This window comes from Rhipicephalus sanguineus, chromosome 10 (assembly GCF_013339695.2).
Source record: "Rhipicephalus sanguineus isolate Rsan-2018 chromosome 10, BIME_Rsan_1.4, whole genome shotgun sequence".
NCBI classification, from domain to species: domain Eukaryota; kingdom Metazoa; phylum Arthropoda; class Arachnida; order Ixodida; family Ixodidae; genus Rhipicephalus; species Rhipicephalus sanguineus.
In genome coordinates this window covers 132577525-132649613 of record NC_051185.1, presented here as the reverse complement: position 1 = coordinate 132649613, position 72089 = coordinate 132577525, and the positions used below count along the sequence as shown (strand labels likewise).

Sequence of the window (72089 nt, the reverse complement as noted above, 5' to 3'; positions counted from 1 at the left end):
TCCACATTTCGCTAGCGTCAATCAGTAACGTTTCGCTCAATGTGAAAAATTGCGCCGCCGGCACCATCCCGCGCATGCTTCGCATAACATCGATTCCCACGGTGCGAGGGATCTGTCGAATTTTTTAGAAATGTATTATGGCCAAGCTGCTCAATTGTTGTTGTTGTTTTTTTTCCGTCGTAACCTCCGTCTGATGTCCAAACAAATTGTGTAAGAAACGCTTTGCAACATTGTTTCATTCTGTTACTTAGTGTGTATCGTTTGTATATTGCTCACCGTGCTTGGTCTTCTTGTCCGCAGTATTCTATAAATAAATAAATAAATAAATAAAATAATTAGGATGCGAATAAGCGTAGATGTAAGGGAGTCGGGTTTTTTGGCTATTTCATGTTGATCGCTCAAATTGAACACCTCACCAGTAACGACATTTACGGGTTGCAAACTGGCCTCTTTTTGAGCCACAGTGGAACTTATTGAGCCACCCAGTCAACGGCACGACTGAGTGGCTCTACCAGAGGATGCCAAAGTAGGGCGTTGGAATTACGATCTTTGGGTGTCAATTTTTATGGCTCTGCTAATGAAGGACATGGCAATTTTACCGCAGCTGCCATTGTGGCATTACTGGTACCCACCTCACCGATGACGCTGCTCGATGTACTTCTGATTACACAGGTTACGATATTCCATGCAAAATCCCCTTTGAAAGCTATCTAAGAGATACGTATATGTGTCGAGTTTTATTGCTGCCTTCCCTTCCATCGTTCTAGCGTTCTTCAGGGTGCCATGGCAAGTGCACACCGCGACCAGCGAAGGGCGCGTTTGGCATCAAACTTTCGTGCAGTTGGACATTATTCCTGATGTGTACAATCCTCCATGTTGGCTTTACGTGTTGTTCTAGGGAGGGCTTGGATTGCACAAAACAAAATGTCCGGCGAGTTGGTATTTAGTTCCATGTTTACAGCGCGAGACGGCACTCCAGAGAAGAAGGCACACAAGGCACACCGAGCAATCCGTGTGCCTTGTGTGCCTTCCTCTCTGTGATGATGAAAAATTCGTCAACGGGGGCTGTGCTGCAGCGAAATCCGTGCTTACGAATATCTCATCACAAGCTTCCATCGTCCCCTGACTCCCGCCCTTTTTTTTTCTTGGTTGTTTGTGGTGTCGTCTCTCGCGGTAAATATAGAAGCTTTATTTACACCACCACAAAATTTACCGAAGCCTTCATAGAAAGTTGACATAGACAGTTATATGGTTGACAGCCTGTTTTAAAAAAAGTGTCCGAAAATCTCCAAGAAATAGGGGAAATGAGGTATGTTTCGATTTCTTCTGAATTACTCTTTTGTTGTGGCGGCAGGCATCCTAAGATTGAAACAGACGCCAGCAACGACCGGGATTGATAAATGTTGTTTTTTTTAATTTGCGGAGAAAGGTGGTCGGCTCCACCACTGTAAGAGCCCTGCCATTGTCGCCTTGTTATTTCCAAAAAGCGACCGCTGGTGTTTTTAGCACTGACCAAATTTAACCAGTTTGGAAAGTGGAAGCGAAACAGACATGCCGAAGAGCGCAAATGCCATATTTTTTCGAGACGCCCACAATGAACGAGAGTCGTTATGTTGATCGCCTTCGCATCATGGGTATGCTGGCCGAACTTGCGACTATACAGAGAGAACATCTTTATGCCCTTAAAGGGTGTAAACTATCCACACCCTAAACGCTAAGAAAAAACACTGTAGGACCGTATCTGCACTATAAGAAAAAATCGAATATTTGAGGAGTATTTCTGCCGCACAACAATAATCGTCATCCGGCTTGTTGGCGTTTCCTTTTCTGAAAACCCGGCTGTCGTCACTTTCCTATCGAGAATGCTATGTCACGCTGATAACGCGCGTGCCTTTCGTGACCGGGAAGTGCCGGAACCGCAGTGATAACGCGAGGAAAGTACGCGAGGTTGACGACGATTATTGTTGTGTGGCAGGAATACTCCCCAAATACTCGATTTTTTCTTGGAGTGTAGTTGTGTAGAAGAAATACTCACCAAATACTCAATTTTTTTCTTCGAGTGTATAAACTGACACCCTTACACCGAAGCAATAAAAAAGCATTTTCACGAGCCAAAACACCATGTCGTGTAGCTTGTAAGAGCTGAAGCTTGGGTGAATTGCCGAGGATTCCACCGGAAAGTGCACAGAGGACAAAGAAGAGAGAGACAGAACAAGGCTTCCAACTAGTTTTATTTAAGCGGAAAATGGTGACGCAAATGGAGAGGAAACAACAACGCGGGAACATGGCTGGCACGTATCAGCCATACAATCACATCTGCCTTAAGTCCGGCGAGGTAATCAAATTCTTGATTCGATATCGCATAGAAGGTGCGCAACGCACTCAGCTTTTGTATAACTTGCGCTTGCACAATTTCGCTGAGCTGAATTCAGACTAACACGTGAAAGTTCATGATGGGCTTGTAGAAAGCCTTCAAACGGACACATCTGGCGATCTAGGCCTGCCTAATACGCAACGATCCTTTAATAAGCGAGTTGGAGTTATCGGCTGGCGCTCTGTCGTATGAGCCACAGGTTTTTCGATAATCCATTACACACGTCAGCATTGGTCGGCAAAAAAGTGGAGCTCACTCAGACTCCCTCGATAGTTTGCGCGTAGGGCACACTTGGACTCAGTCTCACCAAAATTATCTTCCACTGGACTCACTCGGACTCAGACTCGCCAAAATTTTCCTCAACCGGCCTCACTCGGATTCAAACTCATCAAAATATTACACACCCCGGCTCACTCAGACTCAGACTCACGGCCCGATCTGAGTCTGATGAGCCTGAGTGAGTCAACTGATCAGTGAGTTCGCCGGCCTATGCCCTTAGCTCTTAGAGGGCGTTTTAGGCAAAACACTAACCTTTATGCAAATCAAACCGCTATTTGTGAAAGCAAAAGAACCTGAGACCCGCCCTCATCTTTTGCAAATTCTCGTTCGGCAGAAGGGCGTTTTGTTGATTCAAATTGACCGATTTATACTGAACGTACTTTGAAGTACTTTTAGGAATAGAGATGAACTACAACCACTGAAATCCTGTTCGTGAACAGTTATGTTATTTTAGTCGTCTGCTAATTGCGTTCGCCGGCGCATTTGATCGAATTTCATTGCTCTACAATAATTAACAGACGCCACTTCGAAATCAAAAAGCGGCAATGGGCTCTACGCAGGAGGGAATTGAATTCTCCCGTTTATCCACTAATTGAAAAGTTAATTATTTTTAAACTTGAACCGCAATTCATCTCTCCACTTACCTTAAGATGTCTGCCACTGCAGGAAAGGTAATTTGAAGGCAGCGAGCAAGCATTTCATTTCCCTTATTTTCTTAGTTTTTTAGGACACATTTCTTGAAACACCTGGCATTCACATCATGCAAGCGTGGGTGCGTAGCCTAGTGCTTAACGCGCTCGCCTTCAGGACGAGGGGGCCAGGGTTCTGACCGAGTACCGCCAAGAAACTTTCTTTTCTTTTTGATGGTCGTGATCCTCGTACGTGACAGAGGCGCGGACAGTTTTCTCGTGGAGTCGACATAGAAATCCTTACACATTGAAAACTTCAATTTTGGGCTTGTACGCGGAAAAGCGATGGGCGTGAATCCTTCCAGCGAGCCTTGTGTTCAGGCTGGGTGCCCCTTGCAAGTTTCCCTACTTGAGATTTATCTTTCAAGCGCACTACGTGAATTTCTAGACAGTTAATAATAGCGCACTCTCCGTAAAAGCGACTCTCGAATCTGAAGCCCTTGCAATGAGCAGAAACCAAGTATAAAACTGAAAGCTGCTTGCCGTTTCAAAAAGCGCTGTGCAGCACGGAAATGCTGCGGCTTATTTCTAACTCGCCGCAAATTTGTTGGGCTTTGATATTCAAAGTATATACTTAAGCAGAGATGTATATAATTTGCGCACTGTTGCGTTGGTCGTCCCGGCCGCAGCGGCCGCGTTTTCGACGGAGGCGGAAATGCTTGAGGCCCGTGTGCTTAGATTTAGGTGCACGTTAAAGAACCCCAGGTGGTCGATATTTCCGGAGCCCTCCACTACGGCGTCACTCATAATCATATCGTGGTTGTGGGACGTTAAACCCCAACATTTATATCATTGTTGCGTTGGTCGTACCAATGTGTCGGGCCAACTATGGCGCACAGTTCATTGATAACCAAATGGTTTCCTTGTGCAACAAGGTTTCTGGAATAATTGAACACGCTAAGGAGATTACAAACATGAGAAAATTTAGGAAAAGAATAGTGAATGTAATAAGCTTAACGGAATTCTGTACCGCATGTATTAAGTGCATTAAGCTATTGTTTTCCACATTACAGTTCAATTTGCATGCATTTGAATATGTCTTAAGTTGTGCTGATCGCATTTTGTTTTGTAATCTCTTTTCCCAAGGAGCAGTTTGCTTGCACCTTCGTTTATGTGCTGCTATTTTTATTGTTTTCATCGCTCATTTGTTTGTATATGTTTATTGTATATTTCTCTGGTCCGTCTTGCTTTACCTGCCTGAAGTAGCTAACGGAGAGTGGGCCAAGTCAGGAGACCGACACTCTCATATTGCAACCTTTGTGAGCATTTTGTGAAATGCCTAAATGAGTCAATAGGAAAATTAAGTAAAAAAGACGTCGAGTAGGCTCGAGCTTCGCCTTCACTAGTTGACGGCGACTCGGGCTCTGTTCGCGTCGCCTTCTCAATCGCTTCGCTTCTCGGTGCATGCCTGAATCAAGGATCCCAGTCGGCGCTTCACTTTCTTCTCTTCTCTACGCCCCTTTTTCACAAAATGTACCTAAGCGATATCCCAGAATGCCCACCGCAAGTACAGAGTTCCCACTACGCCATTCTTCATTTTGCGAATAGGCCCACTGCACGTCCTCAAGGCAACACGCTCACCTGCGCAGTTGCACACGTTGTTGTTGCTGCTAGTATTGACTAGTTATGCCTGAGAGCTTTGAAATGGGTGGGCCACCCACTCGTTGCGCAATTCACATTTCGACTGGCGCGCACGCAGACAGGGACACAAGAAGGAAACCGCGCGAACAACACAAGGCGCTTGTGTTGTTCGCGTGGTTTCCTTCTTGTCTCCCTCTCTCTGTGCGCGCCCCATCCAGTGGAAATGCCAACTAGCCCAATTAGCCGTGCTTTTGCAATTCACATGTTTTGACGCCTTGTGCTGTTCTACGCTTCTGCCACGCAACATGCGTTAAGGAGACTCGTCGCGCTATATGATATTCGTATAGGATTGTTTTAAAATGCGAAGCATTTCTTATCGAACCAAAAGCACTCTGAGCGTTTCTATCTACGAATCTCTCTATCTATCGAGCCGCGTACGTCTGGGTGTAACTTGGTGTAGACCAATATTGATATGGAAGGGTAAGAAGGCTTGAAGAATATGACCGTCTGGTAATGGCATGAATAACGCGTAAATCCTGTCACGTACGTCGTCAAACCCGTATACCCGTATGCCACGGGCCGCGGTATGCGGGTATGCGCCACAGGATATTGATAGTTTACATCTACCCAAGAACGGCGAGAATAGACATCTGTAATTTAAAGGGCAGGGCGTTAAGAAAAACTGACATCGGCTGCGTTGACCCCACCAATGCAAAGAATAAAGATCAGGATCCCAGCAAGAATCGAACCCAAGCGTTCTGCGTGGCAGTCAAGTATTCCACCAAAGAGCCACGCCAAGTCTTGAAACTGCTTTAGAAAAATTCCCTATGCAGGAGTAATGTCGGTGCAACGACAATTGTGGTTCCAGTGCTGGCTATCTAAACAAAACAATAAACAATACATTGTACTCTCGTGATAGAGGCGTCATATCGGTTTAACTACAAATGTGGTTCCAGTGTTGGCTCCGCTTGTATAGCAGTGTATTAAGCTTTTCATTTGCATCCCTATGATTCACCAAGCTATATTCAAGTGTTGCCTGACCCCGGGGGAATACGCTAACGAATGTTACCTATGATATTCGCACTATCGCACCTTAAAGTGCACTTCTTTTTGATAATACTGACGTCTGTGATCTCACGTAAGTGCTTACGTTACGTTAGGCTAAAAGTTACCCTTTAAACACTACTGTAGTCGACGTTCCTGGTAAGCCAACGATGTGCACACAACTACTACACTTGCAAAATGCGTCGATCCACCTAGTAACAGTTCGCTCAAAGCCAAGAAATGCCGCAGAAACAACCACTCGCTGTGTGCTTCGCATGAAACCGATTGCCGCAAAGCGTGGGTTCTGCTGAATTTTTTCGAAACAGTACGAATCAATATCGCGACTCTGTTATGTTTTATTTGTTTGTTTGTTTGTGTGGGGGATCGGGGGTGCGCGCGCGCGTTTGTGTGTGTGTGTGTGTGTGTGTGTGTGTGTGTGTGTGTGTGTGTGTGTGTGTGGTGTGTGTGTGTGTGTGTGTGTGTGTGTGTGTGTGTGTGTGTGATTGTCTGTGTGTGCGCTAGCAGACCTGCTTGCCAAGCGTAAGGCCTGGGTTCAATTGGCACTCGAACCGAAGATCTCGAAGACTAGTTCGAGCAGCGGAACAGAAAACGAGGGACAAAGAGAACATAGACAAGGACGTCGCTGTATTAACAGCTGAAGTGTTATTTCTATGCGCGCGGCTAATAAATAGCCAAACACGCGGTCACCAACAGATAACACCCAGTGATTGGCGTCGTTTATGGCTTTTACCTGCCAGAGAGACACGATTGTGTCAGAACCACTGACGCTGCACTCACGCACGTGCTACCTTCCCTCGCTGGGGCCTCCTTTTTTATATATTTATTTGCAATACTGCAAGCCTATAGATTGGCTCAAGCAGGATGGGCGTTACATACAATGCAAAAGTGAATATACAAACAACGCAAAAATGAACAGAAGCAACAACATAAACAGAGTGAAAATCATTTTAGAGATAGGGCCATGAAACGGAACGAGAAAAAAAGACGCACATGATAGGAACAAGATCAGTAGGAACTAAGAAATCTAGAGATTCAAAACATGACACTGCATTTCGTTAAAAAAGTTATCGAAAGTAAATATGCAATGTGGCAAAGAATTCCAATCCGCGACCGTACGAGGAAAGAAACTAGTGATACGCTTTTGTGCGAGCGAAGACTGGTGCCAACGAATGTTGATGACTGTGACGTGTTTTCCGCGTACTGGGACGCCTAACAGATGCTGGGAGAGCTAGACTGATCTTACCTGTAAGGAAACTGTGAAGGAATGAAAGACGGTTAACTTTTCTCCGGGCTTCCAACGTCGGTATTTTATTGCGCTTCATCAAGTCTGTGGGGCAATCTAGACGTTTATACTTGCCAAATATAAATCGAACTGCTTTCCGCTGAACGTTTTCTAGCTGTGCAATACCTTTTTGATTATGTGGATCCCGTACTATTGAGGCGCATTCCAGTTTAGACCTTATACAGGCACTGTAAGGTAGAAGCTTTGAGCTACTTGGTGCTCTTTTAAGTTTTCTTTTGAGGCACCACAGTTTTCGGAGACAAGCTGCACAAACGTCGGATATATGCTCAGACCATGTGAACTTGTTTGGTAGGGTAACGCCTAGATATTTAAACTCGTCAACTTCTGAGACCTGTTGGTGGTTAACTGAATACGCAAATACACTGACATTTGTTTTTCTAGTAACACGAAGTAATACTGTTTTTTTTTTCGCGTTTAAAACCATTCCCCATCGTTTGCACCAATTGCACATATACTGTTTGTAACAAGATGAGGTCATTAGTAGATGATATTTCCTTAAACACAACGCAATCATCAGCAAACAACCGTATTGATACAGTAGCAGGAACGACTTCAACCAGATCATTAACATAAATAAGAAGCAGCAAGGGGCCTAAAACACTACCTTGAGGTACTCCCGAGGTAACAGGAAGCACAGGGGTTGAGCAATTTCTGACGTCTACAAATTGGCTTCTGTTGGAAAGATATGCACTGATCCATTTAACAATAAAAGATGGCAGGCCGAGGCATTCTAATTTATACAACAGCTTGCCATGTGGCACTTTATCGAACGCCTTCGAAAAATCTAAGAATAGAATGTCAGCCTGTCCAGAGACATCAAGCGCCGCTAGGATCTCGTGCACAGTCTAGACAAACATCGATTTTCTCAAGCCGTGCTGATGTGGTGTCAACACGCCTCGATCTGTTAGAAACTCTTGTATGTAACAAGCTACACTGTGCCCTAACAATTTGCAACACGTACTTATGACTGGGACAGGGCGGTAGTTATTTACACAAAGGCGGTCACCTTTCTTGTGGATAGGTGTAACACGTGCAATGCGCCAGCCACTTGGGATGTCACCGGCAGTAATCGATAGGTTGAATATCTTCGTCACAAACCCGAGATCTGCTCAGCAATGCGTCTAAGAAATGTGTCGGGAATGCCGTCAGAGGCTGCAGACTTTTTAATATTCAGGTTTTGAAGCAAAAGCGGCGACACCTTCCTGAGTTATCACTAATGTTTTCTCTGGTTCTGTCGTGGAGCCCTGATAATTGTATTCGTCTAGCTCAGAAAATACGGTCTGAAAATACCGATTGAGAGCCACTGCGATTTCCATTGGTTCAATTGTTGAATATCCTCATTACCTTTGCTTATGTGGCGCCAAATATTAGGGGGTCAGTGGTAATAAACTCAACCAAAGTGTTGTTGAAGAAATTTTTTCTTGCCTGTTTAACTCCTTCCAGTAGCTCATGTCTTGATTCACTGAACTGTGACGTAGAAGTCTTGCGTTGCTTTCTGAGGCGCTTTACTAGTCATTTTCTTTGTATAATAGACCTAGTGATCCAAGGATTTGAGCGACGCTTATAAATTTTCTTCGTGGGATTGAAGTGAGCAATACAATGTTCTACCGCTGAGCGAAACATTTGCCACAAACGCTCAACTTCATGACTGTCACAGACAAGGTGCATATCCAAATAATCAATAACTGCCACATCATCAGCCTTATTATAATCTCTAATAATAGCCGAAGAATCAGTTTTTTTTATTTCCAACAGCCTTTTTAGTCCAGTTAAAAGATATTAACTTATGATCTGAAATTCCAGGCTCCACAAGAGCTGATCCACTGCTGAATTTTTCATTTATAAATAAAAAAAACATGGTTGATCCCTCCAACATAGGAATCGGAATAACATGAAAGTAAAGCGTGTCCTTACAGAAGAAACCGAATGTTTACTGTACATTGATATAAGAGAGTTTGCACAATGTATATTGATGCCTGGCAGCTAATGGCACCGTTTAACGTCTATGCACCCACTTTGATGATTGGGGGTACATCTCCATCCCGACGACTAACGTCCATGTTAAATCATTAAACAAACCCTTGTGGTAGCAGAGAACGAGGTGTGATAGCCAGAAGAGTGTCGCAGATTTGACGCAGAACTTGGTCGCCATCCCGCGGCATGTTAAAATGTGATTGAACCGTACTAGAGGGAAACGCAAAGCGCGTCGTGCCGCCCCGGTAGCCCGGCCGCGATTTTTCTCGGGGAAAGCGCATGAGCGTGGAACGCGGTTTTAGAGCCAGGTGAGGCAAGCGCGCGTCGCAGAGCTACTTTTGGTTTGTATTAGCGTGATGCTATGAATGATGCCGACGCTTTAATGACGCTATGGTGGCTAGAGGGGGAGGTGTCAGCAACGGCGCGCCGGAGACGCAGCATTTTTTCATGACGATGCGACGGCGCGGGAGGCATCTCGGTGCCGACAGCAGCGCCGCCGCATGGGCGCGTCCTCGGGCGCGCCTGTCTGTTCTGAGATTTAATCCGCGCGCTGGCTTGGGTTCGCGGAGGTATTTGGTACGGACGCGAGGCGCGTTTTCCGTCCACGACTTCTTACGGCGCACACTAACCATATAAACAAATAATTTTCGAGATTAGGCAAACCGATATCAATCAAGCTGGCCCAACAAGAGCTTTGGTAATTGCTTCGTACTGCTGAAGCTTTGTGTTTAGTGTAACGATTGGAAAACACTGCACCTCGGCTTATGCAGTAGGTGGTCGTTTGCGGGAGTATTGGCCCCAGTTTCGCTGGCAACTTCTTGGAAAGGTACGCAGCGACGTTGGGGAACAAAGCTGGAACCGCATCAGGTGTTGGGAAGGGCGACCACGGGGAATTTCCACTGTTTCACCGTTGATCACACGTGTGTAGCTGCGAAATATAAAGCTCTCGTCGAAGTGAAGTTCACAGACAAGGCTGTTCTTGTCCAGCGGCTTATCAGAGCGTGGAATGGAACGTTGCCAACCCTGGCGACGTTCATCATCGGCGGGATAACTACGATGAGAGAGACCTTCATTTCTATCTTTTAAATGCGAATGCATTTCTTAGTCGGGCTACGTGAGGCATCCGTCGTTGTCCGCGCGCCTCTCCGCTCTCACTCCCTCTCCCATAGCAACAGCTGCGGGCGCGCGCGCTTATCCTCGCCCCTAGCAACCGGAGCAGGTGGTGTGGGCGGAGTAGCGGAGAGTGAGTGGAGAGGAGGAGCGTGCTCTGGCGTGGGAGGGCGCTCGTATCCGAGTTTCCGCGTGTGTGGAGAGTGTGTAGGAGAGGGCAGGTGCAGTGCTTCGCCGCTCCTTCTCTCGCCGTTCGCTCTCTCTCCTCCCTGCGCCACCGCCTCAATGCAGTGCGTTTGAAACGCGTTTGTAGCGTTTGTGCTGCCTTGGCACAGCCTGAAAACAGCGCGTTCTAAACGCGTTTGTGCTGCCCCGAAGGCGGTGGCAACACCCCTTAGGTGATTACGAACGCACGTAGGAAGCGTTCGTTGAAAGAGGCGCCCAAAAGGGAGACACTTGAGCGCGTCGATTTGTCCAGCTTTACGCCATTAAAATTACTACGCCGTGTACTCTCGGCGCAAGAAATGCATTCGCATTTCCTTACGATTCCCTTCGGGAATCGTGAGGAAACGATTCCCTGTCTGAGACGTATCCCGTAGTGAATCCAGGGGCGAAACAATGTCTCTGCTGTCTCTGTTGCTTTGCCATCACGTATAGTCAGCGCATGAAAACGACAAACTCGCAGGTGAGCCATCGGCGCGATGTAGCGGACGCTTTGCGGCTTTCTTGCGAGGCTCGGTCGACCACATAAAGCAACCAAGGCGCGCGTCCGCTTGTCCGGTGACGGTAACGGATAATCTATCGACGGGACGACAGAACTTCACGACAGAAAATGTTTTGTGTGCTGACGAGATCGGCAGCAACACCGGCGTTCGCCGCACAATTGTCTTTTTCGCTCGCGAGAAAACGCGACATGCGTTTCTCGCTCGCGAACAATGCGGCCTACGTTTATCGGTCGCGAAAAACGTGACATGCTTTTCTCGCTCGCAAAAACCGCGACATACATACGTACCTCGGTCGCGAAACACGCAACATGCGTTTCTCGCTTTAGTAGACAGCGTGCCATAGACGCGTTCGCTGACTAGGAAATTCAGGTTTCCCGCGAAGCGCCTGTGGCTACGGTCATGCCTTCTGCCATCAAGCACCAATACGCACAAACAAAAGCCGAGCAGGCGAAGCAACAGGTCACATAACACGCGCTTTGCCGGACAGAATCCACGAGACCACATCGCCAGACCTCGCACTAGGCATCTCGGAGACGACGAGCTCGCCACATGTCGGCGTCATGAAAATGTACCGCACCGGCTTGCACGGCACAACCCGGCCTATGCTGACACCTCCCCCTCTAGCCACCATAACGATGCTTAGGAATTTTACGACGCTTGGGCAAAGGTCGCCACCTCGCGGTGTGTTAAGGCATTGACAAAATTCAACTTCTATTGAAAACGCGCCGAATGCGACGGAAGCGTAACGCGTTGCAGGTGCTAGTCGCGAAGGCCACAGCAATGACGAATTACTTTACCTTACCACTCCCAGAGGTCAACACCACCCAGCCGACCGGGAGAGTGGAAGATATAAAAGGCGCGTTTGTAAAGCGTTCAGAGTCTGTGACCGTGGCGCAGTGGATAGCGTGCCCGGCATCTGTTGTTGTGGACCGAGTGGTCGTGAATTCGATGCCCGTTGGCGGTACCTTTTTTCTTTGCCATCTGATCGTGTATATTTTTTCGACGTCATTTCCGTGACGGAAACACGTCACTGAAGTCTTGGTGGATCCTGGAATAAAAAACTTTCGTGTTAAAAGTTATTACTGTCGAGAGAGTTCATAAGGTGTGGCAATACGACATGTTCCATGATCTTGCAAGGGATAGTAGTGATGGATATAGGGCGATAGTTTAATGGTGATTCACGGTTACCTGATTTGCAGACTGGAACGACCTTGCTCTTTTTCCACTCGTCTGAAAGGGTACCTGTTGAGAATGATTGTGAGAACAGCAGGGTTAGATACATGGCAGATATGTACTTGGTATTTTTTAATAGCTTCGAGGTGACTTCATCAACCCCGGCTGACGAGGATAACTTATATTTGTCACGGAGAGTAGATATTCCGACTGGTGAAAATTTGATATCAGGGATTGGATGCATGACGTGAGCAGGATATGCAGGGAGAGTCATGAGTGGTTCGGTTGTTAAAAGAGACACAAAATCAGAATTAAACAAATTGGCACGCTCTATGTCGGATAAAATTTCAGTCTTTAGAAATTCTGATACCAGGAGATGATTTAGGGTTGAGAACCTGCCAGAATTTTTCGGAATTATTATTGAGCATGCGGGGTAGGTCTGAATGAAAAAAAAAATTATGTTTCGCTTTTCGAATAGCGGCCAAGTAGGTGGGTCCAGCTTCGTAATATTTATTCCAGGAGTTGGGGCTTGGTCGAAGTTTAGCGGAGCGAAACAGAGGTTTCTTTTTGTTCTCAAGTTTTTTCAGTGTGTTAGTGGACGATGGCCGGTTGCCATTAGGGCGAAGTACGACTGTCGGTATACACGGCGCAACAAGGTTAGAGAGATTCTTTTGGAAGAGCCGCCAGCATGCAATTATCGAGTGATTTTCGAAGCCCGATTCGAATGTGATAGGACGCGACACCAAACGCCGCTCTCTGTGTTGAGACGCTCGCGAGCCACGTGCGAATGACGTCATCTGTTAGCCGCTATTTATCGGAACACTCAATAAACCTTTTGTTCTGTTGCTGAGCGTCTGGCTCCGAGTCACGTCCATTACAGTGGCGACGAAGACAGGCAGCGGACCAGCGCAGGCCCGAACGAGACGCGCAGTGCAATGCCAGTCAGCGGCATCGGGGAGTACCGTCTCGGTACAAGTGCGTCATGGGACTAGTACGTGGAACGACTTGAAATGTACTGCTAAGCTAACAAGCTTTGGAAGGATGAAGAAAAGCGTGCTGTTTTACTCAGCTCCTGTGGAGAAGAAACGTACAGTCTCATCGAGACGCTGGTCAAACTCGAAAGGCCGACTGCTGCAGCCTACGAGAAGATCAAGAAAGCGGTCCGAGAACACATGTATCCGAAGCCGTCAGTGTTGTACGGTAGATTTTTATTTTACAGTCGTAACCAAGCGCAAGGCGAAAGCGTCGCAGACTACGTGATGGCGCTGAGAAGACTGGCTCAAAACTGTGGCTTTGGAGACAACACGCTTTCTATGGACGAGATGATGCGAGACCGTTTCGTCTTCGGCATCGGCAACGAGGCTGTGCAGCAACGCCTACTGGTAGAAAGGGACCTGACATTACAGAGTTTGTGAATTCGGGTCCCAAGAAGCTTGCCAGCCGCCAGGGCGCTTGCGCAGAACCCACGCCACTCTTGGGCTCTTGCGCTCGCGAAAGACGCAAAAATCGAAAACTAGCGTGGGTCCCCAAGGCGTCTTGGGTCGCCAGCGAGAAGACACAGACGCAGCGCGCGCCACCGCGTCTCGCATGATTTCAATTTCGCCACGAGTGGCGCTCCGTGCGCTTGACCCAACGCAGCTTGCGTTCGGCCCAATTCTCAAACTCTGATGATCCTCCGAACGCAAGAGCAGGCTTCCCAACGCAGATTGGGGACCCAGCGTCTTGGGTCCCCAATTCTCAAACTCTCTATTCACTGTGGCGTAAGGCGTGGCCGTGACAGCGGAAGCAACCCAACGGCAGCAACGAGAAATCAGGACACAGAGCATCAGCGACGCGAACTGCATAGGCGACGCGGCCGTCCACGAAACGCGCCCAAAGGAGCCAGCAGCGTCCAGAGATGGCATCTGTTACCGCTACAACGGTGAGCGCAGTTCTAAAACTTGCAAATTTCGTTATGAAGCTTGTCACTATTGCAAGAAAAGAGGCCATATTGCTAGATATGGCCTCGCTTCAGATATGGCCTCGCTTCAGAAAAGAATCGCCGTCAAGTCATAATCAAACTACGGCGCAGAACCCAGGAAAAAATCCGGCACGAAAGCAAAGTCAGCCAAGCAGACCGTTGCACGAAGTGGAAGAGCTTTACTCTGTTTACGAAGTTCACGTGTCAGAAAAATTTATTACCAATGCGCTGATCCAAGGGAACGAGGTGCAGATGGAAGTAGACTCAGGAGCGTCTCACTCGCTGGTTAGTCAAGAAACGTGGCGAGCAATTGAAGGATGCGCAGGCAAAATTCCGCTAGTCAGTACCAGAACACAGCTTGTGACTTGGTCGAAAGAGCCATTTGAGATGCTGGGAAAAGCAATAGTTGAAGTGCGTTTCAAAGGAAAATATGCAAAGTTGCCTTTACTAGTGATAAACAAGCAAGGCAGTAGTCTTCTTGGAAGAACTTGGTTAATTGTCTTAGGGATTAAATTTCACAGATTAAAGAAAATATCTGATGGGTCAGAAATGCTTCAGCGATTTCAGGAGGTCTTTGCGAAAGATCTTCCAGGATGCACTCAAGAACCAGTGCACATTGAGCTAAAAAATGAAGCACAGCCGGTGTTTTTGAAGAGCAGAGCAGTACCGTTTGCCCTTCGAGATGACGTGGCAGCAAAGATAGACAGGTTTGTAAAGCAAGGCGTGTGGGAGCCAGTACATTCTTTTACATGGGCAACCCCCATCGTAGTCGTGAGAAAGCGAAATGGTTCCGTACGCTTGTGTGGTGATTATCGCAGCAAGGTGAACAAGACCGTTCAAAGTAGCGTCTATCCCTTGCCCACAACTGATGAAATGCTAGCAACGCTAGGACCAGGCAATATTTTCACGAAGCTGGATTTGACTCACGTCTATCAACAGCTTGTTGTGGACGACGCATCAGCTGATGTCCTCACTGTAAGCACTATGAAGGGCTTATTTAAGTGCGCAGACTTTCTTTTGGTATTTCCGTAGCGCCGTGGTTGCTTCAGCGCACAATGGACACGTTGTGTGCAGGAGTACCGGGAGTCAAATGCTATCTCGACCACATCTTAATCTCAGGAGAAACGCCAGAACAGCACGCAGAACGCCTAGAGGCAATGCTCACCCGGGTACAGAACGCACGTCTGCGGGTGAACAAAGAAAAATGCGAATTCCGCAAGTCGAGCATTGAGTTTCTGGGTCATGTGATTGATGTTACGGGCATTCATCCTTTTACAAGCAATGTGGACGCGATTCTGAACGCACCGACGCTGTCATCAAAGAAAGAACTGCAATGATTCCTTGGGCTAATTAATTTTTATAGCCGATGCCTAAAAGGAAAAGCAGAAGTCGCGGAATCACTTCACCGCTTGTTGGACTAAGAAAGTAGGTGGAGCTGGAATAGCCAGCACGACCGAGCCTTTGTTCCGCTAAAGAACTTGTTATCGTCAGAAGCAGTTCATATTTTGTATGACCCGAAACAGCCAATTGTGCTGTCGTGCGACGCGCCACCTGTCGGAATTGGAGCCGTGCTGGTTCACCGGGAACAAGATGGCACAGAACGCCCAATAGCATGCGCTTCTAAAACGCTTGGATCGAGCAAGCGAAAGTATGCGCAGATTGACAAGGAGGGCTTAGCCATCGTGTATGGCGTAATGGTGTTCCACCAATATTTGGCTGGACGTAACTTCATTATTACGACTGATCACCAGCCTCTGCTGGGATTGTTTAACAGAAAGAAACGCATTCCGGAAGTTGTTTCACCATGAATGATTCGTTGGATTCTTCTTTTTGCTGCATATGACTATACCTTGGAATATCGGCCAGGTCCCCGCAACAGTGCTGTTCAAATATTACTACAAGTGGACAAATACTAGAAGCATTGGTTGGAACAGCGTAGTAGCCAGCGCCACTATCGACCGTCTCTCGAAACTCTGACACCACCTGGCGCCATGTCAAGATGCTAACACAAATAAATTGTTGAAGTAATCGCGTTCTTTAGTTTACAGCTTTGAAAAACAATGTCAGGCAATATTAATGTTCAGCTATAACAATTTCATATTTTTTCGTGCGCTGAAAACATTTCCGAATTCCTGAGCTAGCTATTGGCTACTTACTCCCTCTCGTTCTTCCGTTCGGTCCCGCCTCCGTTCTGAGACAGAACGCGTACAAAATAGCCCCCCAGCAACGCTGACACATTAAGCCGTCTTCCAGTACCGGCATGCGAGGACGAGACGCAACCACCTGGTGACGTGTTGCTGTTGGACGCTGTGGAGTATCCACCCTTGCAAGCGTCTGACATCGCGGAACTCACGAAGAGGGACCACATAGTGCCCACAGTGAAGAATTACATTCTCTCTGTTTGGCCGACAAAGTTCGACAACGATCTTGCGGCGTTTGCAACAAGGAAGACTGTCATGTACCAACCAGCCCAGTTGAGCACACTCCTGAAGGAAGACTTCAGTTATCTTTGCATCGGGATTGCATCCTCTGGGGAAATCGAGTGGTCATAGCTCAAGCAGCAAGAAATAATGTTCTTCGTTTGTTGCATGCAAATCATCCATGTATGACAGCTATGAAGAGTCAAGCAAGATCGCTAATGTGGTGGCTGAAAATGGACAAAGAAATCGAGGATTTTGTGCGCCCCTGTGAAAGATGCCAAGTGAACCGACAAAGCGATCCAAAAGAACCAGCTCACTTCTGGGTTAAGCCAGATCAACCTTGGAGCCGTTTGCACATCGACTTTGCCGGACCAGTACGAGGCGAAGTTTTTCTCGTCGTGGTGGACGCATTTTACAACGGGGCTGAAGTGAAGATTATGCCTTCCATGAAAACTTCGGCAGTAATCTCAGCTCTACGTGCACTGTTTGCCACTCACGATGTTCCAGATGTTATCGTTTCCGACAACGGAACCGCATTCACGAGCGAGGAGATGTAAGCATTCCTCAAGCGTAACGGCATCCGCTCAGTGTTTACAGCACGTTATCCCCCTTCTAGTAATGTAAGAGCAGAAATGATGGTGAGAGAAGTAAAAGAAGCGTTGAAGAAACAGTCGGTAAACGACACCCAGTGCAAGATATCCCGCTTCTTATTTAAACAACATACCACCCCACATTCAGAGACAGGAAAGAGCCCGGCGGAGATTATGATGGGCAGAAAACTACGCTCAGCATTAGACAAGCTGCACCCAGTCCGTCAGCACTCCACCTCCGACATCACTGTGGAAGGATTTGGTTTAGGAGATCCGGTCTATGCACGAAGCTTCGCTGCAGGACCGCGATCGAAGTTGGCTGAAGTAATCAAAGTAAAGAGTCCTGTCTCGTATTAGTTCGGATGGCAAATGGCGACGTGCACCATAGGCATCCAACCAACTGAGGCGCGCATGGCCGACGAAGAAGCCGTCAGAGCCACTACCTGACTACCACTTCTGGCTTCCTCCGGTACAAGCACCTGTCGACGTGGAGCCTGGCATCGCCAGCCCAAATCCTCTCTACACGGTCGAGGGACCCGAGCTGAGAAGATCTACACGAACTCGTAGACCAGTCGTTCGCTTTGGCTCCAGTGTTTAGAGACATTGCGTATATATTTAAACTTAAAAGGAAGGAATGTTAGGACGCGGCACCAAACGCCGCTCTCTGTGTTGAGACGCACGTGAGCCAGGTGCGAATGACGTTATCTGTTGGCCGCTATTTATCGGAACGCGCAAATAAACCTTTTGCTCTGTTGCTGAGCGTCTGGCTCCGAGTCACGTCCATTACAGAATGATTGGTAAAATGCTCCTAATTCACGGTTAATTGTTCTATGATTCCCTTTGTCGTACAGGCGGATTGTTTTGCGATCCGTAAGATGGTTCACGGGCGAAAAAGAAAACTGTGTGGATTACCTTGTGCTCGCTTATTTCGCGTAAATAGCTAAGGGAGGATACGGTGTCTGGATGAGTGGTTAGTATCAGGTCAAATGTGTTTGCGGCATCATGAGTTACACGCGTGGGCTCCTTCACTATCTGTGAGAGGTTAAAATTAAGGCAGACTTCTGGGAAATCCCTAACTCCTGCATTAGTGGTACCTGGGCTAGAATAATCAGTCCAGTCGATATGCGGGTAGTTGGTTCCCAAAAAGCAGTGTGCACGCGATCAGGAATTTTTTTGTTAAAAAGGCCAATATATTATTGAGCTCACCGGTGAAGTCAGCATTACTGTTCGGGGGGGGGGGGGAAGGGGTAGCGATAGCAGAAACCGACAAGTAGTAAGTGTGGATTAGGACAGATAATCCATAGAATTTCCGGGTTCCTGATCACGTGAACAGCGGAACACTTAAGCTGTTTTTTGGCGGCGATAAGAACGCCACCTCCTCGGGCACCCTGCCTGTCCTTGCGAAAACCATCAAAGTTCGGCAGTGCATTCATACTTCACTGTCACCGATTTCATTAGCAAGCCAAGTTTCAGTGAAAATAAGTAAGTCACTTTCAGATGAGGATACGACGTCAGCTACCTGTTCACGTTTGGCAAGTAACGATAACAGAGATTGAAAAAAATCACAGCATATCCAGGGAGTGAATGATGATGAGTGGGCGAAGCTGCGGAGGTTCATCGGTAAACCGTGAATCTTCCGTGAATTCTGCCCAGTACATCATCACCGACGTGAGATCGGGCGCGTATATACTAAAGGTTCGATGAGAGTTATGACGACTTGCTGCTCACTTTAATTTTATATGTACGCTGTGAATTTTCATTGTTTAATCAGGCACAGGAGAAATCGCACACACGCACTACCTTGGAGGTCAAAATCCAGTGCCTATTAGAGCACTGCACGGGCTCGGGCCTACCCGAAAACCCGAGCCCGGCCCGCGGCCGGGCCGGGTAAAGTAGTTCTCACGGCGGGCCCGGGCCGGGCTCGGGCCTGAAGCTCCGGGCTTAGGGCCGGGCCCGGGTTTGAGGTGGCGGGCTCGGGTCGGGCCGGGCTTGTACTTTCCTGGGTTCATAAATGGACGCTATAGTGAAGTACTGAATCGGTTTAGACTGATAAAGTGAACTCTAAGATCTCGAATGTCATTCATTTCACCATCATAGGTTTATTATCAGACAAGAAAATCAAGGTCGAAATTCCATTTTTTTAAATTTCGCGCCGAAATCTCCGAGCGTGACGTCACGGATTTCAAACTGTATTTGTCGTACTTGGGGACATTGGCTCAATAAAATTTCATTAAACTTGGTATGTTAAGTCTATGGCCCCCTAAAAGGTCAGTGTACTTCATTTCTGTGATTAGGAACTACGTAGGCCCCATTAGACGCCGTCAGAATCTAAGGTGTCACGGTGTCTGCTGCGCGAATTTAAAGGGACCGTCGCCACCCGCATTTACCTTTTTGCACGTTTTCTCACTTACGAAGAGTCTTGTCCCGGCGAGCGTGGTGTTTTAGGAATTGCAAAAGAGTAATTTACTGATAACAGAGAAATTGTTTTTCTTTCTAGTGTCTCGTCAAGTTTGTTCCACATACGTTGCGCATACATACAGATGTTTCACATTTTGTCCCGAAAAAGAAAAAAAAACGCTTTTTTATGTGGGGCAAGCTTTATGGAGAAATTTTATTAGAGTCAGGGGCGTAGCCAGAAATTTTTTTCGGGGGGGGGGGGGGGGGGCGTGGTCCAACCATACTTTATCTACGTTCGTGTGTGCGTTTGCATGTGTGCGTGTATTATACACATGCAAAATTGAAAAATCTTGGGGGGCGTTTGAAGCCCCCCATCCTCCCCCACCTTCTGGCTACGCCCTTGTTTAGAGACAAGTACTGAACTTCTTTCGCTCCTTGCAAATGGGGCTATTTGATTTATCTGAAATGGCCGAACTAAAGGTAGATCTACCAGACGCTTATATAGTTAACATGTCGTTATTCAGTGCTTTATTTATATTCATTACCATCTTATATCTCAAATGTTATCCTGTAATGGCAGTAATAAATGTATTATAAAAAATATAAACCTGTAACTTATCGCAAGAGCGATCACAGAGCTCCAAAGCGGGGAAGCGTTTTTTGAAATTTCCAGGCTTCCACTAAAACGAAAGGAGTGCACGGAGTCTCGTTACATAAAATTCCTATACAGACACATTCTTTTTCCGTGGCTTCATAACGGCCCCCAGTGGTCATGTGGCGCGAGATGGACGCGCGCAGCCAGCTTGGTGTGCCCAATTTTTTAACATTTTAACTTTCGCCTTTTTTCCGTTATATCAGGGGTCGAAACCCACCTCCACTAGCAGGCCGCATTCACAAAAATTTACTCCCGCAAGAGCCAGCACAGTAACGCAGCTAAAAGCGCGCGTGGAGGGAGGGGGGGGGAGGGGGGATAGGTCATACCAAATGTCAGCTAACGTTGCCATTTAAAAGAACAGCTTTCCCATATATCACATGTGTGTTGTTTCTGAAGGGTATTTCGCGGCAGGATTCCAACAACATATCGATACCTATCTTCAACATGACTGATATCTGGACGCCGATTTTGAAATATAGAGTTTTGTTTCACGGTTAGTTATCAACACATGGTGGCCGCAGGGGATGCCTCACGACAAAAAAGCTTTACACCTGTCATGCCTGTGTAGCTTAAGAACATAGTTATAAAGAAAATGAAAATGAAAAAAAAAAATGGGACGAAGACAGTCCTGTGCGGCCCGCGGCCCTTTAGGGAGAGGCGTACAGGCCGCGCGTTTGGGCCCCCTGCGCTATACAGGTATAGTGTGAGAGCTACATGACACTGCCGCAACACCGTTGGAATGTGTAGGAATAGCGTAGGTTCAAACAGCATAAGGCGTCAAGCAAAATATATTCACTTGACGAAATATTAGGCTTGAAAAAAGGCAATTACGAATTCCGTGCCGGGTGATGTCCCTTTACCTCGAACCATAGGCATCCAATGAGTAAGCGCCGGGAAGCTTATTCGCGCCTTTATTACCAAACTGTAACGAACACCAAAAGCAGATCGAAATCGCTTCGTCCACCTCCTGCCAGTCCTACCCGCGTAGTGCAGTGGTCACCTTCTACCAGTACAACATCGTTAGGAAGGCACAGAGCATTATAATACGAAAAAAAAAAAGAGCGTGGTGCAAGCCGTACAAACATACACGGCTGAAAACTGCAAGCAGAAGCCCTCAAAGAGGAGTTTTATAGGTGATACTGAATAGTGCCACGACGTTCGGGAACAATAGAAATGAAGGGATAAGCTGCACAGCTACGTTCATTCTGTAGAGGTCCACAAAGACATCCTAAATTTGCTCCAGTGGTGGATGTTAAGAACAACGACAGCCGACACCTTCACAATTCGTAAGGCAGATGTGCACCCCTGCGGTAGCGTATGCTGTGCGAGAAACTTTAGCGCGGCAGGATATGTGATGCAACGGTGGATGGCGTGCTTAAAGCCGGAATCTCTAGATACTTGAAAAGGATGCTACAACAAATACTTTTTTCGTCCTTTCGGCTGCCTATACGTATTTCTAAAAGTACACGTGGTGCACACGGTTCGTTATAATTTTTATCTAGGTTAGTGTACATACAGCAAGGTAATAAACTTGGCTTTCTTCCTCTATCTTGCTGCGGCAAGGTGTTAAAACGTTGAAGACACGTGTTACATATTCAGAAGCCGGGTGCACGATTGCCTTTGTCGTTAGAGCATGTTTAAAGTTTCAGTAAAGAGCGCAATAAAAACAAATTGAAGAGAACGTTTTGTTCTCTGTCTCCTCTGTTTTATTGTACTTCCTATCGAAACTGAACCCATGCTGCAAATCACTTTCCTTGCTGCAATATCTGCTACAAAACGCTCTTGATGATTCTCATTGCATTAGCAAAAAAAAAAGTTATAGTATACCATAACTATAGTACTAGACCAGTGACAGTAGACCAAACGTTCATTGTAACCAGTATGTCCACTCAACTGTTTCCACCGTGAACCCCTTTTTACACGAAATTACCGTTGGTTAAAGTAGAATTGTTAGCGAAATATTCGCCAACAAAGCGTAGATATTTGCTACTTAAAACAGTTTGCTGTAGATTCTGTGTTCTGGACCTATATTATCGGTTCGGGCCTCTGTCGGGCCTGATATGCCGTCGGGCCGGGCCGGGCCGGGTAGGCGAAACTTTTTGTCGGGTTCGGGCCGGGCCCGGGTCGCGTATTGAATCACCGGGCCGGGCTCGGGCGGGTAAACTCGAACGAGTTCCGGGCCCGGGCCGGGCCCGGGTCGAAAATCACGGCCCGTGCAGTGCTCTAGTGCCTATTTATACGGGGTGGTCAGTGAATGGTTGTGCAGCGTGAGTGGTCGGTTTTTTCAATCAAGACGCTGCCGCGACGCTGCCTCGCGACGCTGCCTGCGTCGGCGCCGCTGCGCCGCGAGGCAAGATAGGGGGGGGACCGTAGGAGAGGAGAAAGAGGGGGAAGCGTAGGAGAGGAGAGGGCGATACATATCACGTACTGTCGCAGCGCATTGTCTTTAGGGAGCCTTCATGTGTGCACGCCCCCTCCGTTTTTAAGACTGGTTATGGGAGAGGGGAAGTGGAGAGGGGAAGGGGAGAGGGTGAGTGGAGAGGGAAAGGAGAGAGGGTAGAGGACATGGGGAATGGTGAGGGGGAGTGGAGAGGAGGTGTGTGGAGAGGGTATGCGCATGCGCAGTAAGGGTGGTCACGCCGCACACCACCACCACTACCACCGGACAGACACTGACGTTTACTGCCGGCTGCCGGGAGATACGCCGGACAACGGAGACGTGACAAGGTTAGACTAAGAGGAGCTACGCCCCTAAAATACTTTAAAAGCAGTGGCGTAGCCAGGAATTTTGTTCGGGGGGGGGGGGGGGTCTCACGTTGCAGCGCGACCTCCACCTTGAATTTTTCGAACGACTAAGTATATGAATAACATGTATTACCAGTGACGATTTGTATTGGATGCTCCAAATCACTTCTTGAGTGCTGCGCACTGTCAAGAACGAGTAAGAAATGAGTTTCTTCAAAATTGGCTAGCGCGAAAATCGACAAGGACTAAGAAGGAACACTGATGTACAGGACAGGCATCAGTGTTCCTTCTTAGTCCTTGTCGATTTTCGCGCTAGCCAATTTTGAAGATTATGAACCAACTAGCCCAACAACGTATACTCTTAAGAAATGAGTTGTTTTCATAAAATTATTATGTTGGCATGCCCGCAAAATCTTGCCAGAAATAACTGTCTTCAATTCTTTCAATTTTCGTTGTGTAAGAGGTACGGAAAATATCACGTAAACTTTGAAACTACTTCAGTTTTGAACTGAAGAAGCGCCTGATAACAAAAAAAGTGAAGTCCGCAAAATGGCCATGACGAGGTGAAATATTTTAATGCAGATTGTTTACGCAAAATGTTCATCTTTTTGCACAAATGATGCGGCCGGGGAAAAACAAGAATGCGAAAGTACACCTCGAATACGGGCAAAACATGTCACCGGAAACAGTGCGCAGTATGCTTACACAAAACATCACAAATGTACATTTAAATATGCACTCAATATACGGAACTAAGCAATGACCTCTATACATAATGCCCAAAATAAGGCAAAAGAACATGCTGCACAATCACAGAAACTGATATGTCCTTGGGCCAAGCTGCTGTCTCGTACGCATCATGTGGACAGAACTATAAAAGAAGAGCGCAGAAATAACGAAAGAAACTATTCCGAAACTCTTTTAAAAGTGCGAACCACTATTGTGCACTCAGTATAAAAGGAGAGTTGTCGCTTCTAGTTCAAAAAGCAATGAAGAACAAAAACGACAAATGAAAGTAACAAACAATACCGCTACTACGGCTTCCCAATAGCTGAATTTGTTTGGTAACGCCGCGTATGCCGACCTCTCAGTGAGCAAGGTGAAGCTATCGATAGGCTGTTAATGTACACATGATGCCCGTATTCGTATGCTTATATTAGGTCAAGGTGTTAACTGCTAAAAGGTACAAAATCCTCACTGCTTTAAAAGGCGGTGACGTTGACCTGAACTCTGGAACAGCAGTGTCTTTTCCTTTCGTTTGCGCTGATTTTTGTCCTGCTCGTTATCAAAGGACAAAATTGACCCGGCGAGGAAGCTTAGCGAAGCGGTCGATGACTTCCGACACACTGATGTCGACGTTTCTGTGGGCGTACAGAAGTGCCAGGCCAACCATGCGTTCCTCAGACATCTCGGAGCTTAAGTAGTTCTTAAGTAACCTCATGCTTGAAAACGTTCTCTCTGCGATGGCAGTGGTCACTGGAAGGGTGACTAGAATCTGGAATAGCTTGTACACATTCGGATAAGACCTGCTGTCGCAATGAGAGAGAGCATCGGTTTCTGTACTGGGGCGCTGGTTTGCTGCTTTGTTCGCCCACTTTATCCACCATAGTCGCAGTTCTCCCAAAGCAGCCCTCGTTTCGACGTCATGCGCAAAAATGGTCAGGAGATTTTCTCCTCCTTTCTTCGGATCATCTTGCATTGGTGGTACTGCGGATGGTACAATTACTGAAAAGTCCTTTAGAAGCTAGGGCCCTGCGCTTCTCGAACCGTTGCTTTACCTGGGCTAGTACATGGTCCGTGAACGGAATGAACAGGGTTCTGCGACAATATTCTTCCGCGCTTTCGAATGCATCGTTCCCAAGGTTTTGCTTCCGGACAACGGCTCGACGGCTGGTGATCTCCACATTCAGTTTTTCTGCCAATGCCTGCACTTGTGCAAAACTTTTTGAGAGAGAAGCATTCGCGTTCTTGCGGTCATTTTCATTTGTCTGCTGTACCGCTTCTATGTCGTCAGTGGCAGTGCCCATGTCCATACTCCTCGTATGCAGCTTCTTTGATAGTGGCAAAGTCAGTGCTAACACGTGCTCCGCCACATGCAGGCTTACAAGGAACGCTGGTGACAAGAGTACGAACATTTGACTGTTTGCCTGCACTGGACTTTCGCCATTTGCGTTAAACTTCTCCTCTAGTGCTGCGATCAACGGCTCAAAGATGCTCACAAATGAAAGCACTGCATCGTGCTTCTCGACCCAGCGCGTTTCGCATAGTTCCAAAAGGCGCTGCCTTGTAGACTCAGGACAGCTCAAACTTATCATTTTTCGCAAAACGTGTGAGCAGCTAGAAGATTTACGGAAAAAGACTGACGTCGCCTTTAGAGTCCCAAAACAGTTTCGGATGTCTGTGATGGAGCATGCCGCACACAGAACTAGATTAAGGGAGTGACTGGCACAGTCAGTGTAGAGTGCGGCTGGATATTTCTCCCGAACAGCACCTTGAACACCATTCGTTTTGCGGGCCATCGAGCTTGCACCATCGTAGCCTTGACCAGGGAGATGCTGCATGTTAATACCAATGTCTGTAAGGAACCTTATGATGGTGTCGGTGAGGGCCTGCGGTCACTTTGGTCGTGAATTGGCACAAAGCCTAAGAACACTTCTTCGATTTCGTTCGCATCCTTATTAAGGTACCTTGCACTGTGGGAATCGAGCGCGCCCTCCCCTTTGGCACCTCGCTCCCCAGCTAGCGTGTTTGTTGGCCCCGCGCAGCTCGAGCGCCGGGAACCGCCGTTAATCGGCAGTATGGCGACCACGGCGGCAGGGCCAGGCCTCTTTGTCTGGTGCGAGCCATGTGTCGGCTTCCCGGCGCGCGGGCATGCGGCCGCACATGTCTCGACATGCTCACGCCACCCCGCTAGCCTACGTCACTGCGCTGCGCCTGTCCTCATTGGCCACCAGTGACAACCCCCTTCCCCCTTGAGCTCGCTACTGCCTGGCGCTGGCTTGCCCACGTCAGATGCACTCAGGCCGGCACGAGAGGTTAGCGCACTGCTCTAGCAGGCGGCTTCTCGTTCGTGTGCTCGACTGCTGCCCTTTGTGTGATAGTCGTAGCGTCGCTGGCAAGCGTACTCGATCGGTCTTGCGGAGTTCCCCTTACGGCGTGCAAGCCCTTGACTGTCGTACTGTGCTGCATCTTGGGTTAATAAACCCGTGTTGTTTGTTGACATCCTGCCTCGAGTGCCTTTTCTGCGCCGTGCTGGAGAGTCGACGAACCCGGCCGCAGCGTCTTTGTTCGCTGCGGCAGTGGAGAACGTCGCGTCCCTTACTGGTCGCCTCGTAGGGTAAGCTTTGTGCTAAACCTATCTCCACAGCTCAAACAGTAAGCTGTTCGATACCAGCAATATCCGTCGTTTCATCAGCAAGTACGGAGAAGAAGCCTGCAGCGTTTACTATTGCGACTAGGCTTTCCTTGATGATTGCAGCAGAGATTTCTATAATCTGGTTTTGTACATCTGGGCTTAAATACGAGGCATTATTTGCGCAACTTTCGAAATGCTTTTTTTTACATCTGTGTCGCCACAATCCGCTCGCATGCGAAGCAGCGCTCTGAATCTTAGAAGAACATCTTGTTGGGCGAGTTGGTGCATGACTTATTGTAGGGTATGTGCGCAAAGCTCGGACGAACACTGGAAAAACGATGTAGACAGAAGGAGCGCAAGATATCAATTGTTGATAGTTTGCGCTCCTTCTGTCTACATCGTTTTTCCTGTGTTCGTCCGAGCTTTGCGCACATACCCTACAATAAGCGCTCTGAAGTTGCCTGTATTTGTAGAGGAGGCTGTGCTTGAATCCATGGGACCACTGTCTCCATGGGCACGGACAGCCAGACGTTGCCGCCCGCAAAAGAGAACTGTCTCAACAATAGGCCGTAACTTCCTTCGCTTCTCTCTTATTTGAATTTGCCTGCCATGTTCCAGTTGATCAACAACACTGGGCACACTTCCTGAGAAGGTTTGAAGAAAATTATCGGCTACCAGCTGAGCGTCAGTGTGATATTTAGCGGCTTCATGTGCACCGAAGACATCGAGGGCGTGCTTCCACTTTTGAAATGGCTTGGATGCGAGGGCCCCAGTGCGCGCATGTTAGCGCTTGCCAACCTCACTTCTGCTAAAAAGGACACACACTCGGCAAAACGCACCCTCTTGAAGCGCTGAGTAGCTAAGCCATCGGTACCTGTCCAGCCAAGCCACCTGAAACCTTCATTTCTGCTTCAAATCGTTCATAGACTTAAACATTTAGCCTGGCGGAGGAATCAAAAGAGAAGTTAGCAGTGGATGTTTTGTCTGATCATCCACTTTTGAGTCATGTGTGTAGAGCCCGATATCAGACTTGCTTTTGCTAACATTTTGAGGGTGTGAAAAAGATAAATAATTAAATAAATGATAATAAGGCTGAACCCAAATAAATCCTACCCCCCTAGTGACGCCGCTAGTCAGTGGTGTATGAGAGCACGAAAAATTTCGGGGGGGGGGGGCTGAAGCCCCATAAGACCCCCCCCCCCTGGCTATGCCCCTGTTTAGAAGAGCAGGCAGAGTACGTCGGGACGGCTGGCGATGGCCGCGCATTAGCTATGATTCTTTAATGAATTGGGACGTCTCATCAAAAATATCGCGCTCTGATCCAATCAACAATGTTTTGTAGTGAAGAGAAAAGTGAACTGCCGGCCCCTCGAAAAAGCGACAAGGTGTTTATGCGCGTTCTGCACTTTCTTGGAAAAAAGTTTGCCCGCACTGTAAGGAGTGTTTTTAAACTTTCGGCCGTTTGACAAGATGGCTTCCTTGGTTTTAAAAAAAATCACAGCATATCCACGGGGTGAATGATGATGAGTGGGGCGAAGATCCAGAGGAAATCATCGGTAAACCGTTAAACTCTTGCGTGAAATTCTCCCAGTGCATCATATAAAGATTGTGAAACACCGTGTATATATCAAACATCAAACTTTTATTGTACTGTTGGTTTACGTGGTCCCTTCATTATCACCGCTTTGTGATCGGTGAAATGCAGGGAAAGTGTCCGCTCCCGAGCGAAAGAGAAAGCGCACCAAGAGCGAGCGCCTTGTCTGCCTCCATCCGGCGACGTGCGAAAGAGAAAGCACGTCAAGAGCGAGCGCCTTTTACGATCGCAGGCATCCAATGACATGCGCCATCTGTCATCTTTAAGCAGCAACTCTGAGAAATACATGAAACGCCATCTAGTGAGCAATTCATTAAACTAGAACTCTAAGAAATACATGAAACGTCATCTAGTGAGCAATTCATTAAACTACAGCTGGCTACATACATACTACTACAGAGGAGGGAACGACCCACACCCTAAGGAGCTTCGCCCCTAAAATGAAAGCTTGACAATGATGGCCGGTTACGACCAAGACAGTATCAACCAAGGCAATGTGCTCGCTCAATTTCCTTTGCTCCAAGGAAAAATTCAAAGGCTCGGAGCACAGCCGAATTACCATTTCTTCAGACTGAACAAATAATTTGGATTCGTTAGTATCATTAATACCATAAAAGATCAAGTGATTACGTCGAGAGCGGTTTTCCGCTTCATCCAGGCGGGTTTCAAGATTGCAAACTCGACGAGCCGCTTCAGCGGTGTCGGTTTGCACTGTACCGAGCCTCAAGGCCTGAATTTGCTGGCAATTGTTTTCCACGTTCGTTAGGCGTTTACTGAGTTCAGACAGGGTGGTTTTGGTCGCTAGCAGCTGACATTTTAGATCTTGTACTTCGGAGAGATGTTTAGATTGCCCGGGAGATAGTTTGCTCACTTCAGCCAGCGCGGCTGCTTAGTCAGGTCCAGGATGTTGTTCAATATCACCAGAGAGCAGCAGCAGGAAACGCACAACAGAAATACATTCATCAGCCAAAGAAAACAAGCTCCGCGGGCTCGGCAGCTGTACCAAGAGGTAGTTACTCGTTCTTTTAGCGAATAAACTGTGGGGTGAACTAACCTGCATGACGAATAGCACCGGGTTAGTGGACAGTCTAGTGGCACAGCCACCGAGCCCACGAAGCGAGCAGCGCAGATCCGGTGGCTGCCGTGATGACGGCTGTCGATGCTGATGGAGCCTGCCAGCCTGGACCGCTGACGAGGGGCGGTGGTGCCGACACAGCCTGCCCAGTCGTTGAAGCGTTGATAACTGTTGTTCAATATAACAGAGAGCTGAGCTATTTGGTAAGTATTCATTCTAAAAAGACAGGGCGCGCAAACATGGACACAGGAAAGAACTCGGGACACCACAAAGGCCGAGTAACAACTGAGTAGACGCACAACGGCGGAAAAGAACGAATGCACAAAAACTTATCTGCGCATACCCATGCAACAGGCGAACATATCAATCAGGCACGCGTGGTAGTCTACGTGAAAGCTAACGGTTAAGGCAATTGATTTCATCTTTATGCAAGCTAATCGATAGTTGGCTCACGCATGCACTACCACTATTCTCGATATGCCATGCTTCAATCATCAGGCGCGTTTCTTCATTTCTATGCCGGTACAACAATGCCCATTCATCGAATTTTGCCGTGCACCTAAAATCTCGACAATGTAAAGATAGATTAGAAGGTGAGCCTCCTGTTAGCGATCTCTTATGTTCCAACAATCTCTGGTTAATGCATTCACCCGTCTGCCCTACGTAGAAGCGGCCGCAGCTGAAAGGAAGCTTATACACCACACTTGTACAGCAATCAGTGAATTAATTTTGTGTGTTTAACGAAACAAATATCGGTTCGCTTCTTGTCTTTTACTCGCTCATTCTTCCTCTGCACAGCGGCACAAATCTTACTATATTATTGGAAGCCGTGAAAAGAACATTAACGCCGTATGTAGTTCCTACTTTCTTTAGCCTGTGAGATACGCAATCAATGTACGGTATACCTACGACACGTTTCTTCCTATCGCATTCTGCAACCATGCTCGGACTTAATATAATGGACTTCTTTAAACGTTCAGCGACAGTGGCCACTGCATCACGAGGATACCCTACTTCTAAAAGACGCGTAACCGTGCCCTTGTTCGTAAATACATTCATTAACACATTTTAACAAGTCCTCATGCGGCGAGGAGTAACATAGGTCTTCAATATCCATACTAAAAGCTTTACAACAGCCGGGGTACTCCTCTGAGAGGAACTGAACTAGCGCCTGAGAATTACGCATAGAAAAGGGTCTGAAAACCTCAGAGGTTAGGCAGTCCTGCAAATAACTAGACACAGCGACTTGCCAGGTGCCTTGCTCTGAAACAATTGCTCGAAACAGAATCTCGTTCTTATGTGTTTTCGCTGAAAAAAACAATTCTAAAGTAAGTGATTTAGCCAACTTGACATTACCAGCTATTCTCTCAAGATTATGTCTTAACAAAAGGTCAATAGCACGTTGCCGAACTACCGATTGTTTAAGTTTTACCGTCCTAAAATTCTTTTTTATGGATGTTCATGCTTTTTCTCAGAACAAACTGTCCGGCATTATTACAAATACCCTTCCTTATCTGAAATTACTGGCCCGAGTTTCTTCTCGACACACTAAATAATCGAAGGCCGGATAGGATCAGGACACTTGAGATGCATATTAGAGACCCTTGATATTAGCAACGCAGTCTGAAATGCAGTGGGAGCACACTTCTTCAGAAACGATTCTAGTGATTGTACGCGGCAAACTTAAAACGTCTATTGGTTTCAGGTTCGGCTTAAAACAGTATTTGGAACCTAAGTCGGCGTTTGTGGTGTCCTGACTTCTTTCTTGTGTTCGTGTTTACGCGCGCTGTCTTTTTAGAATATTGCTTCAAGATGCGTTGCAATAGTCGCAGGACTATCACTTGTGTGATGTCCCGAAGTACATGGAATTGGCATGCGTGTTGAAGCGATGCCGTCCGGGCCACGAAGGAGCATCAGGATGATAGTCTTGGTGAACACCTGCATGGCGAATACCAACGAGTTAGTGGACCCACTAGCGGCATAACGACCGAGCCCACCCATCGACACATCGCGGTGTCTGCACCTTGGAGACTTAAGTTATATCAAAATCTTTAATTTGCGAGTCGGACTCTCTCTCCCTCTATTATATATATATATATATATATATATATATATATATATATATATATATATATAGTGACAAAGATCCTCCGTGAGAACAGTAACAACAGAAGTTTTTATTTCGACTGTTTCGGCCAGAGGTTGGCCGAAACAGTCGAACACAAAACAGTCTTGCACAAAAAACGACAGAGGAAGGTAGAGAAAAAGTTACACCACCTCCCGCTAAAAAGGACCATGAGGCGATGCGAAGTCGGAGCACTGGCACGATTGCGTTTCTTTGGCGTTCATTGCGCTTGCTACCGACCTCGGTCAGATTGTTATCGAACCAAGTCGGTCGCACACGTTGCATCTTTACCCGAAGCTCCGGTCGAGGAATTCGCGCTGGAACCGGGTGTCGGCACCGTCGAAGCCAGGGCGTTGAAGTGGTCTATACTCGCGGACAACTTTTCTTGGCAATGAAGGGAAAGCTACGGGGGCGGAGTAGTCCGGTTTGGCGCGCGTCTCGTAACGCCGTGGAAAGTGATGGCTAGCTTGCATTTCGACACAAACGCTGCTTAGCGTCTAAGGTACGGGTAAAAGACGCGACTTTTTCAGCCACGCAAAAACGCAAAGTGACAACGTATAAAGTAAAGGAAATACAAATATCTCGCTTGTGTGCGCTGCGTTCCGTCTCAAAAAGTTCCATGTAGAAAATGAAGGAGTATTTTATATATCTCACGCAGAAAATACGGACGCAATTGTGGGACTACATTCATGAGCGGTAGGATACGTGCATTGTGGCTCTGTAGCCTTCGCTTCATTGCCAAGAAAAGTTGTCCGCGAGTATAGCGAGGCGTTCTGCACGGGCGTTGGACTCGCGTCGTCTGTCCGCAGCTGATGCGTTGGCTCGACACTGACGCTTGGCTTCGACGTCGGCGTTGCCTACGGCGGGGTTTGCTTGCCGACGCTGTTGTTGCGTTTCGGCATGTCGAGCCCGCGTTTCATCCGTAGCAGTTTCCCGCCAACGTTGCCGTTTGCGCTTGGCTTCCGTAGCCCGGAGCTCGGGGTCCGCTTGCCGACGTTTACGTTGCGCTTCGGGGCGCGGAGGCTTCCGCTGTTCCACCCGCTTCTCCGCGATCTCGGCAGGCCTTAACGTATTACTGCAACTGGCGCCGACGTTGACGTTGGAACTCGTGACACCGGCGCAGTGACTTAGCGTGTGTACAACCTAACGCGAGCCTTTTATCTAATCGAGGAGAGGGAGTGGAGAGGGGAAAGGAGGGGAAATGAGTGGAGAGGGAAAAGGGGGGTTATTGGGAGAGTGGAAAGCAGAGAGGATGAAAGGAGAGGGGAGGGGGAGTGGGTGTGGGAAATGGGAGCGGGGGAGTGGAGAGGAGGTGTGTGGAGAGGGCTTGCGCATGCGCAGTAAGGGTGGTCACGCTTCACACCGTTTGAGATCCGCCATAAGATGCTTCACATCTAAAAAATATGGTTGATCCCTCCATCCTAGGAATCGGAATAACACAAAAGTAAAGCTTGTCCTTACAGAAGTAACTGAATGTTTACTGTACATTGATATAAGAGTTTTCACAATGTATATTGATGTCTGGCAGCTATATCACCGTTTAACGTTTAACCCACTTTGATGATTGGTGGTACACCTCCCTTCCGACGACTAACGTTCATGTTAAATGATTAAACAAGCACTTGCGGTAGCTGTAGTAGTTAACGGTCAAAGCATAATCGAAGAACGAGGTGTGATAGCCAGAAGAGCGTCGCATATTGGACCCCGAACTTGGTCGCCATCCCGCGGCATGTTACAATGTGATTGAACACCACGGTCAGAATACAGGGAAACGCAAAGCGCCCCGGTAGCCTGGCAGCGATTTTAGGGGCGAAGCTCCTTGAAGCGACACCCGTTCGTCCCCGTCGTAGTGCGTAACCAGTCTTAACGCTAGTACCAGATCTTGACCTCCAAGGTGGTGCCGGTGGGAGATTTCTCCTGTGCGTTGTTGAACAATAAAAAATCACAGCATATCCACGGGGTGAATGATGATGAGTGGGGCGAAGCTACGGAGGGAATCATCTGTAAACCGTGAAACTCTTCCGTGAAATGCGCCCAGTACATAATATAAAGAGTGTGAAACATCGTGTATATATTAAACATCAAACTTTTATTGTACTGTTGGTTTACGTGGTCCCTTCATTGTCACTTGTGATCGGTGAAATGCAAGGAAGAAGTCCGCTCCCGAGCGAAAGAGCGCCAAGAGCGACCGCATTCCCCGCTCGCCCTGTGCGAATTAAAGGCAAGGCTAGAGGGAAGACAGGACGCGCGTTCCACGACGCGAGGTCGGTAGCATGCCCAACGAAAGCCAACGGAACGCGATCGTGCAAGTGCTCCGGCTTCGCATCGCCTCATGGTTCCATTTAGCGTCCCAAAACCAAACATATTGCTCAAGGTGTGCCTTGCGTTTTTCGTAGAAATAATTTCTTTATCATGTACATTAAGACGAAAAGTTGAAAGCTCACTAGAGTGTATCGCCCGCAAAGTATGTCTTTTAGTGTGATTTAACTCTCGTACGGCAGGGTCCTCGCGCCGTTGCCGGTCCACCTCGCCCGTTGACGATCGGGCGAGGTGGCTACATATAACTACTACACTTTAAGAAAAACATCTGGCGTTCTTTCGTTCTGCTTTTACAAAACATCTGGCGTCTTTCGTTGGTTTATTTCATCAATCAACGGCGTTTTGAACAAAATTTTTATTGTTTAATCACGCACAGGAGAAATCTCACCAGGCACTACCTTGGAGGTAAACAATGGCTGCTAATGGCACTGAGAGACAGAAGAAGTCGGCTTTTAGCTAACACTTACACTTCTACTTCTACTAACGTTTCCTACTGGAACATGCCAATGGCTGCTAATGGGGAATGAGAGACAGAAGAATTCGGCTTTTAGTTAACGCGCACGCTGCGAATTTTTTATTGTTCAACAACGCACAGGAGAAATCTCCCACCGGCACCACCTTGGAGGTCAAAGCGTAAGACTTGTTACTCACTACTACGACCACGACGAGGGACGAACGGGTGCCGCCTTAAGGAGCTTCGCCCCTAAAAATGCGCAGCGAGCGCGTTAACTAAAAGCCGAATTCTTCTGTCTCTCATTCCCCATTAGCAGCCATTGGCATGTTCCAGTAGGAAACGTTAGTAGAAGTAGAAGTGTAAGTGTTAGCTAAAAGCCGACTTCTTCTGTCTCTCATTCCCATTAGCAGCCATTGTTTACCTCCAAGGTAGTGCCTGGTGAGATTTCTCCTGTGCGTGAATAAACAATAAAAATTTTGTCCAAAACGCCGTTGACTGATGAAATAAACAAACGAAAGTCCCCAGATGTTTTCTAAAAGCAAAACGAAAAGACGCCAGATGTTTCTAAAGCAAAACGAAAAGACGCCAGCTGCTTAACGAAAGACGCCAGGTGTTTTCTAAAGCAATGGTTTTCTAAACAATGAAGATTCACAGCGTACATGTAAAATTAAAGTGAGCTGCAAGTCGTCATAACACTCATCGAGCCTTTAGTATAAACGCGCCCGATCTCACGTCGGTGATGATGTACTGGGCAGAATTCACGGAAGATTCACGGTTTACCGATGAACCTCCGCAGCTTCGCCCACTCATCATCATTCACTCCGTGGACATGCTGTGATTTTTTTTCTCGGGGCGAGCGCGTGAGCGAGGAACGCGGTGTTACAGCCAGGTGAGGCAGGCGCGCGTCGCAGGTTTGGTTTGGATTAGCGTGATGCTGTGATCGAGGCCGATGCTTGGGCTAATGTCGCCACCTCGCGGTGTGTTAAGGCATTGACAAAATTGAACTTCTAGTCAAAACGCTCCGAATGGGACGGACGTGCAACGCGTTGCAGCTGCTAATCCCGGAGGTCATAGTAATGACGAATTACTTTACCTTACCTCTCGCAGAGGGCAACACCACCCCACCGACCGGGAGCGCGGTAAATATAAAAGGCGCGTTTGTAAAGCCTCTAGAGTCTGTGACCGTGGCGCAGTGGATAGCGTGCCCGGTATGTGTTGTTGAGGACCGAGCGGTCGTAGGTTGGATACCCGGAGACGGAACGGTTTTCCTTTGCCGTCTGATTGTGTAAATTTTTTTCGACGTCATTTCCGTGATGTGAATACGTCACTGAAGTCTTGTTGGACCCCGGCATAAAACACTTTCGTGTTAAAAAAGAAGAAAAAAATCACAGCATATCCACGTGGTGAACGATGATGAGTGGGGCGAAGCGAACTGGCCCTGCAGCACGGCGATGGCATTGGCGCGGGCATGGTTCTTCTTGATGGAAGATATTGTGACTAGATTGTTTGAGAACCACAATCTGTGACACACACCGCAAGTATGGCCGAAACTGTTATCAAGGAAGTCCCGCTGGAAGCGCGCGTCGGCGCCTTCGGGCGGAGCCCGCCTGATGCGTTTTGCAGCCACTTCATGTGCTCGCACAGCCTCGGGCTCTGCCTGCCGGTACGCACGCTTTCTCGCCGCTTCACGGTCCTTCACATTTTGAAGATCCGATTCGCGCCGCAGCCGTGCATCTTCGGCCTCGCGGGCTCGAACGGCGGGGTCTTCGCGCCGCAGCCGTGCAGCTTGTCGAGCCGCTTCGGCCTCGCGGGCTCGAACGGCGGGGTCTTCTTGCCGCAGCCGTGCAGCTTGTCGAGCAGCTTCAGCTTCGCGGCGTCGACGTGCAGCTTCGGCCTCGCGGGCTCTCACGTCAGGATTCTGTCTGCGAGCTCGCGCTGCCGCCGCCTTCCGTGCCCTCCGTTCGGCAGCCTTGTCTTCCATCTGGCGACTCCGAGCTAAAGAGAAAGCGTGCCAAGAGGGAGCCTCATGGCGCGTTACTTCTGAAATGTTGTCTTCGGGTGTCGTTGAAAACACGAGACGTAGTAAAGAAGAAAGAACGCCACACAGGCGAACACGCACGAGAGTGTCACTCGTCAACGTCGTCTTCTTCTTCTGCATACCAGAACGCGCGCCGTAAAGAAGAAAGAATGCCACACAGGCGAACACGCATGAGAGTCTCACTCGTCAACGTCTTCTTCTTCTACTGCATACCAGAACGCGCGCTTCTCACGAGCTAGAGGTGGCTACTACAACGCTACAAACAAACGGATGATGGGCAGACCCACGGCATAAGGAGCTTCCCCCCCAAAAAGGAGAAAAAAATCACAGCATATCCACGGGGTGAATGATGATGAGTGGGGCGAAGCTACGGAGGGAATCATCTGTAAACCGTGAAACTCTTCCGTGAAATGCGCCCAGTACATAATATAAAGAGTGTGAAACATCGTGTATATATTAAACATCAAACTTTTATTGTACTGTTGGTTTACGTGGTCCCTTCATTGTCACTTGTGATCGGTGAAATGCAAGGAAGAAGTCCGCTCCCGAGCGAAAGAGCGCCAAGAGCGACCGCATTCCCCGCTCGCCCTGTGCGAATTAAAGGCAAGGCTAGAGGGAAGACAGGACGCGCGTTCCACGACGCGAGGTCGGTAGCATGCCCAACGAAAGCCAACGGAACGCGATCGTGCAAGTGCTCCGGCTTCGCATCGCCTCATGGTTCCATTTAGCGTCCCAAAACCAAACATATTGCTCAAGGTGTGCCTTGCGTTTTTCGTAGAAATAATTTCTTTATCATGTACATTAAGACGAAAAGTTGAAAGCTCACTAGAGTGTATCGCCCGCAAAGTATGTCTTTTAGTGTGATTTAACTCTCGTACGGCAGGGTCCTCGCGCCGTTGCCGGTCCACCTCGCCCGTTGACGATCGGGCGAGGTGGCTACATATAACTACTACACTTTAAGAAAAACATCTGGCGTTCTTTCGTTCTGCTTTTACAAAACATCTGGCGTCTTTCGTTGGTTTATTTCATCAATCAACGGCGTTTTGAACAAAATTTTTGTTGTTTAATCACGCACAGGAGAAATCTCACCAGGCACTACCTTGGAGGTAAACAATGGCTGCTAATGGCAATGAGAGACAGAAGAAGTCGGCTTTTAGCTAACACTTACACTTCTACTTCTACTAACGTTTCCTACTGGAACATGCCAATGGCTGCTAATGGGGAATGAGAGACAGAAGAATTCGGCTTTTAGTTAACGCGCACGCTGCGAATTTTTTATTGTTCAACAACGCACAGGAGAAATCTCCCACCGGCACCACCTTGGAGGTCAAAGCGTAAGACTTGTTACTCACTACTACGACCACGACGAGGGACGAACGGGTGCCGCCTTAAGGAGCTTCGCCCCTAAAAGATAAGAATTAGGCGGAAAACTTTCCAGGGGTCACTGCGCTATGCAAGTGGCATCGTCAATACTTATATCTTGGGAAGCATTGCGTTCAGTGTGTGTTCGGGTGGCGGTACCTTTCATGTAGACGACGTGTACGAGTGGCCGGCAACGGGAAGGGCTGGTGTGTGCGGAAGTGCACGTCCAACGACCTACTCGCTTACCAAGTATTCCTCTCACCCCCATCCTTTTTTACCGACAGTCACCATTCAGGTGTCGGCCACCTTGACTGGATGACAGTGCTGGGGAAATCGGTTGGGGTCTTTCGTCTATCCTTCCCTCCCTTCGCATATTGTTCCTCAACAGGACGGTGCCCTGTGGCTCCGGCGGAGCGGCGCGGGCAGAAAAGGAGTTGAGATAATAATTCATTACTACGGCGACGTCTCGCTTCGAGAGGGACACCGCGCATTGCCGCAAGGAGAACTAAACTCCGAAACTAAACTTCTTGCTTATAAAACCTTAGTACGCTCAAAACTCGAATATGCCTCCTTCATCTGGAATCCGCATCAGGCCTACCTCAAACAGAAACTGGAGTCGGTACAAAATAAGGCTGCTCGCTTCATCACAAAAAACTACTTACGAACATCAAGCGTAACTGAAATCAAATCTTCACTCAATTTAGCTCCTCTAGAAAATCGCAGGTTGCTGACACTATTGTCATTCTTTCATAAGCTTTACTTCAATCAGTCATCCCACGATATCTTCAATATCAGGCCAGCTCGTCATATATCTTCGCGACTCGATCACCAACATAAAATTGAACCTATTTTCGCTCGCACTAATCTCTTCTTTCACTCCCCACTTCTCCTCGCCATTCGTGAATGGAATCTTCTTCCTGCTGACATTGTGCTCATTGTGAATCATGACTCATTTGTAACTAGTTTAAAGTCATTTCTAGGACAAAATGGAAGCCAATAGAAAAATTCTATCCTCAATTCACTAGTGCTGATTTTCTATGTTTTCTTTTTTCTTTTTTTTACGTTGCGTTTTATTTATTCTGTTCTGCTTGTCTTGTTTATTTAGTGTTGTTTCTATTAGTTTCATGTGATACTGATGATGTTTATTGTTATGAAACTTTACTTTATGATTGTTTTTTTACGTATTATAATACTGTCACACGTAGCTGTTTTACACCATTTGATGTTTACTTATTCATGTACTCTGATTTCATTGTTCAGTGTGTATTTTATTTATTTGCCACATTAACTGTATCCCCCCCCCCTATGTAATGCCTTCTGGGCCCTTAGGGTATCTGAATAAACAAACGGGCGTTTAATGTAAATACTAGTTTGTTCTGGAATTCTGCGTTGGGGGCTCTTGATTGTGCACGCGGTGGCTGTTAGACATGTCAAGCTTAAAACCATTGGTCGGTTAGTAAGTTGAAGGTGGAAAAAGACGGCGGTAGTACTTGAGAGAGAATAGTGACAATAAAGATATTGACAATAAAAGCATGGCGTGAATGTCGATGGAAGAAACGGCAAAGTATGGCACTGAGCTGTGGGCATTGTCGTGAGGCAAGGAGAGCGCGACAGGGTGTCGGCATCAGCATGCTGGCGTCGGTTGAATACCTGCAGCACGCCGATGTCGTAGTCTTGCAGGCGAAGTGCCCAATGGGCGAGACGGCCTGAGGAATGCTTCAATGGCGAGAACCAGCACAGTGCACGTTGGTCGGTGACGACATCAAATGAGTGACCATACAAATAAGGTCGAAACTTCGTAAGGGCCAACGTGATTCCCAGGCATTCTGTCTCCGTAACGGTGTAATTGGTCTCAGCTTTAGTAAGCGTACGACCTACACATTCCATGAGATATTCTGCAGCAGAGTCGCGAGTTGGGCTAGTTGGTCAATGTTCATCGTAAAATAATTGACAGCGCAACGGGTTAAGCACGGACAAGAGTAAGAAAACGTCCTTTTCATCTTTCTGTCCGTGTTTATTCCGTTGCGCTGTCAATTTTTTTACGATGGCCACGGCATGTCCCGGGAACCCAGGTTTGCGATGCGGAAGGACAGCGCCGAGGCCAACACCGCTGGCGTCCGTGTTTACCTCTGTAGGGGCCATAGGGTCATAGTGGCGTAGTATGGGTGGAGCCGTCAACAAACGACGGAGCTTTGCGAAAGCATCGTCGCAATTTGACGACCACGAATTGAGGGGCCCGTTGCTGCCAAGGAGCTTCGTTAGCGGCGATATGATAGTCGCGAAGTTTCGGATGAAGCGCCGAAGGCAGGAGCATAGTCCTACGAAACTGCGCAGTTCTTTGACGGACGTAGGTTCGGGGAGCTCTGTCACGGCCCGAAGCTTGGCTGGATCGCGGAGAATTCCGTCCTTGGACATGATATAGCCTAGTATTGTCAGCTGCCGTGCTGGAAATTGGCGCTTCTTTAGATTCAGTTGTAGCCCGGCGTCGCTCAAGCGTGTCAAAACATGCCGCAGGCGTTGAAGATGCGTGGAGAAGTCTGGGGCGAGAACGACGACGTCGTTGAGGTAGCACAGGCACATGTGCCATTTCAGGTTGCGCAGAACGGTATCCATCATGCACTGAAAGGTCGCGGGCGCATTACACAGCCCAAACGGCATGACGTTGAATTCGTACAAGCCGTCCGGCGTGACAAATGCTGTCTTTGGTCGAGCGTCATCAGCCATGGGGACTTGCCATCACTCTGAGCGCAAATCGAGGGATGAGAAGAATTCTGCTCCTTGCGGGCTGTCAGTGGCGTCGTCTATTCGAGGTAGCGGATAAATTTCCCTACGGGTGATCTCACTCACTCGTTGGCAGTCCACAGAGAACCGCACAGAGCCGTCCTTCTTCGCAAGGAGAACGACAAGAAACGCCCACGGGCTGTTTGAGGGTAGAATAACATCGCGGCGAAGCATGTCTTCGACTTGCTGGTTAATTACATCACGCTCTGCTGGAGATACGCGATATGGACGTTGCCGCAGTGGTGGTTGGGCTCCAGTGTCGGCGCGATGCGTGACAGCAGACGTGCGGCCGAGAGAACTTTGTGCGACATCGAACGAAGAACGAAGTTCTTCCAACAGGCATAGAAGCTCGGAACGCTCAACCGACGTAAGGTTGTCAGCAATCGAAGAACCAAATATATCAGCCGATGACAAATCAGATGTGGAAAGAGCAGTGAGCGTACAGGGGCTGACGCAGTGCGTGTCACCCGGTGCGTCCATAACTTGTGCGTCTTCGAGGGGTTCCGATCTGCCGATACATTCCCCTCGCAACCAATGTAACAATGAACGGGGATGGGTTGGTAACAAAAATATCGGTGTCGGCCTGGTTGACTTCCACGGTCGCAAATGGCACCAGCGAGCCTTTCGTAGTGAACACGCGGTCACATGGAGAAAGGAGTGCAACGGTGTCGCGGAGACCAGTGCAATACACTGACGCACGTTCAGTTTGCAGGAACTGCGGGGTCGTCTTTGACGAATATCTTGGTCGCAGCCGATGGACTGTCTGCCGGCGTCCCAGGATGACTTCGTGAGAGCATGAAGCAATTATGATGAATTCGACCACGTACAGAGCGTCCTGAATTATGACACGGGCTGTTAATACTGCTGTCGGTTGAATACTTTGGGCGCTGGCTGTACGAAAGGAGAGCCCGGAAAGTGGCGTCCTCACTTTTCGCAGTATTCGGCTATGTTTAGCGTCGATAACGGATATAGCGGCTCCAGTGTCGATAAGGGCAGATGTGCGAACACCGTCCACAAAAACGTCTATCACGTTCGATGGGCTTCGCAGAGAGCTGTCGCATTTCGATAGCGTCGCAGCCCTTGCCTCGTAGACTGCGACGACTAGTTTTTCTGGTCGCGCGGGGCCGGACGGGGCCGCATCGGAGACAGTGAGCGACGTCACGGAGACGGTGAACGGCGGGTAGATGGTGCGGGGCAGGACGTCGGTGATATAGGCGGCGGCTGGTCATAATAAGAGCGGCTTGATTGGATGGTGAGGGTTGATGCGACCCGAGGCGGCTGCACGCGATTGCGATAGCGTGCGACGTGACCAGCGCAACCGCACGCAAAGGAGATGGGGCGGTTTTCGGAAGTGCGCCATCGGTTCTTTGGTCCCCTCCATGTCGCAGAACGCGATGAACGAGGCGGCTGCTGATATGACTGCATGGTGGGCTGCAGTGGGGGCCTGGGGGTGAGGTCGACGTACGTAGGTGGCACAGCCGCATCGAAGGCTTGGGGTCTGGCGACGGCTTTGGCATAACTGAGCGGACCAGCCGCAGGAATCGCTGGGGCTGGCCTGACTACAGCTTGAGCGTAGTTTAGTGGCGCAGGCATTGGGGGCTGCTGGTGGTATTCAGCAATGGCCTCCGTGATTTCTTGCTGAATCACTCGGCGGAGAGGAGGCAGAAGCGTGGTCGACGGCTGTTCAAGATGTTGCGGTGGAGCGAAAGCCAGTAGAGAGACCTGGCGGGCGATTTCCTCACGCACGAACGACTTGATTTTGGGCGAGCAAGGTGGAGTGCTCGGAAATGGCCAACAAGCCCGCGAAATTACCGTCGCGGGATGGTGGGCGACTGACCATCAAGCACTGCCGTCGCAGCTCCTCGTAGCTTTGGCACAGCGTGATGACGTCTGCCACCGTGCGAAGGTTTATTGCCAGCAACATGGTGAAGGCATCGTCGTCAATGCCTTTCATAATATTCCTGATTCTATCAGACTTCGACATTCTCGCATCGGCTTTCTTGCACAAGTCAAGGATGTCTTCAATGTAGCTCGTAAAAAATTCACCGGCCTGCTGAGCCCGTTCACGTAAACGCTGTTCGGCTTGCAGCGTGCGAACAGCAGGGCTGCCAAGCACGGCGACAATGGCGGTCTTCAAATCGGACCACGTCGGGAAATCGGATGCATGGTTGTTGTACCACACGCCTGCCACACCGGCGAGTTAGAAAACCAAGTGGTTCAGTTTGCCTGCTTCGTCCCATTTATTGGGGACACTCATGCGTTCGTAAATAGCGAGCCAGTCCTCCACGTCGGTGCCATCCGCGCCGGTAATTACACAAGGGTCGCGGATATGGGGGACACCGGGACCCGTGAGGTGTCCCGGTGTCCGCCATATCTCGCCCGTGAGGTGTCACGACAAGTTCCCGAGTCAGAGTTAGTGCATTGCCTTAAATAATCTGTGCTAGCCTTTCGGTATGCGGCAGAAAGAGGGAGGTTTGGTCCTGGATAGCGGAGCTTAGTGGATTGGTTTTTTGACAATGATTTCTGTACCGTGGTTTCTGACAAATAAGGGTGTTTCGTGGCTATGCCGCAGGATTTGTTTCGGAGGAAGGCTGGGAACGCGGTGGAAAGGAATTTCAAGCAGGTGTCTGAAAAAGCATCAAGGCTAAAGAAGCGTGCCTTGGCCCTTCTTATGGACCTGAGCCTAGCACGTTTGCATTCAGAAGTAAAAGGTGCCAAGAGCCTTGAGCTAAAGATTTCTTTCACAGCCAAGACACACAAGGCTGATATTGCTTTCCGTGCTATTGTAACAGAGCGAAACACTTGGCAGTACGTGGTGTCTGGTTTCCTCCAAAAACACCTGGAAGCATTAACGGTGGTCGAGGTGTTGGCGGAGTGGAACCCTTCAGACTGCTATGCATTTAGCGTAGATGTGGAGGGCCTGTTCTATTGGTTGCCGCATGACCACTTAATGAGATGCGTGAAGAAAACTATCACTAAGGATAATGGCGAGGTTTCCTTCAAAACAGTGCCGAGATTCCAATAGATAACTTTCTAGAGCTGTTATGGTTTTATTTAGGCTCGACTGTTGTTTTCTATGAGAATGGCTTGTATGTACAACAGACTGGGGTGTGCATATTGGCTCAAGAGTGGCACTATTTTGCTAGGAAAAGTTGATCGCGCTCTTCAACATGACTTAGACCACATTGCTCGTCAAGTGTTTAGGTATGTTGATGAATGCGTTGTGTTTGTAGAGCGAAGAAACTTCCCGGGCTCAATGACTGATGCCCTGAAGGTATTCATACAAAGGGGCTGGGGTTTGACATTCACATCAGAAGTTCCAAGGAACGATGTCTGGCAATTTCTTGACCTCTACATTAGATTCCATGCGACACACGTTTGCTGGGCGTATCAACTACGTTCTGTAAAAAAAGCTTTTAAGCTACAAGTCTGCTCATTCGAAGATTGTTAAGAATGGGCTGGCCATGGCGTGTCTTTCCGCAGCTATCAAGAAGTCCTGTGCGCATGCTATGCGCGAAAGCTTCATGCGCCAGGTGGAAATATTAGAAGCGGCGGGTTTCCCGCGCTTGGCTCTTGGGTCTATTTGCCAGCGTTTGTTGTGCCGCTTGAAGATGGAGCAAGAGAATGGTGCAGGTGCTGCGCCTTTGCCTCCGGAAACACGTGGCAAGTTTGCCGTCATTCCATATTTGCACACTGTTTCGCATCGCCTTAAGAAGGTGGCTAGTCATTATGACATGAATGTCGTATATCGTGCCGGCAAGAAGCTCGGAAGCGTGTGCGCTTCCATTGACAGAAAGGTGCAAAAATGAGGCGAGTTCAGTAGATGGCGAGTGTTTCATGAAGCATGCCACACGGTTTAGTGACTGCGCCTGCGGCGTTGTGTACACCATACCTTTGTCCTGCGGTAGTTCCTACACTGGACAGACTGGGAGGTGTCTCAACGTCCGTTTGAGAAAGAATGCTAGCTCTTTGAAGGGCGCGCCGTCTTCACACCTTGCCCTCCATTGCCGACAATGCGGTTGTGCTCCCGAACTGGACAAAACGGTCGTGGTGACTAGGCACAAGAGCCAGCGTACTCGGGAAAACGCGGAGGAATTTGAGATGATCAAAAAAAAGACATGTGCGTGAGCTGCCCTTCTATCACTTTGATTGATGCGGAACTGTCTTTCCTGGAAATGCCGTAGTTCTGTTAGTATACACATGTTTTTATCTGCCAATTATCTTTGGCGCATGTGCGGGTTTGTTGTTTTTTCTCTTTCTTAGAGATATATATTTGTGATTTTTCCAATAAACATTCAGCTCTTAGATAGCGCTTGTGTCGTCGTTTTTTCTTATTATCGTCCGTGTTCAGTTTACGCTAACCATCATGAGCATTTTCCAACTCGCCCAATTCGCTACGTTCCTGCAGCTTTATGTATACTTGATCAGTTGAAGCTGAATAACTGGGTTGATGAAAGCTGCGGGTTGATTTCGATTTGCGCTGGTGTTTTCATAGAAGGAACAGGGTGGCTAAATAGAACGCCAACTCAGAATTCGTGGTCATTGCGACACTATGTGATGCTGCTGCGGCTACTGCTGCTGCTGCTGCTGCTGAAAAACATTTATTTACAGATGTTATTTGTGGAAATGGATAAAAAAAGAACCACCTATATTAGAACTTGGCAGTGTTATGAAATCTGCATTAGTAAAATCAGAACCTTTCGCTTGAAAATCGCACATAGCGCCTATATCTAGCAAAAGCAGCTCACAGCAGTTTCACCTCATTATTTTTATTTTCAATCTTCAAAATCAAAAGCGCAAATTATGACACCCCAAAAAAAAAACACGAGCATCCCTCTCAGTTTTGTGGTATCCCAATCTTCGCTTTTAATTTTTAAAGGTATGTTTCACTAACGATATTCCTCATGAGGCACTTCAAAGCTATTATTGCCAAGTTAGCCTGATATACAGGCTTGTTCATTGGCGCGCGAACTTTTATTTGCAGATTCGGGATGCCCTATAGAATAAAGTGACAATTAGTCCGAAAATGAGTGTTACGTGCACCAGAGCACGGCTACTCCGCAACCTCTAGCTTAAAATATGGTAACATGTCAGTCATCTACAACCAGTCACAGCGTTCGGTTTAACTCCGAAAGCGACTATGCAGGAATCGAGAAATGCAGGAACGTCACGAACACACGCGTCACTTGAGAGACACCCTCACTCAAAACACTGACAGCAATCAATGACTTGGGTGATTTGACAACGCCCATCGTGTACCATACTAACAACTAATCATTGTTACGATTTGTTAGCGAGAACACGGAGAAGGAAAATATCTGAAGAAGTGTATTTCACGGCAAACGCTTTCGCGAACGTGCAACTGCCCTACCAAGTGCGGCAGATCAACGCCCTTCTGCTTACGGTGGCGCCTCTGATGGCCACTTTTCTCCCTATATGAAACCTTCGCGAGTGTTTCATGACCAGTAAAAAGTATTGAGGGACCATGGTAGCACTATCCAGGCCTACCAGCCTCGATGACCTATACCTCACCAACGCAAAGGGTCACTTCAGGTTCCACATGTCGCCGGCTCTACGGACAGACAATTGTTCGACGAAATGACCGAGGCATATACGATTTCCAACAGCTGTACCCCACACTTCTCTGCACATGGACCCCTCGTCACCGCGATGACGACCGGATCCAATAACAAGTCATTGCCAGCTCATGGTGCTCACTGATCACGGTGACGATGGCCTTGTTCGAGAACTGTCAAGAACCTCCCCCACACATGCACGCGGGTTCGTGAAACGTGCGTGCGTTCTCGTGCGTGCGTTCCATCATTCGTGCGTGCGTTCCATCAAACGTGCGTGCGTTCCATCATTAGGGGCAAGTATATAAGCACTACATATCAGCTTACCGCTTCTGGTGTTGGTAATACACACGTTGCCGTTGGCAGCGTTATACCCAACTGTATAGAACTGGTTATATAACACATATACGGCTCTTCAACATAATATGTGTGCGTATAAAGTTTATACAGATCTTTAGCGTCATTTTGTAACGTTTCGCTCAGAAAAAAAAAAACAAAATTACGCCACTGTCACGTTCCAGCCGCATGCTTCGCATAACATCGATTTGCACTGTACGTGGGATCTGCCGAATTTTTTCCCCGAAGTAACTTCAAGCACTGGCATGTCTTTCTATAAGAATAATGGAGACCAAGCTTATGGTGCTCGACTGCTGACCCGAAAGTCGAGGGATTTAATCCCGGCCGCGGCGACCGCAATTTCAATGGAGGGGAAAAATGCTTGAGGCCCGTCTACTTAATTTATGTGCACGTTACAGAACCCCGGCTGGTCGAAATTTCCGGAGCCCTCCACTACGGTGTCCCTCATAATGAGATCGTGGTTTTGGGTCGTTAACCCCCCCTCCCCCCCAATTAATAATATTTGACTACCACGCAGACTGCCTGCGTTGAATTCCGCCTTGGATCGCCATTTTATTCTTTGCTTCTAACGGGATTTTTCACTCACTGACAACGCCGCCGAAGCCCGCACGAAACTTCTGCGACTCGGGTCCTTAACGCTATCGTGTTAAGGTTAAGACTTAACGCTATCGTGTTAAGTCTATTCTCGCCGTTTCTGGTTTGCTATAAACAGCGATTACATGTGCCGCCTACCCGCAATAATAATAATAATATCTGGGTTTAACTTCCCAATACCAGGTTATGATTATGAGAGACGCCATAGTGGAGGCATCTGGAAATTTCGAACACCGGGGATTCTTTAACGTGCACCTAAATCTAAGTACACGGCCCTCAGATGTTTTCGCTCCATCGAAAATGCAGCTGCTGCGGCCGGGATCTACCCGCATTCCACGCACCGTGGTATGGGCCACATGTGACCGGGGGAAAGTTTTTTATGACGTACGCGGCAGGCGTGTTAGTTATTCATGTGATAACCTGTCCATCATGTTCGTCATTCACTCATGCCTTCTTGTGCCGATTTTGCTATATACAAAATTAAGGAGGCGACCCCGAGGGCGCCCAGACGTAACAGGCGAGATAGATAGTGTTGTATCCGCTGCCATCCCCTGACCGACTGTATCTGAGCTCCGGAGCACCGCGATTTAAACCGCACTAGCCCAGTACATCAAGCAACTCTGTTCATTATTAGTTGTTGATTGGTATATATACCGATTCATGTGTGAGCTCACGTGATAAGGCGCATGCTTAGGTTAGGTTATATAAGCATAACTGCTGAATACCACTGATATAGAAATAGAAACGGACGGTCGAACTTCCCTTGGTTCGCGGCGAAGTAGTTGGCATTTAATAAGATTACATGATTAATAAAATAGATAGATAGATAGATAGATAGATAGATAGATAGATAGATAGATAGATAGATAGATAGATAGATAGATAGATAGATAGATAGATAGATAGATAGATAGATAGATAGATAGATAGATAGATAGATAGATAGATAGAAACGGTCAAAGCGCCTGTTGGTGCTTCGCATTTAACAGAAGACACGCATAAGCGACAGAGGCCTGTCTGTTGTACGTTGCTCTTGGCTTTCAGTATCACATGTAGCCGTTTCATTTGAGTGCGCCGCGGTGGTGTAGCGGGTGCGGTGTTTGAATGCTGATCCGAAGGTCGCGTGTTCGGTGCCTGCCGTGGCGGTCGCATTAAGATGGAGGCGAAATGCTAGAGGCCCGTGTGCTGTGCGTTGTCAGTGCATGTTAAAGAACACCAGATGGTCGAAATTTACGGAGCCCTCGATTACGGCGTCCCCCGTAATCGTATCGTAGTTTCGGGACGGTGAACCCCAGATAATATTATTATTATTATTAGAGTATGTATTTCCTTCATTCAGGTACACAAGCAGATATGTTTATTGAGTGTAGGTATGATTTGCTCTTTAACTCATTGATACTACATTAGCACTCAGTTCCTAAGAAGAGAATCTAACTGACGCTCTAACCGGGATGCAGTCGGAGGTGCAGTGACCAGCTTGCTCTACCGCAGGCTCCCCAGAAAATGGCGGCGACGACTCATGCTCGCGGACTACGTGCCGTTTCGGCGCTGAGTGCCACAGCGATCGGGGCCAAGCCTACTGCCGCTGCCGCCTCTCGTGCGCTGACCAGCTCTTCGCGCCCGTGTGCGGTTCCGACGGCTTCACTTACTCGTCCGAGTGCCGGCTGCGCATGACCGCCTGCATCCGACAGAAGAGGATCGTCGTCGCCCACCAAGGTTCATGCGGTAAGCTACATCAAAAACAGCTATTCATAGCTTCGAATTAACGCCTTGATGGGTTTTGGCCGCTTCTTCACTTGTTTGCTCAATAGGCCCCTCGCCGAATAGGTAGGTAGCTCGTAATTACCGAATAAGAGTCTGAGCGGTCCGAACTCGTCAAAGGATCGTGCTTCTACCCTTGAACATAGCAGCACGGCGTGGTAACCATTAAGGCCAAACCACACGTGCGCTTGCTAGAGAACGAGGATGCGCGCGTCTCTGAGCGTAGCTCTGGCACGATCCGCTAAAAATGGCGGGTTATACCCACGTGCACGCCACGCTCTCACTCCAACCTAAGCAATTATGGGAGGTCTCGCTTCGTTCTGCACTGTTGACAGAGCGTTGCGATGCACAGTACAGACTTGGCCGCCCTCCGTCAGTCGAGCTAGTGACGGACAAAACCATTCAGTGCGAGAGTGTCGAACAGGAAAACACGTCCTCTGTCGCTCAAAATCTCACGGGGAGCACCACGACGAAGGACAAACTTGCGTAAGATGAAAAACGCAACTTCTCTTGCGGTTGCTGTAGGCAGTGCTGCAGTTTCTGCGTAAGGTGTAAGGTGGTCCATGCCGACAGTTATCCACCTATTTCCAGAACAAGTCCAGGGAAGCGGTCCGTATAAGTCGATACCGACGCTATCTATTTGACGTGCCGGTCAAGGCCAAGGCTGAAGTGTACCGGCTGGGCGGTGAGGTGGAGCTTTGCGGAGCTAACAAGCAGTACAAGCACGTATGTACTTGCACAAAAATGTATTCATGCCGCGCCAGTAGTATCGCTGACGCAGGTGGCTGTAGGTCTTGAGACCGCCGGCGTGAACACTGCGGGTCCTTGTGAAAAGCGGTACAGATTTCCGTGCGCATACGGCGTGGTATCACTAGCAGCCACCTCCGACCGTCAGACACGTAATTCCGCAGATAGAGGACGTCGTCTCGAATAGTGAAATTAGTGGCTTGACGGCGGATAATTTTTGAGGCTGGATGAGCTAATGGATCAGACAGAAAGTCGAGGAGAAGGGAAATGCACGCATCCTTGCGCTGCTTTGAAATGTCTGCGAAGTCAATTGGTGTCAAGACAGCTGAAGAAGCTGACGGTGAAGCTGTGTGATAGCGCATCAGCCTCCGAGTGTTTGCGGCCGGGTCGGTACACAACACGATTGCCATATACTTGCGCGTGAAGCGCCCAACGACCCACGTGTCCCGACGGATTTTTTAGCGATGACAGCCAACATAGATCAAGGTTTTAAGGGTTCAATCGCGCAGACGAGACATGGACTAAAAGAAGAGACAACAACACACAGAGCACAAACTACCAACAAAAGTTTATTTCCTGAGCACACAGTTTTTACGTACCAGTCTGGCGCCACCAGCTGAGTACAACAATCAACTTCTTAGAAACGCGAGCTCTTTGCCAGATAAGTTTACAGACGGCGTGCTGACACATTCGGTACCTAATCTAACAATGTTCTCAGTAGTAACAACTTGATGTGGGCTAGTTGGTTCATACTTGGAACAAATAAAGTAAACAGCGCGAATTCGCGCTGAAACAGCGTTTCATTCGCGCTGTTACTTTATTTGTTCCAAATGTTCTCAGCTTCGATAATTTCTCTCGTCAATTTATCGTTCTGCGATGCGACAACTGTACATGCGCTGAACACAGGTTGGCACCCACATATCTTGCAGTGAATCGCAAGCCATCCGTCACGTCCATTTTTTACATTATTGTTATGTTCTCTAAGGCTGTCATTATTACACCTTCCGGTTTGACCTATACATATCTTACCACAAGAAATTGGACTCCGATAGACAACATTACTCTTGCAAGGAACATAGGTGACTTTGTGTTTCTTAGTACATGCATTAAGGAAAGTGGAAATTTTAAGGGCTCGTCTTTTCTTTGTTATACACAATAATAATGAGAACAAACAGACAATAATGCCAAGGAATTTCCTTGGCATTATTGTCTGTTAGTTCTCATTAGTACATGCATTAGAATTCATATTGCTATTATTGCGGTGGCATAGGCTCAGGAATTTGCGCGGGGCCGAAAAGACTACTTTTACGTTGGAACGTTCCGCCACTTTTTTCCAATTGTGTGAAATCTTGTGGAAGTATGGCATGATGGCAACTTTTCTCGCGTTAGGTTTTGAGGACTCCTCAGTTGAGGGCGTCTAGCGATGCTTTCTGAGCAACGCTTCAGCAACAGAGGATTGCACACTTAAAGGATAACCTGCTTCAGATAGCCGGTCGTACTGGTGCTCAAAACTAGCCACAACTTCATGCTCGCATGACTTTGATAGAGCATTATGAAAGCAAAGTTTTACAATTGATATTTTTACTAATTTGGAGTGTGCCGAGTTGTATGGCAGGACCAGTTTATTACATCGAGATTGATAGCGCCAACAGAAATGATCTGTGTGGAAGGTGAACATGATGTCAATGAACTTGATCACATTGTTATCAGGCATTTCATGCGTGAGAATTAGGGGTTTAAAGCTATCTTCAAAACGAGAAAGAATGTCTAACGCGTATGACTGGTTACCTACAGGGTCGTTGTCAAACAGGATGAGATAGTCGTCTACAAATCTGTGAACCATGATTATGTGGAGATTACGTAAACATTCCGCCACCGCCTTGTCAATTTTAGCTAAAAAGATATCACTGAGAATGGGAGCAATGCATGATCCGATACAAATGCCTTCTTTTTGGATAAACGGCTTGCCTCCCCATGAAATGAAAGTGGTCTTCAGCTAAGAGGATAAAAGTTCTAAAAACCTGCGCACTGGTACGCCGCACAAACCCTGAAAACGCATACTGCCATACAGGTCAATGCACTCTTTAGCAGCAATTATTAGTTGGTTATGAGGAATAGAGTAATACAAGTCTTTAACATCTATCGAAAAGCCATACACAGTCCTATTAGCCAAGGGTACAATAGACTGCAGGACTTCCTCTGATGTTCTAACAATGAAGGGATCATCAATTACCAGTTCTTTCAGGTGGCCCTGTAAGAACATAGAAATGCTTTTCTGTCACGTATCCCGCTCGGAGATAATCACACGAAAAGGTGTGTGAGACTTATGTGTCTGCACTGAAAAACACACTCCGACAATCCTGTTTACTGTTAATAATGCAAGTAACAACACGAGAAAGGTTTAAATTCTTGCGTAGCTGCCTGGCTTTAGACTTGACCTTGGAAATAGCGACATCGTCCTGAGGCACGAAAACAGAGCTTAGAGCTTCGTGGCCTTTCTTGCGGAACAATTCCAAGGACAGGACGGTGAATCCTCCCTCTTTATCGGCAGGAACCAGAGTAAGAGAGTGGTCGCTGAGGAATGCTTCCACCCGCCTTATAGGGATCTAGGCCCTGGCCGGCTTGCTACGGGCAATGGCGTCAACTCCTTCGGAAATGCAGCGCTGTTGCTCCTCTACTGGGACGTGGCACGAAACATGCAACACGAGAGCAAGTAGATGGGGAGCAGACGTCTTTGGCTCGTCGGTGAATTTGGGACCGAGACTGAGGGTGTGGAGGATGTCTGGGGGCACGGGGATGTGCTCAGGCACATGCACTCAAGGTTTCTTCGCTGCAGGTTTCCTTTTCACAACGGTGGAGCGTAGCACAGCCAACTGTTGTGCCCAAAGCAACTCCGTAGATTGGCTAGCGGGGCGCTGGAAATGACCAAGTCTCTTTATGGCCACAGGCGCATTACCACCATCCTGAACATAGGCGGACAGGTACTGTCTGTGTAGGCTGATTTGTCTGTTCCATTCTGCTTTCAGAATTTTGCACACTCTCAGTCCATGTTCCGCGGAAGGGGTTAAGTTGCCAGAAAGACGCTTGATGTCTTCTGGTAGCATTTTGTTCCGAATGCAAAAAGAAAGGGAGCGTACATGGCAAGTGGCTGAAGCGATGAAAGCGACTGTGGCACAAGGATCAGGAAACGTAGAACAATGAAAAGGGCCCGTTGTACGAGAAATGAACTTCAGAATGGCTTTCAGTTGGGCTTGTTGGTTCATGATCTGAAGGGTTGAATCGCGCAAACGAGACAGGGAATAAGGAAGAGACGACAACACAGAGAGCGCAATCTACCAACAAAAGTTTGTTTGCTGAGCACACAGTTTTTATGCACCACTCTGACAATCAACTTCTTAGAAACGCGAGCTCTTTGCCAGATAAGTTTACAGACGGCGTGCTGACACATTCGGCACCTAATCTAACAATGTTCTCAGCTTCGATTATTTCTCTCGTCAATTTATCGTTCTGCGATGCGACAACTGTACATGCGCTGAACACAGGTTGGCACCCACATGTCTTGCAGTGAATCGGAAGCCATCCGTCACGTCCATTTTTTACATTATTGTTATGTTCTCTAAGGCTGTTATTAATACACCTTCCGGTTTGACCTATACATATCTTGCCACAAGAAATTGGAATCCGATACACAACATTACTCTTGCAAGGAACATAGGTGACTTTGTGTTTCTTAGTACATGCATCAGAATTCATATTACTATTATTGCGGTGGCATAAGCTCAGGAGTTTGCGCGGCGCTGAAAAGAATACTTTTACGTTGGAACGTTCCGCCACTTTTTTCAAATTGTGTGAAATCTTGTGGAAGTATGTCATGACGGCAACTTTTCTCGGTTAGTTTTTGAGGACTGCTCAGTTCTCTTATTTCAGTCCCTGTCTCGTTTGCGCGATGCAACCCTTAAGCTCATTAACCTACAAGCCCAACTGAAAGCCTTTCTGTGGATCAAGGTGGTCCGTCACTGCTTCGAAAGGGCGGCCATAAAGGTACGGACGGAACTTGGCCAAAGACCAGATTATGACGAGGCACTCTTTCTCTGTGATGGAATAATTACATTCGGCTTTCTTCAGTGTTTGACTAGCGTAAGCAGTGACGTATTCTTCGTATCCTGGTTTTCGTTGAGGCAGTACTGCACCAAGACCGACCCCGCCGGCGTCGATATGGATCTCCGTAGGTGCATTAGGGTCAAAGTGACGAAGTAGTGGAGGCGACGTAAATAAGAGCCGTAGCGTCATGAACGATTCGTCGCACTCTCGTGATGAAGCGGACGGGTCGGTGTAGGCTGTCAATAGATTGGTAAGAGGCGCGATGATACAAGCCAAGTCACGCACAAATCGACGAAAATACGAGCACAGCCCAAGGAAACTTCGAAGAGTCTTCATGGAATTGGAATTCGGATATCGGGCGACGGTATGGAGTTTCGCGGGGTGCGGAAGAATGACCGCTTTTCAGACGACGTGACCTTGTATAGTGAGCTGGCGCGCAGCGAAATGGCACTTCTTGATGTTAAGTTGAAAGCCAGCAGAGGTGAGACCATGAGAATTGCACGAAGGCGAACAAGGTGAGTCGGAAAATCGCGAGAAAAAACGACGATGTCGCCAAGGTAGTAGAGGCAGGTAATCCGCTTGTGGCCGCGAAGCATGTTATCCATTTTCCGTTCGGTGGTAGCTGGGGCGTTGCAGAGTCCAAACCGCATGACGTTAAACTAATACAGCACGTCAGGAAATGACGAATGCAGTCTTCGATCGGTCAGGGTCGGCCATTGGAACTTGCCAATAACCTGAGCGTAAATGCAAAGACGAGAAATATTCTGCTCCTTGCAAGCAATCGAGAGCATAGTCAATGCGCGGCAACGGGTATACATCCTTCCGAGTTATGTTATTCAGGCGGTGGTCGTCGACAAAGAAAGGCGGTGGTCGTCGCACAAGCACAATAGGGGACGACCAGGGGCTCTGGGACGACTGGATGACACCGCGCTTGAGCATATGATTGACTTGTTCGTGGATCATACGCCGCTCTTCCGCTGAAACTCGATATGGTCGTTGCCGTAAGGGAGCATGACAACCGGTGTCAATGTGATGCGTGATGCTCGTTGTGTGACCCAAAGATGGTTGAGCGCAATCAAAGGAAGAGCGGAAATCTCGAAGAAGGGCTAAGAGTTCCCGTCAATGTGTCGGCGATAGATCAGCGGCAACAGAAGGGTGGAAAAAGCCTGGAGCGGAAGGTGTTGCAAAGCTGGTGTCATGGCATTCAGCTGGAGGTGGGCTGGGTTTGCAGCAAACTCCAGAGAGCGCAGGACGTCAACGTCTTGTATGTTGCCCAAACATTCCCCGCGAAGTAAAGTAACTGAGGATGTCAGCGAGTTGGCAACCAGCATGATTGTAGCACCTGATTCAACGGTCAGTATGGCAAACGGCTGTCGTAGGCCGTGGCGGCGGAGATATACCTCGGACGGGACGAACAGGACAGTTTCGTGTGAAGCGGTCTAACAGGTCACGACTACAAGGGTGGACGTTTTCGGGGCTATATCTGTGTCCACAGCAACGGAAAGTTTGTAAGCGTCGGGAAGGGGATCCACCGAAAGAGCAGTTTGCAGTGGCGTACGGGCGACTCTGCACGGGAGCAGTCTATGATGGCACGATGACATGAAAGGAAGTCCCATTCGACAATAACGTTGTGGGAGTATGACGGTAGCACGAAAACCTCGATGACGTAGACTTTACCTTTAGTCCCGAGAGCGACGCGGTCACTTTTTTTACAGTAAACTTACAGCACGAAAAACGAGAGACAAAAGAAGAAATACTACACAGGTGGACATCGCTTATCGCCGTTTGTGTCGTGAGGGCCGGGACAGCGTCGTGGCACGTCAGGCATGGCACTTGTCCCACCGACATACAAGCGCTCTGCGGTTGACTGTAGCCGACAGTAGGGCGTTCGCGGCGTTTTTGTCGCATCCTCTGTTTGTAATGGTGGCGCCAGGTGTGGTTGTATAAGGACTATCTCGGTGCCCAGTGTGGAGGAACGAACGGCAAAATGATAAGAAACAAGTCCTACAGAGATTGGATCAGGACTGCCGAGCAGGCAACGGAGGCCCCCTTTGCAGCCTCGTAAGGCCGACGCTCTCTTCAAGGAAGAAGACATCGACAGCCCAGGGCGTGTGGTGACCGTGGGTGATGTTCATCTGCCGGAGTGCTACCGCAAAAGTCTGCAACTGGGACCTAAACACTGCTTCGAGCTTCGTCTGACGCCTGTAGAAAAGGTGGCCTTGGCTTGCGACGTCAGCCGTCAGGTACCGAAGGGTGAAAAGCAGCGCTGCATCAGTGAGTGTATGGATGCTGTCCAAAGGTGCGCAGGAAGGCCTCGCAGGCAATGTGAGCTACGACGTTTGACTGATTTCCTTGTGCAGAATAACTTTAGATTGCTCACGTCGGATAAGGAGGGTTTCTTTGCTGTTATGTCCGGTAACGCATTTGGGCAGAAGGCCTTAGCAGCTGTGACAAAGAATTTTAGGGAATGTACTGCAAAACTGGCCCAAAGTAAGCGCGAGGCTGTAGTACTGCTGCAAGAATTAAATCTAGCAAAAACTGCGCAAGCTGTAAGAAAGTCTAGCAACCTGCAGCTTGAAGTTTTTTCACGGCCAAAACGCACAAACCGGATCTCGCGTTTCGTGTTATCATCACAGAACGCGATACGTGGCAGCATTGTGTTTCAGGATACATCCAGAAGTGTCTTTCTTCACTGTCTACTCCTGACCCTTTCCTGATTTCAAGTTCCGTGGCGGTTGTGGAATCTTTATTCGAATCTAATCCGAGTGCAGCAATGAGCATAGATGTGGAAGACTTGTTCTATTCGCTTCAGCACGATCACCTCATGTCCGCTCTACAGCAGTGTATCATAAATGATGAAGTGATTTTCAGATCAAGTAGCGGGATTTCTGTTGAAAGGTTCCTGAAACTTGTAACTTTTTATTTAGGATCTATGTACATTTCCTTTGACGACAAAAGCTTTTTGCAGAAGGCGGGAATTTGCATTGGATTCCTAGTTGCCCCCATGCTGAGTGACATTTACTTAAACAAGGTTGACCGTGCTGTTCAAGAAAGTATACATAATTTAGCAACAAAAGTGTCTCGGTATGTCGATGATTACTTAATAATAATGAGCGACAGCCATCAGGGCTCAACTGCTAGCAAGATTTTGTCGATTTTTACATGTATAGGAGCTTTGCGCCGGTGCTCACTGTCTTGCATGCGTAATCATGCAAACCGCAATGAGGCTTTGCAGCAAGATATCTCAGACACGCTAAAAGAATTCTTCTAAGTGGAACTGCGTAGAAACGCGACTGCCTCCAACTTTTCAGTACAAACATGCCCGCTTGCTGCACTCATTAAAAAGTTCACTATTCAATCTTATTTAATTGGGCGGCTGACAGCTAGCGATAATTATTGTCTCATTTGTGTTCCCCTAGATACATAACATATTTGCAAAGGCGGTTTTCACGTTCTTCCGAGTGCTGAATTTTAACAAAACCATGAAGCTTAACTTCGAACACCCGGTATATCGGTCAAACTGAAACCACTTTTAGACAGCGTTTTAATAACCTTAAGTCACGTGACAAAATAAGAGCAGGACACCGACCATGAAATAAAGTATGGAAAAAGACGTTTCGGCTTCCCTGACGAGAGCCTTGTTCACATTGAAAACGAGGACGAGTGAAGGGATGCTTATGAGTGCTTTAAGATGTGACGTAAGCAGCGGCTGTAGATAAAAGGGAGCGTACTTTATTCCGTGGTCGGTGTCCTGCTTTTATTCTATCATGTTACTTCACGACCAGACGGGCTTCCGTCAAAGCCTTGACTTCATTAACCATAAGTCACATGTCATAAGCCAACCTAATCTTCCTCCGTCGAGGCACGTTAATATTGCTGGTCACTCTTTCGATAAACTAACAGCTACTGTTCTAGAATCAGCTTTTCCTTCGCGCCATGATAGAGAAATTCGTGAGTCATTCCTCATACACATGTTGAATACTGTCTCGTCTGGCATAAATGAAAAATCCAGGCAAGCTGTCGTTTCTATGGGCGCGGAACAAAGTTCTAGCATCATCACAGCCTAACCATAATCACTGTACACGTAGATTTTTTCTACACACTTTCGTTCGATGTTTTTTTGTTATCGATATTCGTACCCCTTGATATTGTTTAGTAACGCATCTTGTCTTATTCAGGCGATTTGTTTTTCGAAATTATTCAAGGCAATTCAGTGTAGCCGAGGCCAAAAGGTTAATTGGATAGGACAGTCTTCAAAACCGACGCTGTACTCATAAATTGAAATTTTTCCATGACATCTACCATTCACGTACTGGAAATATTTCCATGACCCTGATTATGTGTCTACGAGAGTGGACAACGATTTAAAAATAAAAGAAATATTGTGTAGAAGTACCATGTATAAAAAGTCCTTTTTCCCCAATTCAATTACAGCCTGGAATCGGCTACCATCACACATTGTGAGGATAAGTTCAAACGCAGCGTTTGTCCAGGCGCTCCATGATGTTATTGTATAGGTATAACCATGTTGTGATGTACTAGTATAGTTATGATCATGTTTCTCTTTCTACGCATGTAACCTGTATTTTTGTATTATGTACTTTATGTATCCCCCCCACTGTAATGCCTATGAAGGCGCTGTGATATTTGATAAATAAATAAATAAACAAATAAATAAATAAATAAATAAATAAAGGAAGGAAGCAAAGAAGGGAATATGGGCTTCCACATAAAGACTTGGATAGCCAACAAAGCAGGGATTGGAGACGCATACAAACCAATAGCTTTCCCAATTTGTACCATCTAAGTAGAATATATCCCGCAAGATTTAAAGATAGCTGTCCGTGGTGTTCACAAGCACCAACACTCAGCCACATAACATGGGAGTGCAGCCAGAGGCCTAAATACATGGACAGCCCACAAATCACTAAGCAACCACACACGTTTTACAGGCAGTGGGAGGCATGGCTTGCGCACAATGACAAGCAGAGCCGAATAGCTTTGCCTGGCCAGGTCCAGCGAGCCGCTCGTGCCAGCGGAACCCTGGACTGAGGGCCCGACCAAACTGCTTGCATTTAATTTTTAGGGGCGAAGCTCCTTAAGGCGGCACCCGTTCGTCCCTCGTAGTCGTAGTAGTGCGTAACCAGTCGTAACGCTAGTACCAGATCTTGACCTCCAAGGTGGTGCCGGTGGGAGATTTTTCCTGTGCGTTGTTGAACAATAAAAAATTCGCAGCGTGCGCGTTAACTAAAAGCCGAATTCTTCTGTCTCTCATTCCCCATTAGCAGCCATTGGCATGTTCCAGTAGGAAACGTTAGTAGAAGTAGAAGTGTAAGTGTTAGCTAAAAGCCGACTTCTTCTGTCTCTCATTCCCATTAGCAGCCATTGTTTACCTCCAAGGTAGTGCCTGGTGAGATTTCTCCTGTGCGTGATTAAACAATAAAAATTTTGTTCAAAACGCCGTTGATTGATGAAATAAACCAACGAAAGACGCCAGATGTTTTCTAAAAGCAAAACGAAAGAACGCCAGATGTTTCTAAAGCAAAACGAAAAGACGCCAGCTGCTTAACGAAAGATGCCAGATGTTTTCTAAAGCAATGGTTTTCTAAACAATGAAAATTCACAGCGTGCATGTAAAATTAAAGTGAGCTGCAACTCGTCATAACTCATCGAACCTTTAGTATAAACGCGCCCGATCTCACGTCGGTGATGATGTACTGGGCAGAATTCACGGAAGATTCACGGTTTACCGATGAACCTCCGCAGCTTCGCCCCCTCATCATCATTCACTCCGTGGATATGCTGTGATTTTTTTACTGAATAAAGTTTCTTCCTCCTCCTCCTCCTCCTCTCTCAGCAATCATGTGATGGCGTCGGGCACGAGATTCTGCAGACACGCGATAAACCACCGCGTTGTATCCTAGTCAGAACGCGCTGGCACGCGCTAGCGCGTTCGGGCCTGTGTAAGGGGCTGGGTAAGGCGCTGTGGCCTCTCCCCTTTACACTCTCTCAGCAATCACGCGATCGCGTCGAGGAACGATATTCTGCAGACGCGCGATGAACCCGCGTGCCGTGCTCCAACAAGAGCTCAGGACGAGTAACAGTAACAGCAACTACAGTGAATTCATGGTGTGCTCCACTTGCAAGGATGCGTTAACATCGGGCAAAATGCCCGTGATGAACGGAATTTGAAGTCGACCCATGAGCTGCTTCACACCCCCACATGTTTCCTTTAGTGGGAGATGGTGTAATTTTTTTTCTTATAGGAGATGGCTCGCCAGGTTCTTAAGCTGGGGCGAAGTCCCGCGCCGTAACCTACATCCATCCATTCAAAGCGCCGTGAAACGCGAAGAGGAATGCTACGCGCGTCGCGTATTCCCTCTAGCCTGGCCGTTAAATTGTTTATATAGTTCATCAAAACTGTAAATTAATAAAAGGTTGTGTATATATGTATATATAAGAACGTGCGTCACATCTTTATATGATGGTAGAGGACTTGCACGGAACATTGACGGGTTTCCCCGATCTTCTCCGAGCCAGCTCCTCAATGATCATTCACTTCGTGGATATGGCGTGATTTTTTTTTCGTTGACAGCATTGTGCCGAACTGAGCGTCGCGTGTTTCGCAGGTGCTGGTGTGTCCGATGTCGCCCGACGCCGCAAAAGGCAAAACGCGGAAGAGTATCGTTTGATTACCATTCCCACCAGTTCCACAGTGCACCTAGCGTGCTCTCCGTTGTTTCGAAAATACACCAGTTAGAAGCAGAAAAGCATAAAAAGGGGTTTTGTTCTATTTAGGACTCAGTAACATGGCTTAGCTACCACCATATGAATATTGCGTGATACTTGTTTGGTCAAACATTTCAAAACGCACGGCCTTTCTCGTTACTCACCAAGGAGGTTGTTACTGACACATGACTAAACGTCACTTCCCATAACAAAAATAGCCGATCTGTTCCGCGGTGGTCCGAAATCAACGTAGCTTACCAGTGAAATAAAATTATAACGTCTTCTTTTTTGGCGATGCCACTCGCACAACGATGTCGGCGCATTCCACAGTACGAGAACAAGCGTTGAAAACCACACGCTTAATTCGTGTCGCAGGGCCCCTTTAAAGAACACTTTTATATTTGACAAAAAGTTCGTCCTGGTACGGGGTAGATGGAGAATTGAATTTTTTTGTCAGCTTGCAAAATTTTCTTTTCTTGAAACCCATACTGTGACGTGGTCGTGACGTCGACGAAGACAGCAGTCGGGGGGTTCAAGATGAAACTGTTTATTTGGCCGAACTTGTGGCCGGGAAACGGTCAAACTACAGCAATACACGCTGTACACTGAGAGAGGCGAACAGAGCGTCGGTCATCGAAAAACTGCTCATGGCTGGGACGCGCCGTCTTTCATACATCTCGTATCGAACTTTCCAGTCTTATCACTGGTGGTCACGCAACCTCTGGAATGATCTAGACTATTCGCGTCCTGTGCGCAGCAATCTTAACAAAACGATCTACTACAATCGCGAAGTTTCTTGAACACTGCGGCGCGGACAGCGTAGAGCGTTGATAACCGTCCTTGCTGGTCAAACCCGAATACATCAAAATAAAACAAGAAGTGGGCGTGGCATTGCCCCCCTCTCTGCAAAAGCATCGTCCCGATGCTTGTGAAAGAACATAGAAGAGAAAAAGACAAGTGCATACACAAATAAATTACATTTACAAAAGACAAAGTACAGTCCCCAGGTTGGACGACTTCAGGTCGTGCGCGGCGTCGCTGGGATTTCGTAATACCGTCCGGGATGACCTCGTAGTCAAGAGCGCCTAGACGTCGAAGAACCCTGTATGGCCCGAAGTATCGCCGAAGGAGTTTTTCCCTAAGCCCACGTCGGTGTATCGGCGTCCAGGCCCAAACACGGTCCCCGGGCTGGTATTCCACGAAGCGTCGTCGAAGATGGTAACGGCGGCTGTCGGTCGTCTGCTGATTCATGATGCGTAGGCGGGCGAGTTGTCGGGTTTCTTCGGCGCGTTGTAAATACTCGGCGACGTCGAGATTGTCTTCGTCAGTGGCAGTTGGCAGCATTGCGTCGAGCGTCGTTGCTGGGCTCCTACCGTAGACCAACTTGTAAGGCGCCATCTGCGTCGTTCTTGTATGGTTGTGTTGTATGCGAATGTCACATACGGAAGGACGGCATTCCAGGTCTTGTGTTCGACGTCGACGTACATAGCCAGCATGTCGGCGATGGTCTTATTTAGACGCGTGGTGAGGCCATTGGTCTGTGGGTGGCAGGCGGTGACTTGTCTGGCTGTATCTCAAAATTGCCTGGGTTACCTCCGCAGTAAAGCGGAAGAACTGGCATTTGGGCGAGTGGGATTCTGTTGAACATATTGGGCGGATTCAGCGCGAACAACTAGACAGGGATGAGGTAGGGACAGGAGCACCAGCGCTGTTCTCACAACTAACTTTGTTATCGCAGAAACACACATTTTAAAGCCCAACCTATAACCACGTGACCACACGCCGACGACGCCAAGCAGAGGATAAAAGCAAGAGATTAGGACTAACCATGAACAACCTGTGTCATGTGAAAAAAACTATTCAAGAACGAAATTTCTCTCTCATGCAGGGCTAAAGAAGGCACGCTTGCACAACTAGGGCCCTTTTTGTGAATGTATAAAGCTTCCATAATTTCTCTGGTAGCCTGATCCACATGCGCAAAAATACGCACTGTGTCTGCAAATATCACAGTACACCCTTGTTCATTACAATGGGCGTTGTTTACCAGGTGCCTTTCTCGTGTGGCCGCGTCTACATAGGCCAAACGGGCCGCTGTTTGAATATTAGATTACAGGAACATAAACGCTCACTAGTAGGCAATCCGTATTCACATCTGGCTAGACATTGTAATGAAGATGGGTGTACTGCGATATTTGCAGACACGGTGTGTATTTTTTGCGCATGTGGAACAGGCTACCAGAGAATTTATGGAAGCTTTATACATTCACAAGAAGGGCCCTAGTTGTGTAAGCGTGCCTTCTTTAGCCCTGCATGGGAGAGAAATTTCGTTGTTTAATAGTTTTGTCACACGATACAGGTTGTTCATGGTTAGTCCTAATATTTTGCATTTATCCTCTACTTGACGTCATCGGCGTGTGGTTACGTGGTTGGAAATGCTGGATGGAAATGCTGTTAACTGATTAAATGGCTCCAATTTTATTTATGGCACGCCTGTTCTCAATGTTGTGTTTAACAAAGAGAAAGTAGCCCTTGAAATTCTCTTAATTCCCTTTCCTTCGTTCACTCATAGCGATGATCTCGTTCAGGCAGACTTTAGGCCTTCAGGTAGTATGCGCGGGATTATTGGTCAGATGCCAGTTCGTAAAAAGATCACCTGCTTCGTGACGCCAGCAGGCAGAAAAAGAGTGTGCCACACTTGCCGTTATGGCTGCCAGCGGCGCTTACTCTCAGGTGTACATACACCGACCAAAGTGCACGGGAGGATGCCTGCCGTAGCTGAATTGGTAGAGCATAGCAAGCGTTATTTGAAGGTCGCAGGTTCGGTTCCTGCCGTCGGCAAGTTGTCTTTTCGTCCACTTTACGTTCTTCACTTTTATGTTACAATTGCTGCAAATAACACCCCCTATACTTTCTTGGCTTTACTGACCGTTAGTTCTCATCATTCTTATTGCCTACGCTATCATATACAAGCCTTAGCTTAAGCCATTCTATCGCTTTCATGTATTTCCTTTCTGTATATCGCGTATTGGTGGGAAACAGCTTCCCTCCAATATGTCGTACCAGCTCGCCCAAGCAACCACTTTAGTTGTCTATCGCGGTTTTCGGGCTACCCGCACCGGCGCTTGACAGCGTGGACTGCAAGACAGCAGACTCGTGACACTCAAAATCACTGCCCTCATACCCTGCGGAGAAGAATGACCAGGTAAGTTGAAAAGGACGACCCTGGTGTTTACCACTCGGTTTTTCACGGAGCCATTTAACTCGGTACGGGTGCATGAGCAGCGATTCTGCGTAGCACAAGGCAAAGATGTGACACTGAATTTTTATGAAAGGCACAGAAAGCTGCCGATAGTCTCTTTTATTTGTAGCGTTTACTCCTTTAAAATTTCCCATTTGAGCCGCATGCGTCCTTTTTCTGTGACACGCGTTGTCTTGTCTGGTTCGCCGCATGCACTTGGCGTATGCTAGACGATCTTATGGAGTCATTATAACAGCACGAGTATTTTTGCCGCAGTTTCTGTTGGCGACATTGTAGAGGAGCAGTTGTGAGTGGAGTGGTTCGCCCGACTTCTCTAGCGCTATAAGATCTGGCCGCGGACACTTCTTCATTTTTACTGGAGCAGAGCTGGGTACTGGGGCTTGTCGAATTTCTGTGGCACATATTTGCGCTAGGGAGCAAAGTGCACAAGTTGTAGCACGTACTTTCGCACCGCGCCATGTGTCCAATGTATTTCTTGCCACAAAACAACGGTAGCTCAAATCCGACGTTACTCTAGCCATGAATGAAGCTTTATTTGTGCTTGTGCTGGCAACTGGGCTTCTCAGAACCGCAGTGCCAGCTGGCCTCGCACAGATTGTACATCTTGTTTGGCGCTGAAAAGATGCTGGCACCTTTGCAAGTGCAACTTGTCTTTGAAATTCTAGAGGTCACATGGGACCACACCCGAAGGATTTGCGAAGAACTCAAGTTAGCACCCCTGTAGGTTGATTCGTGTCTTCACTCTGTCCCTGTCTCTGTAGCGCCGAACTTTAGTTTTCTCAAGTAATGAACCAACTAGCTCTGCGTCATGCGCCATTAAATTGTGGAACTTAGTTTTCTACATATAAATATTCAGACCCACCATTGTGTTTTGCCTCTCCGATTAAGTACTCATGCTTTACTATTCGTACCGTGAGCTAATTAATAAGTAAGGCAGTGTCATCACCTAAACGCAGGTTGCTGAGGTGCTCTCCATTAACTCTTCCAGCTGTTCTGAAAACCTCCTGTAACCCTCCTGTTAGTTACCGCATGACAAAAGTTACCAAGATCGTTTGGTCTATATGGGAACAATGCCCTGAATCTTGGAACCATGTCACATTAGACATATTGTTTGTGCAATAAGCGCATGCGTTCGACGCCGCGAGCATCCAGCGCCCGGCTGACGTGCGCTTCATTGTTTAGGCTTGCAAAATGAAGTTGTAATCGACATGTCGTTGCGCGCACTTGTGTCATTTTGATTGTTATTGAATCTCCACGAAATGCCGCGGCGCTAGCGATCGCAGCGCGGCAGCGCGGTGCGCGTTCGGTCTCGATCGATTCCTCCGCCATTGCGAGCCGAGCGGGCGCCAACGGTTGGCAGCATGGCAGTGAGGCTGTGTTCGCTGTTCGTGCACCTCGTGCTGGTTCTCGGCCGCCTCACGAGGGCCTGCTACAAATTTCCCGCAGATGTAGCCGACCCTTGCCTAGAGAAGAGATGCGAGTGGGGAGCCGAGTGTCGCCCAACCCTGGATGGACGCGGCGCCGACTGCGTCTGTCCGGACAAGTGTGTTTCGTACGGAGACGCCCGTGGCTCGAGACCCGTGTGTGGCTCGGACGGCCGCGATTACCCAAATAGCTGCGAGCTGCGGAGGGCTGCCTGCAACGCCATGCGTGACGTGCAGCACCGTTTTACGGGACCATGTGGTAAGTTGACGAGCTGCTTTTAAGGATCTTCATGACCATTGCTGCCACGAGTGCGCCTTTATAGTGCTCTATTTTCTAGTGTCCTACCAAAAAGGTGAGCGCTGCATATATCACTGGGGAACGCTGTTGTTCGTCTTGTGCCATCTTAAGCAACCCATGCCTTGCGTCCCTGAGGGTGGTGTTAATATGACCACTATCGAACCACTGCAACGCTGATTTTGCTTCGGATACAAAAATAGAAACTGATTGGAGAAGCCATTGTAACGTAGTATAAAAACATTTAACCCAGAGCCACCCATTGTGCTGCTGAAACAGTGGAGCTGCGGTTCTCCGGCGCTGCTTTTATGATTTTGTAAGATTTTCAGTAATTTTTTGTGAACTTGTGTGGGTGTCGGTGATTGGCCGCTTCCATGGTCTTGCGTTTCGGATAATCATAAAGGGCAGCCTAGATGCAACTAAACTTTCTTCTGGTTAAGGGTGGGAAGATAAGAAGGTTTTGGCACGTACCTGTAACCCTTGGCAAACGGCATGGCCGGTAACTTGTCTGCCACTAACGAGTCTACGAGTTGCGCACACCACGAAATTCCCGATGGATGTTGACGACGTCGTGGGGAAATTGCGTTCCAACGCATCGGCTGCCTCGGCTCTTGTTTCTGGCTCAAGTTGCAGTGAAACCAGTCTACAGCCGTGCTCTGCACGAAAATCCCTCTTGAATCGTCCGTCGGCGGTCAGTGGTATCTCCCAACGCTTGCGCTTTTGCTCGAGTTCTTGCTGAGCCAAATCCGGGTTCTCTACCCTACACGTACGCTTCGCCTGTACTACTCAGCTGCAAAGGGCGGGCTTCTCTTTCCGGCGATTCCGTCGGCCACTTTCTTTCGAATTTCGAGGTTAGCTTGCCTTCGCTGTTAGTTTGCTTCATTTTGCTTGCGTATCAACTCGGGATCGGCTTACCTGCGCTGTCGCTTCGCGTCCACTCGGGATCAATTTGCATTCGCTGTCGTTTAGCCCACGCCGCTCTCTTCAATAGCTCGGGATTTGCGCGCATTCGCTGTCGCTTAGCCTCCGCTCCTTTATTCCAGGGCTGGGCAGTACCGCGATACAAGACTATCGCGATAGTATCTCAGAGATACTACTGCGTATCTGTATTTCTGTATCTAGATACCTTTGAAAAATATATTTTGTATCTCACTAGTGAAATACATTTACGCTGTTTCGATTATTACACGATACTGTGCTGAACACAGGTATTTGGTTATTTCGGTAATGATAACACGAATTTGTAAAGGGGAAATGAACATTTTTTTGTGCTGAGCAAATCAAAGGCATGCCACCGGTCCGCGACACAGGCAGGGTGGCGAATGGCCCGCACCGGCCGCCGCTGACTGCACGATCGCAAAGTGAGTCTTGCAGACGAAGACGCTATCTTGGTGCAGCACCCGCAATGTCATTCAGGGGCCACCCATTTGGCGAGTCTTATGTTTAAGCCTAACCGACTCTGCCTAGCACGCACACTGAGGATTAGCTTGCATTCGTTGTCGCTTAGCCTCCGCTGCTTTCTTCGCTAGCTCGGGATTTGCTTACATTCTCTATCGCAAGGCATCCGCTGCTTTCTACCGCGGTTCTGCATAAGCTAGCATTTGCTGTCGCTTAGCCCCCGCTTCTTTCTCCGGTACCTCGGGATTTGCTTACATTCTCTATCGCAAGGCATCCGCTGCTTTCTACCGCGGGTCTGGATTAGCTAGCATTTGCTGTCGCTTAGCCTCCGCATCCTTCCCCGGTACCTCGGGATTTGCTTACATTCTCTGTCGCAAGGCATCCGCTGCTTTCTACCGCGGGTATGCATAAGCTAGCATTTGCTGTCGCTTAGCCTCCGCTTCTTTCTCCGGTACCTCGGCATTTGCTTACATTCTCTGTCGCAAGGCATCCGCTGCTTTCTACCGCGGTTCTGCATAAGCTAGCATTTGCTGTCGCTTAGCCTCCGCTTCTTTCTCCGGTACCTCGGCATTTGCTTACATTCTCTATCGCAAGGCATCCGCTGCTTTCTACCGCGGTTCTGCATAAGCTAGCATTTGCTGTCGCTTAGCCTCCGCTTCTTTCTCCGGTACCTCGGCATTTGCTTACATTCTCTATCGCAAGGCATCCGCTGCTTTCTACCGCGGTTCTGCATAAGCTAGCATTTGCTGTCGCTTAGCCTCCGCTTCTTTCTCCGGTACCTCGGGATTTCCTTACATTCTCTATCGCAAGGCATCCGCTGCTTTCTACCGCGGTTCTGCATAAGCTAGCATTTGCTGTCGCTTAGCCTCCGCTTCTTTCTCCGGTACCTAGGCATTTGCTTACATTCTCTATCGCAAGGCATCCGCTGCTTTCTACCGCGGTTCTGCATAAGCTAGCATTTGCTGTCGCTTAGCCTCCGCTTCTTTCTCCGGTACCTCGGGATTTGCTTACATTCTCTATCGCAAGGCATCCGCTGCTTTCTACCGCGGTTCTGCATAAGCTAGCATTTGCTGTCGCTTAGCCTCCGCTTCTTTCTCCGGTACCTCGGGATTTCCTTACATTCTCTATCGCAAGGCATCCGCTGCTTTCTACCGCGGGTCTGGATTAGCTAGCATTTGCTGTCGCTTAGCCTCCGCATCCTTCCCCGGTACCTCGGGATTTGCTTACATTCTCTGTCGCAAGGCATCCGCTGCTTTCTACCGCGGGTATGCATAAGCTAGCATTTGCTGTCGCTTAGCCTCCGCTTCTTTCTCCGGTACCTCGGCATTTGCTTACATTCTCTATCGCAAGGCATCCGCTGCTTTCTACCGCGGTTCTGCATAAGCTAGCATTTGCTGTCGCTTAGCCTCCGCATCTTTCTACGGTACCTCGGGATTTGCTTACATTCTCTGTCGCAAGGCATCCGCTGCTTTCTACCGCGGGTCTGGATTAGCTAGCATTTGCTGTCGCTTAGCCTCCGCATCTTTCTCCGGTACATCGGGATTTGCTTACATTCTCTATCGCAAGGCATCCGCTGCTTTCTACCGCGGGTCTGGATTAGCTAGCATTTGCTGTCGCTTAGCCTCGGCATCTTTCTCCGGTACCTCGGGATTTGCTTACATTCTCTGTCGCAAGGCATCCGCTGCTTTCTACCGCGGGTCTGGATTAGCTAGCATTTGCTGTCGCTTAGCCTCCGCTTCTTTCTCCGGTACCTCGGGATTTCCTTACATTCTCTATCGCAAGGCATCCGCTGCTTTCTACCGCGGTTCTACATAAGCTAGCATTTGCTGTCGCTTAGCCTCCGCTTCTTTCTCCGGTACCTCGGGATTTGCTTACATTGTCTATCGCAAGGCATCCGCTGCTTTCTACCGCGGGTCTGGATTAGCTAGCATTTGCTGTCGCTTAGCCTCCGCTTCTTTCTCCGGTACCTCGGGATTTGCTTACATTCTCTATCGCAAGGCATCCGCTGCTTTCTACCGCGGGTCTGGATTAGCTAACATTTGCTGTCGCTTAGCCTCCGCTTCTTTCTCCGGTACCTCGAGATTTGCTTACATTCTCTGTTGCAAGGCATCCGCTGCTTGCTACCGCGGTTCTGGATTAGCTTGCATTCGTTGTCGCTTGGCCTCCCCTGCTTGCTTCGCTAGCTCGGGATTTGCTTACATTCTCTGTCCCAAGGCATCCGCTGCTTTCTACCGTGGTTCTGGATTAGGCTGCATTTGCTGTCGCTTAGCCTCCGCTTCTTTCTCCGGTACCTCGGGATTTGCTTACATTCTCTGTGCCAAGGCATCCGCTGCTTGCTACCGCGGTTCTGGATTAGCTTGCATTCGTTGTCGCTTAGCCTCCGCTTCTTTCTCCAGTACCTCGGGATTTGCTTACATTCTCTGTCCCAAGGCATCCGCTGCTTTCTACCGCGGTTCTGGATTAGCTAGCATTTGCTGTCGCTTAGCCTCCGCTTCTTTCTCCGGTACCTCGGGATTTGCTTGCATTCTCTGTTGCAAGGCATCCGCTGCTTGCTACCGCGGTTCTGGATTAGCTTGCATTCGTTGTCGCTTAGCCTCCGCTTCTTTCTCCAGTACCTCGGGATTTGCTTACATTCTCTATCGCAAGGCATCCGCTGCTTTCTACCGCGGGTCTGGATTAGCTAGCATTTGCTGTCGCTTAGCCTCCGCTTCTTTCTCCAGTACCTCGGGATTTGCTTACATTCTCTATCGCAAGGCATCCGCTGCTTTCTACCGCGGGTCTGGATTAGCTAGCATTTGCTGTCGCTTAGCCTCCGCTTCTTTCTCCGGTACCTCGGGATTTGCTTACATTCTCTATCGCAAGGCATCCGCTGCTTTCTACCGCGGGTCTGGATTAGCTAGCATTTGCTGTCGCTTAGCCTCCGCTTCTTTCTCCGGTACCTCGGGATTTGCTTACATTCTCTGTTGCAAGGCATCCGCTGCTTGCTACCGCGGTTCTGGATTAGCTTGCATTCGTTGTCGCTTGGCCTCCCCTGCTTGCTTCGGTAGCTCGAGATTTGTTTACACTCTCTGTCCCAAGGCATCCGCTGCTTTCTACCGCGGGTCTGGATTAGCTAGCATTTGCTGTCGCTTAGCCTCCGCTTCTTTCTCCGGTACCTCGGGATTTCCTTACATTCTCTATCGCAAGGCATCCGCTGCTTTCTACCGCGGTTCTACATAAGCTAGCATTTGCTGTCGCTTAGCCTCCGCTTCTTTCTCCGGTACCTCGGGATTTGCTTACATTGTCTATCGCAAGGCATCCGCTGCTTGCTACCGCGGTTCTGGATTAGCTTGCATTCGTTGTCGCTTGGCCTCCCCTGCTTGCTTCGGTAGCTCGAGATTTGTTTACACTCTCTGTCCCAAGGCATCCGCTGCTTTCTACCGCGGGTCTGGATTAGCTAGCATTTGCTGTCGCTTAGCCTCCGCTTCTTTCTCCAGTACCTCGGGATTTGCTTACATTCTCTATCGCAAGGCATCCGCTGCTTTCTACCGCGGGTCTGGATTAGCTAGCATTTGCTGTCGCTTAGCCTCCGCTGGATGATTCCAGTAAGATCGAACAATCGATGACTGGTCGACCTTTCAAATTTATTTCAATTTTTTTTATATTATTGCCTGATGAGTAGAAAGAAGAGATGCGCAATTTCTTTTGCCGGCAAAAATTTTTGTGAAGCACAGGGAAGGAATAATGACCAAGAGGTGGAGTGGAGCGCTCATTCGCTCTGCTGTTTTGAAGAACTTTTGCTATGAATTGCACAAAATGTATAAAAGTTAGGTAGCCAAAATTTATTTTACTAAATATATGCACGTTTTTGCTTCTGCTCAGAAATTTTAATTTTTATGTATCGTGTAGATGTTTTTTATAAATAACCTCAACATTGGCACAGGAAACGTTATTTTCTTTACTTTGACGGTCTTTATGTCAAAAAAGCCTTATAGCAGAACGACAAAAATTACGCATTACGTTCTTCGCATATTTATCTACCAAACTGCCGAATCCTATATATATATACCTTTTCAGCAAAGAGATACGATCAGTCTAATTTCAAGAAACACCGAACACCGGAAACTTCTGACGACAATAAAAAAACTATTTTTTTATATTTCTTAAACTTTGTCCACTTATTCTCCTCAACAACAGCTTCCACAATCATTAAAAACATGTTGCATAATGTCGTTGCACTAATAGTTACGGCCCCTCCAATAAGACCCTTAGGCAAGGATTGGCAATTCCGACTTCTCGCCCAGCAAGTGTATAAATGTAGGCAGGATTGGATTTCTTTTTGTTGAAAGGCCAGCAGTACCGAAAAAGGTGTCGGCGGCACTGAAGACGTTAATTTTGAAATTATTTGGTCACTGCAGCGGCCACGAGCGCGGGGCTACCAAGCAGGCGCGCGCGCACCCGAGATGCTCGTCGTAAGAGACGGCGCAGTGAGAGCTCGTTTTCGCGTCCTCAGACCGACTGAGTTCGAAACAGCAACACCTCTTGGGTGACTTGAACGCACGTGCACTGGAGCTTCGCTATTCTATCTGCCCGCTGCTCGCATCGCAGCTAGGCGCTGATAACACGGCGGAGGTGGAAGCAAGATGAGGTCTATAAGGGAGCTATGAGCGCTCGCTTCACGCACGCTGCTGCCAGACAAACTGCGTTGCGTCATTTGCGATCAGTGGAAAGCATGAATGTGGCGATCCATTGGCAAAGCAAAATATCGAATGTCAAAGGAAAGAAAAGCAATACTATCGGTAACCGGATGCGCTTGCCTGTCTTAGATGTCGGCAGCAGAGGGCCTGAACTGGCCGCGCGATCGGTCCGCTGTTCACACTTCATTCGGCGCCGATAGTGCTTGCGCTTTGCTCTTACTCTGCTCCTCCTGTGCGTCTCATGGCGAGAAAGTATAGCTCCGAATGAGTGTATTGTGGAGACGACTTCTCGAAGCACAAGAAGCTTAATTATTGCAAGGAAGCCAAAATTTTGCAGAGTTACCGACCTAGACATCAATGCTTTGAAGGAACGTTCAACAGCCGAAGATCAGTGACTGTCAATGAGACGGACTATTGTGGTATGCGTGCTTTTGCTACGACTGGTATGAAGATCTTCACAGAACGCACAGTTGAACGATGACATTCTTATGCCCCCTGAAAAGGAAATCGACGTCATTAACCAGATCATTGGGACTACCAGCGCGTCCTTTTTGAAGCCTCCTGGCACAGTTAGAAGTCGGTTCAGACCAGCCTACATCAAGAGAAAACAAACTGAGGTGCAGAAGGTGGCAGAAGGTGGTAGCCGAAAATGTTCGCTGAAAGATACAGCGGGCGTAAAGTTAAAGGGACACTAAAGAGCAAAACGATTTTTCTCATATTAGTAAAGTATTCTTTCGCGATGCCAAAAACACCACGCTTGCTGCAAGAAGACGCTTAATAAGCGAGAAAACGACCAAAAAGAAAATGTGGGTGGCGACGCCACCTAGAAGTTTCCGCACCATTCGCCGTGACGTCACATATTTTGACGGTGCCCACTAGAGACTACGTAGTTCCTAATCGACAAAAATGAAGTGCATTGTCCTCTGAGGGGTCCACAGACTTAGTAAACCATGTTTGGGGTAATTTTGTTGAGCCAATCGCGCCAAAATACGATAAATACACTTTGAAATCCGTGACGTGACATGGGGAGAT

General features: G+C 48.1%; 1 protein-coding gene across 1 annotated transcript; it reads left to right on the top strand.

Annotated features, from left to right (window-relative positions):
- Window positions 1–13532: 13532 nt before the first annotated feature.
- LOC119406744 (agrin) lies at window positions 13533–65949 on the top strand. Its single transcript, XM_049420198.1, has 3 exons — window positions 13533–13680; window positions 48159–48392; window positions 64711–65949. Exons 1-3 carry the CDS (start codon window positions 13533–13535, stop codon window positions 64968–64970), a joined length of 642 nt encoding a protein of 213 aa, XP_049276155.1. The 3' UTR covers window positions 64971–65949.
- Window positions 65950–72089: the final 6140 nt, after the last annotated feature.

What these genes read in the sequence shown, in the direction of transcription:
- LOC119406744 (XM_049420198.1), top strand. Translation starts at nt 13,533, where the DNA reads ATGGCGCTGAGAAGACTGGCTCAAAACTGTGGCTTTGGAGACAACACG. An exon ending in AAGGGACCTGACATTACAGA is followed by an intron (nt 13,681 to 48,158) that starts GTTTGTGAATTC and finishes GCTCTACCGCAG; the next exon opens with GCTCCCCAGAAAATGGCGGC. An exon ending in CGCCCACCAAGGTTCATGCG is followed by an intron (nt 48,393 to 64,710) that starts GTAAGCTACATC and finishes AATTTCCCGCAG; the next exon opens with ATGTAGCCGACCCTTGCCTA.